Source organism: Tachypleus tridentatus, chromosome 9 (assembly GCF_004210375.1).
Source record: "Tachypleus tridentatus isolate NWPU-2018 chromosome 9, ASM421037v1, whole genome shotgun sequence".
Classification (NCBI taxonomy): domain Eukaryota; kingdom Metazoa; phylum Arthropoda; class Merostomata; order Xiphosura; family Limulidae; genus Tachypleus; species Tachypleus tridentatus.
Window position 1 is genome coordinate 71,719,171 of NC_134833.1, and position 63,670 is coordinate 71,782,840.

The 63,670-nt window shown below is 33.5% G+C and overlaps 2 protein-coding genes across 3 annotated transcripts; both read right to left on the reverse strand.

The window, feature by feature from the left end:
* Positions 1 to 1,236: 1,236 nt before the first annotated feature.
* Positions 1,237 to 14,500, reverse strand: LOC143225466 (uncharacterized). Its single transcript, XM_076454934.1, has 2 exons — positions 8,935 to 14,500; positions 1,237 to 2,812 (listed from the first exon to the last, which is right to left on the reverse strand). The coding sequence occupies exon 1, from the start codon at positions 11,510 to 11,512 to the stop codon at positions 10,898 to 10,900; it is 615 nt and encodes a 204-aa protein (XP_076311049.1). The 5' UTR covers positions 11,513 to 14,500; the 3' UTR covers positions 1,237 to 2,812; positions 8,935 to 10,897.
* A 143-nt stretch (positions 14,501 to 14,643) lies between these two features.
* Positions 14,644 to 46,355, reverse strand: Cbp20 (cap binding protein 20). Of its 2 annotated transcripts, none has more exons than XM_076454937.1 (4): positions 46,326 to 46,355; positions 24,282 to 24,463; positions 20,687 to 20,825; positions 14,644 to 15,391 (listed from the first exon to the last, which is right to left on the reverse strand). In XM_076454937.1, exons 1-4 carry the CDS (start codon positions 46,338 to 46,340, stop codon positions 15,284 to 15,286), a joined length of 444 nt encoding a protein of 147 aa, XP_076311052.1. In that variant the 5' UTR covers positions 46,341 to 46,355; the 3' UTR covers positions 14,644 to 15,283. The 2 variants fall into 2 exon arrangements, with proteins under 2 accessions (XP_076311052.1, XP_076311051.1); XM_076454936.1 differs by lacking the exon at positions 46,326 to 46,355 and adding an exon at positions 45,320 to 45,921.
* Positions 46,356 to 63,670: the final 17,315 nt, after the last annotated feature.

The window sequence follows — 63,670 nt, forward strand, 5'->3', positions numbered from 1 at the left end:
TAAGAATATCAATTAGGTCACAATATAATTACTTTTTTCTTCATCAGGATCTGCCATTGTTGGAGTATAAGCACAAAATGAAGTGGCATTTTGATCTTTCTGAAAACTTAATTTCAAAACCACAATACTGTCATTTATTTCTTTCAGTAACATTTACAGCTTCTTCAGAAAAGTCGATTTGATACCAAAACCTACACCCTATGCATGTTACTCATTTACAATTTTGCATTTCCAATATAATGTGTCACCTGCTCCAACTTTTTATTTCACTTAGTGCACCTACGTTGATGTTACACCTGGCTGATTCCTGGACCATTCTTTTCTCAGGTTTATTTGAGGAATTTGGTCTTTAAGTAATGCTGCTCTGTAATATGGTGAAAATATAAATACCATTTCCACCTCAATCTATGTGAAGATGACCATCACTCCCAGACTATCCGTCTGCAGGTCTGTAGCTAGAAGTTATACTAACTTCCTTTGATTGCTCCTATCACCACTTGTCAATCAGTGCATGATTTTAATTAATTTGTGCTAGAACTTGATTTTGTTGCTGTTGTTGGTATCTACACTTATAAATTGGTTTGAAGTTCACATCTAAACCCACTTTCTTCTCTAAATTGCCAGTTTCCTTCTTGATGCATAAAACTACCACATCATAGACTACAGTATAAATGCATGTTTCAATCAGTTTTCTTCTCTTAGGCAAATTGGTAACCAAAGCCTTTAAAGAGCCTTGTCTACCTTTCTTTTGCCCCATTAGCCAGTAATATTTTAGATCAAATCAGGATGGTCTTAATGGCTACTGTAGTGGCCCAACGAGCTAAAACTCTCCACCATAGTAGACTTACCTATAATTACTAACGTATTCACATGATTGTTCACTCCCAGTGAAAAATGAGACCATTAACTCAAGAGGTCACTTGACTGCCAATAGACAAACTACAGGTGGCAATTAAATTATATTTATGGTAAGATAAACAGTGCTTCTTAAAGTAAATGACTTAGATAAATAGATAACCAGATCAGCAGTAACTTAATGGCCTCTTTGACCAACTGTTTACGTGAACATTAAAATATCGGCACAAATAACCAATTTTGAAAATTTTCGTCATTATTACAAGGAGGTAGAAAAGACATGCTTTACTTAATTACTTATTTGTTGCACTTCTCCCTCTTTACTTTAGGTTTGTCCACAATCCGAAATTACTCTTGACTTAAAAAAAATGAAATTTATGCTTTAAACAAAATCAAAGAGATCTTTAATATAATAACAAATAAATACATATAAAAGAAAAACCTATTAAACAATGATAGTTAATTATTCTACTGGAAAACATAATTAAAATCAGAATTTAACCAAATTCTTTTAATTAAGATACATGTTAATTGAAACTAGTTTTTAGACATACTTTAGTTAACTGCAAAATAAAACCCATTAAACACTTGAATGCAATGCTAATATAAAAACAATTTACAAAACAACCTGTTAAAAAAGAATGTTCATACCAACTAATAAATTTGGAGGTCCTCAGCAAATAAAAATCGACCACTTAAAACATAACACTTGCGACACTTACAGCATCCACATGTATACAAACTCTGTATAAAACATCATTATATACCAACAATATATGAATTTCCCAAAAACGTATTATTGTGTGTTTTCTTGTATCGAAGCCACATCGGGCTATCTGCTGAGCCCACCAAGGTGAATCGAACCCCCAATTTAAGTGTTTTAAATCTGTAGACATACCACTGTACTAGCGGAGAGCAAAAATTAATTAAACAGCTTTGGAAAATAACTTACAAGAAAAAAGGAAAGGAAGAAAAGAAAGGGAGATTTAGAGGTATGTGTGTGTGTGTTTTCTTATAGCAAAGACACATCGGGCTATCTGCTGAGCCCACCGAGAGGATTCGAACCCCTAATTTTGGCGTTATAAATCCGTAGACATACCACTGTACTAGCGGGGGGCAGAGATATGCGTATCCATGATAAAAACCCTTTAACAAGGTTTATTTAGTACATTTCACAGGATACGATTATATACATTATTTCACATTCCACAAGTCGAGCAATCTGAGGTGTGTGCTCTCCTCCTGTCTTACATCAATCCCACAGCATTTATTAATTTTATATTAGCAGCAATGATTTTCTGAATGATATTCTTGGCTCTTGGCAGGGTCTCCTTGTTATGGGCCATAGTTACTCATACTCACTGGACCTTTCTTTTAATAGTGATAAAGGTTCTGGATAACTGCATTTCTGAGCCACTTTAAGGGTGCATAAGGCCCATTCTATTTATGGTACATTTTGTTGCTTGTTTCTAATAATTCCTCTCTTGTACTAGGTTTAATTTTAATGATGTCTCATTGTTTGTTCATTGTCAATGGAAGCGTATGAAGCTCTATCCTTGGTTGTTTTGTGGATCATGGGTATTTATGGTTATGGTATCTTGTAGCAATGAAAAACAAGACACTTTTTGTCTAACCCTAAAATCCTTGCCACATTTGTTGTTATTTTGGTTTTCTAGTTTCAATTTGGAGAGATTTCCTATGCATTTAGCTGAACTTTGGAAAGAGCATAGCTCCAGAAAGGTCTTTTTAGGTTTAGGTATGTAGTAACCTTGATAGAGGTGTGTACACATTTAGTGCCTGTGTCGTTTTACCTTGGCACATTCTCCAATGAAGCAACTTACACTAGTTATTCTGCTGCCATCTCCTCTTTTATGAGAGTTGCCTGTTGGTTGATGATCTGAAAGTGATCCACTTATAGGCTAGCTCAACTGGAATAGAGGCATCAATCTTATTGGATCTGCAATGAAAGAGTTCACAATTAGTGACATGAGGTAGTTAGATTTAGGAACAGTCATTGGGAGCTGCTCAGCCTGTGGAGACTAGAAATCGAGACCACTGATGGGTATGATTGTATCCATAGCATCTGATGAATCACCTAACATAGTTTATCCACCAGCTTTGTTTGACTAAAGGAGGACTTGATCTCACATTATACTGTCATCACTTTCATGGTAGGATTTGAACCTGCAATCGACAGATTACAAGTCAAGCTCCCTAATTACTAGGTCATGCCCAGTCATCTCTGTTCTAGTAGTTAAAAAATAAGAGGTCAAGAAACTAGTTTCAACATGCATGAACTGACATAGGTTAGCAGCAAATAACCTCTAATTTTTGGCAAAGAAAATCAATTAATATTTTGTTCTAAACATAAGTTTATTAATATCTAAGTGCAATTATAAAGTTTACTTGTTCAGACGATATTTTTCATCCCCAGTAGCAAAATCATAGACTGCATTTTCATACATTTTTTACTGTATCTTATACTGAAACAATGTTAAAATATACCGAGCTGTGTGAACTGTGAGCTGCATTCAATCTGCATAACTGGAAATATTTTATCACAGGCAAATAAAACATAAGGTAAATCAGTTCACATCTGATATGATATCCAAACTACATTCCGTGAATTCCGTCCACTATTTATAATTTCATTCATTCATAAATAATTTAATTTTATCTAATCAAAAAATTCTGCACCGTTCTTAAAGAAAGGCACAAAGTAAAACTGTGTTTCTCTAAGACTTGATGCGAGTTTTCAAATTACTCTTATAGTTCAATGAAATTTCGTTGACAGTTGCATATTGCAATGTCAAAAGTTAAACATTTTCCCACTGGCATCAAGGAAAATAATTTCACTGTAAATTTCAGTAATGCCTATTAGGTCAGTACTGACAGTTAACATCCTATCACAAAGTCTCAGTTATGAAATAAAAATCCTTTATTTTCATTCACACAGTACTTACCATTTGTTTCGTTGTACAATTGATCCATTTGTTATACAACTCACTTAAAAGATTTTATACAACGTTCATACATTTGTATAAAATTAAGCATATATTAACTTATGGAAGTATATTGTTGTGCACACATCTAATCATATGCATTCTTACGTACATCATTAGTTTGTAAACTAGTTCATAAACAATTTACTTCAAAAGATATCTCAGATTATCTTCCACATGCTATGTTTCAATAATTCTAGTTTACAATTTTTTAGCCATCAAATTCAGATGTTTTTGTTTTCAAGCTCTTTAACTGAATAACTGCCAGCAGAATTCTACTGAACCAAGACATTTCAGCTAGAAATCTCATTTGCTAAAATTATCATTTGTGTTTTTACTTTAGTATATATATACATCAATATTTATTAACAAGAAACACAACTTCTTAATGCAAGTGGAAATTTATGTACACAATTAAATGTACCAAAGAGACTTTAGCTAGTAAACTCCATGAACCATCCATCACTCACTCAGATTGCTCAGTAGCTTGGGAACCAAAGTGGTAACACCTTTCAATTACTGATTTTTTTCATACATGTACCCAGCATGGCTTGTTATGATTAGTCAGCTATCATCTAATAGCTGATCATCCTACGGATATGTATTATTCTTAAACTCTATTCAATAGATTACAAAGCATGTGCTGCTGAACCATTTTGGTCCCACCTATCTTATGCTACACACACTATCCTAGCTTGTGATGACCAAGCATCTATGAGTTGAAATTCAAGGGATATTTCTCAATAAACGTCTACTCAGTGTCTCAGAAAGCAAGACCTACAATGTCAGTTTAGTTAAGTTCAAACATATTTAATTATTTTGATTTCTGAAAACAATGTTTGATGCACAAGGTATTACATCTACACCTTCTAGTTGTTCTAATGTGTGATAATCACGTGGTAGTCATAAAATGCAATCTGTATATTTTATCAGATGATAACACCTAAGAGCACAGAAACCAAGGAGCACTATTTCTCTTCAGCAAGTGATTCTACAATCAGCAATGTTCCTACTTTTATATGATCAAATTTAATCTCAGTCATATTGATCATGATTAAAACCACAACAGTTCGACCTAAAAACAAGGGTATCATTATCTCGACTTTTCACCTGACTCCCCATAAACATCTACGTACATAAGTTGGGTATTTTCCACCCTATCTTTAGTTCCAGGAGAGATAAAATAGTGTTTTTGTCCTTCCTGATTCTTTGGTCTCTTCCCCCAACTCTCTGCAGGAGAAGTTCTTACATAAACTAAAAATGCAGATGATCAATGTTTATTACACACTTTTATGCATCTCTTGACTGCTATAATTTATTAGACCACAAAAAATTCTTGAGACCTTTTCTGACAAAATCAAACTGCTTCCATGCCACTGGCACAGATCAAAATCATCTCAGTCCTCATGATAACATATTTGTTTTATCTATGCTTATCATAGTGTCTTCTCAGCTTTATAGTGGCCTTTCCTAACTATTGTAATTTCAACTTATGCACATCAACTAATGGAGGCATTAATTACTCCACATACTTTTGTGAACAAAGTGAGACATCTACTCCAGGGAAAAGATCATACATCACATCTACAATGACACGTTTTATCATAGGATATTTTCAGCTGCATGGCAGCCCTTCCTGCCAATTGACATGGAAACTCAGGTGCATCAACTAATAAAAACATTAAATACACCACACATTCTTGTAAACATTGTCATTTTAAGGAGAGGATGATATGTCACACCTACAGGGATCCAAATTTTTCACCTAAACATAAACATGTTCAGCAAACAACCTGTTAAACTCTGCTCTGCAAGTTTGTATGCCAAGTGATCATCCGTTATAGTTAGATTAGAACGAATAAACAGGACAAGTGTATTCTTGACAGCCTGTATTACTCACTCTGTTGAACCATTAGACAGTGGATGATAAAGTGAACATCTTAAACACAACCAAACCTTTTTATATTTAAAGAACTGTTGATTATTAAAGGTAGTTCAATAATCCATATATATCCATTCCTTTCCTAGTGCATCAGTTATAGACTTTGTTCAGGGGTTGATTAATAAGTACGTTCAGGTCCACTGTTTGAAATATTTGATAGTCATTGTTCCATCCACAGAATGGAGCCAATTATATCTGGGACTATCTTTGTAAAAAGAGAGCCTACAGTTCTCTGATGGAGTTTACCTTGTTTTAAGTCGACTTTTTAAAACCTTGGTGCAATCCACTCTTTGTGTTACATGGATCCCAGAGTATAATTTACTTTAGAGTTTTAGTGACAACTAGTTTCAGTGCATCAGTGGCTGATAGCAGTAGTACAGAATGATATTCTGCACTTGTAATTTATCCAAAGCTCCTATAGTGTTAATTTTTACCTTAATTCTCTTCTACAGTCACTTACTCTAAGGTTTGATGTCATCACAGCAAAAATGGCTTCAACTTTTATATAGCATCATATATAGCATATTCAATGACCTGGCAGGGTTTTACCAAACGAGACAATTTATTAGCTTCTGTGAACCTAGACGATGCTGTGTGGATAAATGATACTCTAGTAATATTGTCATTCACCGTGCATTTATATCTATTGAATTTTTCAACTTCATCACCATTTTAGTGATGCATGGCCCACTTTCTACTATAAAAGTAGTGTTGTTAATTTTTCATGAATACTGCATCTTCCAGCAGATATTTTCATTGCACATTATCAGAATTCAGGAACTGTAACCATATGACTAGCATAATGAGTACTCATTCTACTTCATCCTTGAATTGTGATAATATTACTCCATTTCTATTATCAATGAAGTAGGCATCTAACAATAATTCAAACTTATCATGGTTGTGTCAGTACTGAGGTTTCCAATAAAGCATGCTTGAGAGACTGGACTGCTTGCTCACAACTGCTCTCTATATATAAAGCTTCTAATTTATTTAAACCAGACAATAATGTGGCCATTTTGAAGAAGGTAGACATAAATGATCAGTTTGGTGATGCAGAACCCAGGAAACTCCAGACTTCTCACTTAGTCATCAGTTTAAGCCAGATTCACTGATCAAAATTTGTGGAGATTCTGTTCCTACCAACGAATTGACGAAAAAATACCATTTCTCTGCGCATCAGCACACATTATTCTGATTTCAGTTTCAAACTTGTTTTTTACCTGTTGAAATATCATTTTAAGGTTCTCAGCCATAAAATCAACTATGTAAAAATACTAAAACGTCATAAACAGAGAAAATTTATTTTTTCCCATTGTACCTCTTTCAGTGTAAATTTCTGTTAGCCTCTCAAAGGTAATGGGCATATTACACAAGCTATTGCTTGTACAAAAAATAATATTAGAGTTGCCTCTGGTCATTCAGTCCAATTTGTAAATATCTGGATGCTAGATCTCAAGTTCTAAATCAACAGAAACCTTCTAACATATTCAGGCATTTATCTATTCACAGCAAAGAAAAGGCATTGACATTAATTACCACATCCACGTATCTAAAATAAATACGGAGACTGGGGCTACCTTCTTTCTTTCTGACAATCACCAGTGAAGATGGCCATGACACAGCTTATGACCTCAATTTTTAACATACATTGTTTCTCAGAACTGGCTACATTCCTAGTGTTCTAGAGAAGACTACATGATGGTTGTTTAATCAGTCATGTACTATCTATACCTGTCTGATCCCACAAATATATTGGCTTATTCAAGCAACAAATCACTGAGTTGTTGTTGTTACTGTAATGGATGTAGATTGCTTGTACAATCTTTACTCATCAATCTCTGATATTTGGGCTATATAGTTATCCTTAGATGTGGTGCAGTGATAACAACCACAGTATTACCACTAGTCTTAGTTATTTCACTCCAATTATTATTCTGGTAACAACTCCACTGTGGTTTGCTTTTGAATTTCGTGCAAAGATACACGAGAGCTATCTGCACTAGCCGTCCCTAATTTAACAGTGTAAGACTAAAGGGAGGGCAGTTAGTTATTATCACTTACCTCTTGAACTAATCTTTTACTAACAAATAGTAGGATTGACTGTCACATTATAATACCCCGATGGCTAAAGAGCGAGCATGTTTAGTGTGAAGGAGAATCGAACCCGCGACCCTTGGATTACGAATCGGGACCTTAACCACCTGGTCATGCCATACCATTCCATTGTGAGGCTTAATAATCAATTTTCTATAATTATTCACTAGCTCCTAGGACTTCATTACTCTTTAGACAAATAACTAAGTTATTGCTGCTTTTTCATGTATGGGTTCTATAATTGAATTTGATAGTACCAACACTATATACTTATTTTACAATAAACTATGAAGAAGGGGTACTGTCAATTTATCCTCCACATGCATTCATGCAATCTACTGTTTTCTTGGTACAATCTGATTAGCATTGGATAACTCTCTTATTGATAATAAGTTCACTAGCTGGACTAGCAAAACTGACTGATAAGCTTCTAGAATGATCATTCCAAAAATACCCATGATAGAACTGAGATCTATTATAATTACCTTGATTTTGTGAGTAATATTACCTCGACATGGTAGATCATTTTACCTCTTCATTCACTTCTAGTTTATCATAATTTACAAGAAAAAAGTCAGTATTCAGTGCACATGTTTAATTGAAAGGCTTGATATGCTGCAACATTCATTAGTGTTCTGGCTGATATGTTTCAATCAAGAACTCGATATACTGCTCTTATACACTTGTATGTACATACTAAACTCCATCCAGACCTGAGGGAGTTGGACCAACTACCAATTGTTTTGCACATTCTGACTGCTCTACTCTTCCAAGTCGATGGCCAAACACATGTTGGACTCCACTAGTTGCATTAAATGTAGTATTAGCATTTACCACTTTCTATCAATACTCCTGGATTTACTGAATACATTAAAATGTAATGTTGGTATGTATGAAAATTTGAAAAAGACATTCCTGCAACCAATTACCAAGGGTAACATGTTTGAAAAAGGACCTCCTTCACTCATGTATATATTTAAATATGACTCCAAATGCACTGATTATACATTCACAGCACCAGAACTAGGAAAAACTTACTGATCTGTTGTAAATCATAACTGCTGTACCATGCTGTCTTACAATATATTTTACACTAGAGGTAACAGAAGATCAAGTCAGTACATCTTTAGTGCTATGATGGCTTTCACAAACTTTGGTTAGTTGGTTGACGTTTATTGGCGCAAAGCAATTAAGCTATGTGCACCATACATCTGGTAAAAAAAAGAAAAGTGAAATTATTAAAATACGTAAAAAGAAATCATGTTAAAACAAAACAAAGTCAAATTTTTGAATTAAAACTTAAATAGATTTAAAAAGTTCAATGGTTCTTAAAAATTTAAAAACACAACTGAGGTGGACAGTGTCACCATCGCCAATGACACTGTCCAACATCAAGAGTGAACCCATGGCACAAATATGTTTAAAATGGTGCCGTTGCTAACGGTTGTAATGACAGTAAAATATGGGCTATTGTGAATTGAGTGTGAACATAGAACACACATTGATGCATCAGTCCCAGATAAAAGAAAATGATGAATTAAAAACTGTGCCCAATGCATAGCCTACCCAAAACAACTTTCCCCTTCTGATCCTTACAGAAACAAGATGGCCATGGAACAATAGAAGTTTTTAACTGTAAAGCTTGTTATCACGTTGCTCACTCCAAGTTAACTGCCACCTGGCATGAAACCAAGTCTTGAATACAGGACCATTGTCCATGTAAGGGTTAGGCACAGTCATAAAAGCAACAAAGCAGACAGACTTAGGTGCAATGTCAGCGAGCTCATTCCCACAAAAACCAACATAGCTTGATATCCAGAAAAACTAGCTAAAAGTAAGTGATAGAGTTAAATGGGCCATTCGGTTTTGAATATTGACAAAAACAGGGTAAGAACTAATTTGAAGCATTTCCATGTCCAGTAGAGAGCTAAACAAGTTGGTATAAATAGAACAATTCATGTATTGCATAGCTTCTATGTGATCTAGGACAAGAGAAATGGCATATCATTTGGCAGTAATCAGAGAAACTGTGAAAGGGATTCTGTGTGCAACCCCAAACTACAATATACCATGGCAGATCCCAGAGAGCCACTTGATTTCAAACCATCTGCATAAATGGGAATGGAAGGATGGATCATAAGATATTCAGCAAATAGAAGATGGTACTTTCAATCGAGAAAAAACGTCTTCTTCAGATGACTCAAAGAAAGGTCACATTTGGTGATGGTAGTAAGCTGTGGTGGGATGGACTGACTGGTGGATATAACAATGTTATCTAAAGACAGATTAAATTCCTCCAACTATGCCTGGATATGAATGCCAAAAGAAACAATGGCAGGCTATTAATTCTGTAAAAGCATGGCTTACTGAGGAAGGAAAACACAACCCCAGGTGGGATGCTGTGGTATGGATCAAAGTTTTGCTGCATACAGTAAAGACAGTTGCAAATGGTGGAGATGTAGAGGAGGTTAATGAGACTCAGTATACAAACTCTGGACTGGAGAAATGCAGAAGGCCAAAGGGTGAACACAGCTATAGACCAGAGACACATAGTCCAGTTTCCATTAAGTGAAGGCACAACAGATTTTTAGCAGAGAACATTGAACCACTCATCAAGAGGTGAAAGAGAGGGCACAGGGGATGTTCAGTGCCCTTGTACACTTGACATGTAACTGCTTGATGTGTAGAATAAGGTCAGCTTACAGTCAAAGATAAGCCTAAGAACTTTGCTTCAGGGATCACTGGAAGCACAACTTCTTTGAGATGGACTTCAGAATCATGGTGAATACCACATTGGCAAGAGAAGTGTATGCAAAAGTTTTAGAGTAAAAAAGGAAAAAAACCGTGTGCTGTCGTCTATTTTAGTAAATGATTGAGAACAGTCCGTAGCTGCCATTCAATAAACCTCATGCTCAACAATTGACATGAGATGTGAAAGTTGTCAATCCAGAGACCATTAGTAACTACAGGGGGAGATGTCCATCGATGGCATTAATCCTTATTAATCATTTATAATTGGCTTACAGGTGACATCAGGATCAAGTTCCCAGAGTACAGTGAAACAGGGCCAGTTGGCCTGGTCCAACTTCCATTGAGAAACAGAGGTCAGGTGGCGTCGACCATGGCCAATCTCTCTCAAAATGATAGCAAAATGATCACTTCCCTGTGGGTTACTGTCAACCCTCCAAGAAAAATAAGAGAAAATTGAAGGGGAGCAGACAGAGAGACCAACAGCAGTAAAAGACTGGTTAATTGCACTAAAATAAGTATAAGAACCAGTATTGAAAAAAGAAAGATTGTGATCCAAGAGCATATACTCTATGGAACGACCCCTCCCATCAATATCTGCACAACTCCAGAGGGAATAATGTTCATTAAAAATCATCCAGGTTAAAAAGGGAAAAGGTAACTGCTCAATGAGGGCATCAAGGCCCGACTGAACATAGGCCTCTTCAAGAGCCAGGTAGAGAGAACAAACAGTGATAGCAAAACCCAAGGAAGCATGAATGGCTACAGCATCCAAGAGTGTATCAAGTGGCAAAGATTGAGTGGGTACCTGTTGATCAACCAACAGTGCTACCCCCTCCATGCACTCATCCATCACACAGCCTGTCATTTCTGTACAAACAAAACTGCCAAAAGGTTACTGTATCAGCTGGTTTCAGAAACGTTTCCTGTAAGAAGAGACACAGGATGGTAAGAATTAATCAAATCCTTAATGACATCTATATTAAAAGAAAAACCCTGACAGTTCCACAGTATCAAAATAACCATTTTTATTTATGTGGAGGATAATGAGGCAGGGATCCCTTCCATTTTCAACCACGTTTATTCTTTACTGGATGGAGATCTATCAACCTCTACGGATCTTGCCCTGGGTCAAACAGGCAGATCTATGTCTGTAGACAAAGATTCCAGTAATTGAGGGCATGAAGGGATAATCATTTTGCATTTCAGGGCTGCAGAAGAAGATAGACTCCAGGAAACTCCCAAACCCAAAGCTAAAGTGGACCTGGGCAGTCACCAAAAGTTGTGGCAGGGACAAAGATGGAAGTAGAAATAGATTCATCAACTCTTTTAACCATGCAGGACAAATGACTTTTCAGATGTTTTGAATAATAATGACACAGATGGATCTGTTTGCACTCCCACTGTGGTAGAGAATGGAGTGCAGCAGCAAATGTCTGAGATGGAGTGGGGGACAATAACTTCCAAGCCTCTGGATAAGAAATATTGTTTATAGTTTTCAAGCATTGCACCTCTTTCTTCTCCACCCTCTTGGGGCAGGAAATAGGGTAAGAGGGGTGTGAACCACTACGGTTAACAAATTGTAGTTCTAGTATACACTCATAGGCATCACAATCTTTGCCATCACAACAAGCACATGTCAAAACACCACGACATAATGTATTTGAATGTTTGATTAGGTAACACTGGAAACATCTGAGAGGATTGGGAATGTATGGCCATACCTTATAGTTCAGATAACCTGCTTCTCTGTGGTAGGAGAATGTGGTGATGCAAATGTCAATATTAATGGAGGGTTGCCACACCTTGGCTGGAGAAATCAGCGAGGAACTCACACTCAGGGAATGTTCTTCAAATTCCTCTCAACTATAACTCCTCTTCAAGAATTCAAAGTGCATGGGGAGTAACCTCAATAGGTATTTTCCCAATGTCCTTTGATTTCATGAGGAGTTTGGTACGTTTTGGTGAAGATGTTTCCATTGAAATGTCTCCAGAGCATAACTTCCTTACTGACTTCGAGGAGCTAGCAAGCCCCTCTAATCCCTTTTGAATAAAGAAGGGAGACATCAATCCCATGGAACTTTCAGATAAGGAATGCATAATTAGAAAATGAGTAATAGAATAAGATTGTCATAGTGACTGTACAACAGCCATCCATGTGTGGTCATTATCTTTATCTTATCATTGAGTAGTACCTACAGGTTACAAGTACCAGCTCCTCTAAGAAGGTTCTTTTGAGAGTTCCTAATCACCTCTTTGTGCTTGTTAATTTATAGCCTTGTGCAGTAGTGACCTTATTTTGTGTGTTAGGCATATAAGCATTTCTCACAGATTATGATGATAGAAAATTATTTTTGACTCTTCTTTACCACTGTTGTGTTTAAGGTTAGAAGACTGTTTGTTCTGGTTTAATGGTGCAAAGCATCAAAGCTATCTGCATCAGTCAGGGAGAAATGCTGCTACTCTGATAAGGGTGCAATACATGCAAGACCAGCTAACCAGTTGCCCTGCCTGTGATCCTCCTTTGTATGGTTCCTTACCTTCACTGCCTCACCTCATAGCTTGTCTTCATTCAGACTGTAAATTCGTCTGCAAGTAAAGAATACTATATCTCTATATCTTCCCAGACTAGTATAACCTCTGGGTTATAACAAGCCTCTAGTGCCCTATCAAAGATATTCAACACATTTTTATTTCTTTTTTTACTCAATGACCATTAGTAATATGAGATTCTTGTTTCTTGACTTAGAAACTTGAGGTTGAAGTTAACATGTCATAAAAAAAAAAAAAGACAAGACAAGACAAAGATCCACAAATAAGAAATATCTTACAATGCACTCGCAAGACAATACAAGACAATGAGAAATATGGTAAACAATATCACTATGAACAATACAAGTGGCCATACAAATTTTAGAAGAGAAGGTGTAAAACTACATAGTTTTCCAAAAACTAAGGTAAACACAATGCTACACCTTGTCACAAAGAAAAGGATATGTAGTAGCAATAAGATTATCCTTTCAAGAACATCAAAAGGATCCCCAGAGTACAGGCTATAATGTAGGATATAAAATGTATCCTAGGTTTTGGAGATGAATGGGAGGTAGGACCCACATTGTAGTGGGGATACAACCTTTATTAGTCTTAATCTCTGTGTGCCAATCTCACAATAATAATAATTAATCACAGGAGCAGAAACAGAAATTAGTAGAGCAAGATGTGGGTGCTCATAGCCCACAGTGTATCACATCCATATCACCCTTTACTGCCTGCAGACAGTTGTTGGAAGACAGCTGCACTCCAAAGTAAAGAAGAAGAAAAAATAAAGTATTACAACTTGGGGGTAAAGCAAGTTAAATAAACTTAACTCCTGAAGTTGGCATTCTAGCCCCATTATGATAATAAGGCACTAATTAGTTCAGTAGACAAATTATACTAGTGTAAAGGGTTACCACCAGTTATATAAACTAACTAGTATAACTCTGAACCACCACCCGTTATGTCCACAGCAACTATCAATTTTCATAATAAAAATTTTCATATGAACTTATTAACAACTAAAAGTACTGGACTACTAATTAGTGTCTTAGTACCATAATGGAGGCTGGAATGCCAACTTCAGGAGATAAGTTTATTTAACCTCTTAGTGATAATACCTTTTTTTTTCATTCTTTATTTTTTATTTTAGAGCAGTCACCTTCCCACAACTGTTTGCAGGCAGTGGAAAGTGATATAGATGTGGAGCATTGTAGGCTTGAACACCCACATCTTGCTCTCCTAATTTCTATTTCTTTGATTATTTAATTATTCTTCATGTGAGACTGGCAAATGGAGGTTAAGAATGATAGATGGTGTATCCCCACCACAATGTATGTATTCAATCTCTCTCTCTCTCTGTGTATGTATGTATACTCCTAACTGAATTAAAAGAAAGAATATAATTGCAATTTGGATTTTATTGTAACAGGTTTTTTGGATATGAAATGAACACTACCAAAATCCTTCCATTAACCTTTATTTTATTTTAAGAAATGAGGACATTCACTGTAGAAAAATTTCATAGAATTAGGATTAACTTGCATTGCAATAAAACAAGTAAATAAACATACATTAGTGAAGAATACACATATGTACACCACTGAACCTGCAAAATTTTACTAAAGACCCACAGCTGAAAGCTTGTACTGATTTTACTATAAACAGTTTTCTCACATTAATTATTGAGTCTATAAATAGTTGCAATTTAAAAACATTATTCTTATATGTTTTGAGAGAAAAATATTTTATATCTTTCTTCATTTTAAGCCATTTTACTAGCTTAATCTGGTGAAAATCATTAACTTAAAAAAAAAAAAAACAGTTGCTCTGTAAACCTGTAAAAATACTACTAGAAATTACAATTCTTAATTCAAGGTACAATTTTAATTTGTTAAATGCATGTAATCATCATTTATACTCCTCCAAATAGTATTGTTTACAATATTAGCCCTATAACAACAAGCTTTTATAGTCACAGTTTAAAGTGCAATAGTATAACTAAGATTTCTTCATTTTATGTTTCACTAACAGAACAGTAATTCCAAGTAACAATTAAATGTATAAACACACACTTCCTTTTTGTTCATTAAATATGAACTTATCAGCGAATCATGGGAACAGGCCCTGGTGCACCACTGACATTTTGTTGAATGAGCTTCCCATAACCTCCTCTTCCAGTGTCAAAATCTGTTCGGTATTCATCTCGAACCTGTTACAATATAAAATAGTTGGTGCAAGAAAAAATGCCAGAATTTAAACTAATTGTAGTAATGCCACAAGTGAAGATTCACAAATTCTTACTAGTGTGTATCAATACACAGTGATACATTTATATTTTAAAGTTATAAGTACAGAAGGTTAGTATAATTGTAGCAGTTTTACTATAAAAACTAAACAATCACTAAAACAAATTTCTAGTACACATTTCAGATGAAAATTAAAAAATTCCTAATGATGAGTCTCAAACCACTTGTGACACATGCATTTCAGTGATGTATATTGCAAGATTATGTTTAACTTGCACACCATGACAGTTTTACAATCCCCATTTGGGCTGTATAGCACTTTCAGGTTAAGTATCAGAAAATGAGAACAGTATAACCATAGTTTCAATTTAATTAACTGATTGCCAAGACAATCACCATGTGGGTCAGCCAGCTAGACCAGTGACATCCATTCTCTACAGTGCAGTTTTGCTGGCCAAATCACAAATACCACCCACAAGTTTCTTCACTGCAAATAACAGTAAAATAGATACCACATAAAATAACATTTTATTTCACATTCCTCTTAATTAGCCCATGATTAAATCAAAAGTTAGGTCTAATGCTTTATCAGATTTTGGCATTTAAACCATAACTAATAACTGCTATCAGCAGGGGAGTATTGTAAACTTTGTCAGTCCAGCTGCTATATCTAATTTACACCAGTTTTTGCTCTTATCACAAATTTTTCAACTTTTGCAAAAATTGTTAAATGAAAAGAAAGTTGCATGTAAATAAAATGATTTTTTATTATTCCAATATATTTGAAAATAAAGTATTACAGAGAAGCTTCATACACATTAATAGGTAAAATAATTCATTAGCACACAGTCCTATGAATTAAAGAGGCAAAGTGTTATTTCTGGTATCAAATCCCTAATTTACCTGTATGAAAAATAACTAGCAACCATTTGCTAACAGCCTTCAAAAATTATGTAAAATATTGATTTTTTTCATCTTTTAAACAATAAGGTAATAAATGTGAAATAATTAAAATGTAAAAAATAAGTTGTACTTAGTTGAAACACATTAAAAGTTTTTTTTGAATATATACAAAGTTAGGCATCAGGAAAATAACTTTACTCTGATACACTGTTTCAACTTAACATGCCAAAGCCTTATAATAATTTCAAAATATTAACCCTGCAACATTTTATTTCATGTTGTGTTTTAACTGCACAGTTGTACCAGTATGTAAACCTAAAAAAAATATAATGTTGAGTGATAAAATATTTTATTTTGAAGGAAGAATTAAACTTCAGGTGACAAATTTTGAATATGTACCTTCACAATGTTCTTTTTAGGTTTACATACCATTAGTCTAGGGATTACAGAAAACAAAAAAATAAAACAGTATTGACATGAATAACAAGAAACCCTTTTTGAGGTAAATCAAATTTGTTTTGAGCAATTTAAACAAAGTTGCCCTTCAGGAACATTTGCAAACTTCACATTTAACTTTTACAACTATTGTTCCTTTTAGACCATTCATCAAATTATTCTATGCCTATTAATGCCAGATGTTTACATTTTTCTTACACTGAAAATGTATTTCTGACAGGTACTTACCTCCTCTTATGCAAAGCCATCTTGATCTGCTTTCTGCCATCTAAGCATTGGTAAAACATTTTTGGGTTTAGTACATAGGTTTATGTACCTATCAATTTTGTGCTATTTTTTAACATGTACATATCATGAGACCAATCTCCACCAATAGTACTGCATCACCCTTATTGGCACTTTTGAGAATTGGTAGGCTTAAAAACAAGTAAAATACCTATTGGAAATACATTTTCAATGTAAAAATTGTAAATTTATGATAATCTTACCTCTTCTCACATAAAGCTAGAATCTCATATTGCAAAGGTTAATGAGCCAGCATAGGCATACAGCATTAAAACCATGTGTAAAACAAATGAATGGAAGTGCTCCAAGATAAAAAATGAAGCACAAATGATAATGCACTATTGTTGGAAAAATATGGTCTTTGCCCTGAAAGTTGGAAATGAATCTGATATAGGCATAAAAAAGGAATGTGCACGAATGCAATTTGTCCTGATGGGTGTAACTTATAGTAAAATATAAACTAAATGAACAAAACAGTTACCCAACCTCAGCATTACGAAGTTGAGGATCAAAACAGATTAAAGACAAATAAAGTCGAACATAAACACAGCATCTAGGGAGTATATGAGCCATGTTACATATAATTGTCAAGGGTAAGTTAGCATTTGGTCAAAATTCCCAACACCAGCATTATGGGGTCATGACATTGCCTCAACCCAACTGTACAAACAGTGCAGTGTCTGTAACTGATATTACAAGCAGAAATCACAACTCACCCAACTGAAAGTTTAGAGAAGAGAATTCTTACATACAGAATTATAAGGAGGACATGGAACAGTCTCTCAACAGTAGGAACAGTGTATGTACATTCCTTTGCCTGTAATACAAAGTACACAAAATCCCTTAAATTCAACCATAGGAGAAGGGAAATAACCTTCTCCTTCTTCTGGGATACTATAAGAATTATCAATAACAGGGGCCTTTATTGCATACAACGATACAAACAGGGTGGAGTCATTCAAAATCTTATATTATGTGAAGGATTCCATGTAGACTGTTCCTGCTCTGACTGATAGTTATCCACATACAGAAAAGCATCCAGAGGAAGTAAAAGTGGAAACTAGTTTTGACTTCTTCTTACCAAGTGAATTAGCATGAGTGTGTATGAAGAATTATAATTCTACAATGCACTCAGAAAGAATCCTCCATGGTCTACCTTCCCAGCAACTGGGAACTGGTAAAGACTCTCTTGCTCCACTCTCTAAATATAACAGGGAATTCAGAGGAACCCAACACCACAGAAAGTGCAATAGGAGTCTGTAATTCCCTATTTTGAAAAGTGGATCAAGCCTGATTTATTCAATCCAAGGGTTGACAGGAATGGGCAGAAATCCCTTCTGATTTACTCCTAAAGTCCATGAGTAAAAGTCTACCACTGAGTGAAATTTACCAATAGCTAAAAACATATGCATATACCACTGAGTATGCCACTAGTGGTCTTCAGAACACCCAACCTCTACAATAAGCATTATTTATGCTATTAGGAAATAGTTCAGATTTGAGCCAAAGCATATCTGATCAGAAAACACCCACCACAGAGTGGGATTCCATTATCAATGATAAGAAAAAAAAAGTATCTGAAAAGAAAACATAAATGAAACAAAGTGATAACACTTACTCCAGTGAAAGAAACACAGATGTGTAGAACCACCATGATATGCCAAATTGCATATCAAATGTTTTTGTTTTTTTTTGGTAAAAGCATACTTGATCCCTTATTTTCTTTACTTTAACACTAACTATTATTAATATACAGATGAGTAAAATTGAAAAATATGAAATAAACTCAATACCACTTTTCAATAATGATTGCAGATTGTAACATTCAATTATAGCTATTTAACCTAACAATTTTAGCTTCCTAATATTTTCAAATATCTGCTTGCTTTTAATTTTATTTTAAAATGACCTTTAGACCCTATCTGACTGAGCCTACATAGAAAACGTTAATGGCATAAACGTGATCAACAAGTAAGGAGAAAGAGGAATCAAATTTTGAGAAAGAGAATGGTATATGGAGCATATGGAGAAGGATTTGAAGGGAGGATTGGAAAAAAAAAATAAAGGACCATAATGAGATCTCAATCAGGGAAGGTAAGAGAACATGGAGGATGCATGACTCAAAAGAAGTGGAAAAGGAAAGAAATGACAGGGGAAGACAAAACTTTACCAAACATGAAGAAACAGAAGATGTTTGACAAGCCTGCCCGACAACTAGACTGTCAAAATGGACAAACCATTGTTAAACAACTAAGTAAAGAAATGGGAGAGATGAGGAACAAAAATGTGGGAAGAACAGAAACCACACTATCACTTTTTGTAAATGAAAATTGAAGGAGGTCTGATGGAACAGAAAAGAAAAGATGCAACACATGGAGTCAGTACCTGAGCTGAGGCAATGAACCTGACAAAAGCTGTGTATGAAGACAGAGTATGGTGACAACTGGATGAACACTGTTTGACCAAGGTTAACAGAGAAAAGACCAACACAGAGGTAAAGATAGGTGAGTTTATATAAATTAAGGTCAGAGCAGTGGGAACTATGGTTGCACTGGCCAATATGAAATCACTAGTAAGATTAGACACATAAGTGTGAATTGGGTATAGCACTCTGGAGAGGAACTGAATAGAAGGGTAAACACATAAATGTGAAGACCCCTTCAATCTTGACTGAATGCATTCACCTCCACAGTGGGTGTGGAGCATGGAAACAAAAGGAAGGAAGTTTGGTGAGCCAGCAGCTGTGGTTAGTAAAGGCATGTATGAGGTGTCCTCAGCTGGGAATACACCCACTACAAACATGTAGATCAAGGGATCATTCCATAAAAAGAATATTGTTGGGTTGAGATAATCAATCCACTACGAAATTCAAGGTACCAGGAATATGGCAAGCTAAAACCACAATGTAGTTGATATGGGCCAACAAAAGGAGACTCAAACTCCAAAAGTACAGAGCCCTGGAATAGATCTGCTTTGTGACAGAAGTTATAACTGTGTAGTTTTCAGAATGTATTATAACCAAGAGAGAAAGGAAATAGAATAATTTATATGTAAAAACGGCTCATTTGAGTTGAGAAAATTTTTTACGTAGAGGAGCGAACAACATTTCGACCTTCTTCGGTCATCCTCAGGTTCACCGAAGAAGGTCGAAACGTTGTTCACTCCTCTACGTAAAAATTTCTCAAGCCAAATGAGCCGATTTTACATATATATTTTTTCTACAAGTGGGTTTTCTCGATATTACTGAGGAAGTAGAATAATTTTCATAAGCCACCATAAGCTTGAGAATGGTGATGTGGAAAGAAAACTCCTTCACTGACCAGAAACTGGAAATGTCCAGAAGAGTCATGGTAAGTACCACAATCTTTTAAAGGTGAGTCCATAACAGATATAAATCTGGAGGAGGTGGAGGAAGAAGAGCCCTCACTGAAAACCACACATTTAAAAACCTTATTTAAATGACATGTACTTGCTTTAGAAGTATTGTTTTTAGCTTAAAGTTACAAAAAACAAAAGCAAAACAGTAAAAAAATTAACTCAAATTCATAGGAAAGGGAAGAATGATAAGATATACCACATTTCTCTCCTAAGAAAGCTAAACAAAGAACACAAACCTGTCCTCCAGTTTTCCCTCGGCCATACTGTCTGCCATCAATAAAACCTGCATCCCAGTCTGTTCTTATTATTCTGTCATCCAGTCTGGTGCCATTTACATATTTCATAGCATTTTCTGCATCATTTCTTAAATAGTATCTAATAGCTTTGTTAAGGTACAAATACAAATAGAATTATATTTGTTACAACAGTAACTACAATCTTTTCACCTTGTACATGACCTAATTCAGAGAATTACTTTTCTCAAATGTTTTAATTAGTAATACTTGATAGCTTATTCATTTTCTATTAATATTATAACATTATTTGAATTATAAAATAAAAATGTTGAAAACAACTGAAAATCAAGCTAACTTAGTTGGGACCATGCACTTTTAGAAAATTAAACTCATAATTCATGCATATTATCTGCTATTACCTACTACAACGTTTGAGACACAAAACTCTGAGAACTGTATGAAGTTAATAACTAAAATATAAGCCTAAAGCACTCTCAAAATAGCATAACATTTAATTTACACTTTTTTGATTTAACTTTATAGAATGTATTGCAGAAGTTGTGAATGACCTGTGTTGATATAAATTAGCTTTTTCTTCTCAGAAAAATATTGATATGATTGGAAAGTATGAGTAACAACTTTACTATTATTTGAAACAACTTGTATGTACATAACTTATGTAGGTATTTGGTTAGTTATCATAATTTTTTTTCTTTCTCCAAAATACCACTATTGCATTTTTGCATTAGTTCTACTTTTCTCGTGTTACAGATTGCAACAACTTTTAGTGAGTTAAAATATTACATTTCCATGCACTACATATTCCAATGTCTGTTAAAATATGCCTTGCAAAGATATTTAACAAAATTTAGCATTTTATTGGGCAGTCAACATGGTTTCACAAAGGGAAATTCTTGTTTTACAAATCTTTTGACATTCTTTAAAAATGTTACTGTTTCAGTAGATGAGGGTAAGGGGGTAGATTTGGTGTATCTGGATATTCAGAAAGGATTTGACAAGGTGTTACATAAAATGTTTGTGAAAAGAAATCTCTATCGGTGTGTGGGATAAATTGGTAAACTGGATATTAGAGTTGTTGGATAGAAGAAAGCATTCAGTCAAACTTGTGACTTCAGCTAAGTTTCATTTTTATAACAGGGTGGATGGCCTTTGGAATGGGTTGTCTTCAGATGTTGTATAGGCAATAAATTTAAGTAAGTTTAAGAAAAAGCTTGATAAGTATATTAATGATAAGGGTTGGCTTCAAGGTTTTTAATTTTGAAAAATTATTGTAATTTAGTTTTAAAGGATGGAATAGTTGAGACGGACCAACAGGTCCCATGTTATCCCAACTCGTTATGTTAATAAACACATTTAAAACATTCAACATTTTTCTCTCACTGTTTATACAAGGAAAAACAATTATTATAATATAGTGTTAAAATATTTCAACAAAAACTTAATACAAACTGTAATTTAACTTCATAAGTTGTTTTTATTTAACACTTACATCATAAATCAGAGTAACCATTTGTGGTACCAATCTGTTGGCACAACAAAATAACTTATATACCAGAAACCTATTTTTATACATTATTTTGACCTATCATGCTAAGAAAAAGATTCTATATAAATCTTGTTGGAAAAATGTCCTTTACTGAAGAATTGTAAGACATTGAATACTCAGCAGTACTAGTATCAACTAGTGATTAAAACTACATTAGGGAATCCTTGAACTCCTATTTACCCATAAGATAAAACAATTTGATATTCTCCTGGAAACTCTTCTTGTAACATTGCATCAGGGTATGCTTCATGAAAGCATTTAACAAGTTCTTGCTTTTGTCAAAGGTTGATTCAATGATTCAACCAATGAGTTTTTCCATTTGCCAAAGGGTTATTTCCCTCCTGTTTATCATTTTAACTTCAGATGTTAAACCATCATAAAAACATTGGCAATGAAGACATCTGGTATAAACTAAGTATTTTTTAAGTCTAAAAATTTTTTCACATTGCATAATAAATGAGCACAAGACTTTTCATTGCCTACTAGGTACTCAGGTAGCTTACAATTTCAACAGTGGTCCCAGTCCCATTTCCTTGACAGACTGAAAAAATGGTGACCTATTTTAATTGGCTAAAAATAAAATACCAGAATGTGTCGCAAAAGCACAAACAAGGAATGTATCCTTGGATGATGATGATGTCAGTGTTACAAAAATCCTTGTTATTCATCATGTATTATGTTTTATAATTTCCAAGAATATTCATTCTTACTTAATTTGTGTCTTCATGGTATTACTTTTTTTATGTGAATTAGCTTTTCACAATGTAAGCCATCATAGGTATAGAATGTTTATAATCTTTCTATCAAGTCTTCAATTATTTGCACTGAGCCATGCTTGGAAAGCATGATTGTAACATCAAATACATGAACATCATGTAAACAACTAAAATATTACAAAAAATTTGGAAAGACATAAAAAAATTATTAATTTCTTTCTAAATGTTTTAATAATTCACTTATCTAAACAAGTTATCGATTGTTAAAATTTAAAAAGCTTTATACATATACTTCTGTTAACTATTACCTATACTATAATTTTTTTTAAACATAACATTTAATATGCAAATAATTATACCTGTATACACATGTATGACACACATACACCCACACATTTCAATTAAAACTGACTAACAATGTCAAAATAAATTTGATAGAAAAAAATTAAATAATAGGATGTAACTAGCAAATGTCCACTGAAATAATCCCTTAGATCAAATCATACAAGCAATATGACTGTCTACAAGGCCATTTACAACCATCTTTTGTCATTACGTATGTTATTTCAATAAGAAAAATTGCACTGCATTTGTTTTCAAGCAAAGTTAGCAAAAATGTTTTGTTTTCAATGCAGTGGGTATATCCTGCACAATAAACTGCTCATATTCACTAAATAACTGAAGGGATTTTTCCACTGGATGCCACAGTTCCTTGCCATTTCGTTGAATGCAAGAAAGACCATTACTGAAATAAGTTTTTTTTTGACAGTTTTTGTTTCTATAAGAATCAAAAGAGGGATATTTAACACAAAACAAAGCAATTTATTTCACATCGTACAATAACAACTTGCATGTACATAATACTGACATGGGGAAAAACAAATTACACACACACACAGAAACCAAACAAATGTGTAATCTCAAATGCTTCTCTTATTTTATGCATTTATTTTCCAGTCATACATCGATCTGCAGAATATTTTGCACTCAGTTGACAGAAATACCATTTCTTTTGTGAAATTCCCTCACAAAAATACTTTGTTCTTAATTGTTTTCTCAAACTAACCGTTAAGTACATATGACAGACCACAGTTGCTATCCATATGAAATTTTAGGAATTGCAAAAAATGAATACTTTTCCTGTAATGTACTTTCTATATGTACACACATGTATATCCAGATGTATTCTGTGATTAACAATTCAGGAAATACTTGTTATAGGAGACAGATAATTAGCTACTATGTGTGTGTGTGTGTGTGTGTGTGTGTGTGTGTGTGTGTGTGTGTAAATGTGGTACAACTGAAAGGATACTCAACAAAACAAAACCCACATGGAGTCTTTTTGAATCTATCTAACCCCATGACAACTCTCTTGACATCACCACATCTAGAAAAAAGTTCATAGATCTGTTCCTCAGTAGTATAGAATGACAGGTTTCCAACATATAAAGTACTACTCGTTTTCAAAAGTTTCTCTTGTTCTGCTCGGCTTCCCTAAAATAAAAAATTTGTAGAACTTTAGTCTGCAGCATTACAATTTCTTTCTATCCAATAGAAAATAACAGGTGGGTAATTGTCAAAACTTGAACATTTTTTTCTTAAACAAAGTATTAAAACTTTTCACCATAACTTAATCACAACTTAAAAGCAAAAAGTAATTTGCCTAATTAAGTTGCTAGTTCCAAACTATATTTTGAAAGTCTTACTATCAAGTAAATATGTAAGAAATTTCCACTTGCACTAACCCTTTTGTGACAGTCACAGGTGAAAGGCCATATCAATGCTTTTGACTTGCATTCAAAATTTTATTGAACTACTATTTTATGTATTTATATAAATAAGTTTGGAATTAAATTGTAGATTATAATTCAAGCTTTAATATTAAGTATCAGTTAATTTCTTAATTTAAAAGTAAACATTAAAAGGCCACACCTATACATAGATTGCAGTGAGTCATAACATATTTTGAATGCAGCACTGTTTAAAATTAGTTATGTCAAAACATCAAGTTTATACTTTCAATTAAATCAGGAATTCAAATCATCAATATTAAAAAATAAGAATATGAAATGAGAACCTCGTATCTTTTTTACTTTGCCGAGATATTGCTTATGTGCTGAATCAAACACAGTTGCACTGTTCACCTCTTTCCATTTTTGGAAATGCTTCCTTATATACACTTACTTCAAAGTACAACATGTGAATAACCAGACGAAGGCTTAGAATGACTTCCCTAGTGGGTTTTTTTCAACCATTTTAATCTGTGAAAAAACTACAACATTCTTTTGAACCAAGATTTCAAAAAGGTAGGTTGTGTCTTTACACTGCTTAAGGTTTCAAATTTTTTAAAACCTAAATAAATTTTAGTTACTTCACTAAAATTATAGTGGAATTCTATGGTATTAAAATAGTTATTTATGATTTTTTGGTTACTTAGCTGTATATATATATATATATTTTAATTGGTTTAGCAACCTACAACAATCAGCAACCAAGTACAAAGGTCATAACTGGAAGAAATAATCGTTTGCTTTACTTGTGTATTTACTGTTATATATTTTAAGAGAAATACATTTAAAAACGTTTATATAAATAATAATTACGTATACATATATAGCATATTATAACTGAAATGTAACTGTATTTTATAAAATACAAATCCACTAAAACACAGCACAACAGGTAACGTGGTAAAGACCAGTTTTATATCCTTGGATGTGGTAGAGTGAGTGCATGTGCACTGTACTGTTATAGCATCTGTAACATTAGCCAGCAATGACTAAAAAGTCAATGTAATAAAAACAATAAATATATAAATGTATGATGTTATGCCATTTAAGCTATGTAGATTAAACATTTGTGTTTGAGTTATAATTTGTAGTCATTATAAGGAGGACAAAATGTAATTTTTTATTAATTTTCTAATTTTTATGATAGTTACGAGATTAGTCAAAGCTATTAAACATATACAGAATCCCATTCAATAGTGAAAACAGATAAGATATAAAGTTTCTTCTCAAAAACATTTTATAATAATCTGGAAGTTATAAAGATTTCACATGTGAAATTTGAAAACGTACTGATGCATAAGTATTTTCAATCCCAAAATGAAAATTACTCTGCATGTGAAATAATCAACATTCTAAAAAGACAAAAATTTAAAATGTCATTTATATTTCCTAATTTTTTTTCATGATGGTTACAAGGTTGGTCAACTAACAAATCCCACATAATTGGGATATAGAAAATTACATAAAATATAGTCTTACTGAAAACAAATGTTTGAAATATATTTAGGAAGTTTTAGATAATACACAAATAATATTTGAGATTTTAGGGATGAATAACAGTTTTTTTCTAATCATAACAAAATCATTTTCCACTCAGACTAGTAAAAAAAAACTTAATATTTTTACAAACAAATCGTTGGTAAAAAATATTTCATTAAAAAATCCAATTTTTTGAGTAACAAAAACTTGTAACCTTTACTAAATGTCCACCAAATTCTATGAAAATATACATGCTGCATCAAAAGTTATAGTGCAAATATTTAAGGTGTGTAAATGTGTAGACAAACTTGTGATGAAGAGAAAACCCACTTGCAGAGAATATTATATATGTAAAAACAGCTGGTATGGATAGAGAAAGCACTATGTAGAGGAGCAAACAATGTTTCGACCTTCTTCGGTCATTGACAGGTTCACAAATAAAGAAATGATTACTGACTGATAGCTGACCACATGTTTAAAGGCAGTTGTGTAATTGTACAAAGAACACAAAAATCACCTTCACACGTTTTCAACTCTGCAAATCAAATAAACACAACATAATCATAGAAAACACCAAAGTACTACATAAAGAAACAAACAAATGCAAAATTAAAGAAGACCTACTTGTACAACAACTCAAGCCCAAAATAAACCAATACAAAGCAACACCTTTATACCTATATTAATAAATATATCCAACATCTAAGCACACCCTCTACATTCCTACACTCAATTACATAACTGCCTTCAAACGTGTGGTCAGCTATCGGTCAGCAACCTTTTCTTTCTTCCTGAACCTGATAACAGAAGAAGGTCAAAACATTGTTATCTCCTCTAGATAGTGCTTTCTCTACCCATACCAGCCATTTTTACATATACAAGCATAGACAAACTCGTATATTATACCAAGGCTATTGTGAAAGGGTTAAGTAGGGGTTTATGCAAGTTTAATTCTGTCACTTGTATGTCTATATGCTCTTTAGTACAGACCTAAAACAAGTTGTAATGATTCTTTTATGTCTATTAAGTCATTTTCACTTGCAAAGAATGGCCAGTTTACTATCATTCCATACCTATAAACAAACATCAACGCTAGCATAAGCTATTTTTACCAATATGTATTGTTTAACATGTGTCATAGTAATTTGTCTGGGATGCTATACTCTCTAATGTTACAATAATGGATTAAAAATGGGTTTTTATTGGTCTCATAATGGGGTTAGGGAAAAATTTAGGCAGTTATAATGTTTTTTTAAAAGTAAATTAATTCTATGGCAGCAGTTCAAGCCAATAAGTAATGCAAGAGTGTTTCCTAAATAAGGTATGTCCTTTTTGCAAGCTGTTTAATACATCTAGTTTTATTATTCAAGTTCTTTTTATTATTAGTATCGTTATCTATTGTAGAAACTGTTTTGGAATGGATGGTTTACACTAGCTTGCTTGCAAAGGCTGTTACAATTTAGCTGCAAACGTAGTTTCAAACTAATGCACATGAACTCTGCCTTAAAACGGCTGCTTAGCAAAAATCCAGAGTTACAGAAAATGTTTTTGTACCAGTCCCTGAAGTTATGAATTTTTCCCAGAGTAACAAATGTTTTTAGGGTATTTTTGCCAATCTCTTTCTCACAATATTATTGTTACTCATATATATTACCTAATTTAGCCTAAAAGTTTCTCATTTTTACATGATAATAATAAATAGAAAATAGATAAAAAAAAAGATAAATATAAACTCACCTGTCTTTTTTCTTTTCTTTTGCCATTGACTGCCCTACATTAGCTCTACTAATAATTTAAATCATTGCTACTGGTCCAAAATTAATTTTTAAAGTAAATAATGCAGGAAATAAAATAATTTCATAAGAAAAATTAAGAAGCTGGTCTTTATGTGAGAAATGTTCTCACTTTCTGATCATGTGATTTGTGCAGTTAGAAAATCAAGGCACTATGTTTTTGTGAGAAAAATAATTTCCTCATCAGCTAAACTGTCAATTAACTGTAAGATCATGTATGATGGGTCACACTTTAGTCAATTAATGGTATTCTAGGCATTCTGGTGGTTATGATTTTAATATGACTTGGCATCAGAAAAATGTTTTAAGAAATATTAAATTAAAGCAAGTAAAGGGTGAAGATGGCCAGAGGTTCTTAAATTTTGATTGACTGCTCTTTAGTTCCATAAAATTGAAATGACAATATATTTTACAGAACATTTTTTAGTTTAAAGGGAATAAACAAAAAAATAATGCAGAAGAGAAAAGAATTCATTAATAAATATTCCAATTCTCACACTAGGGTAATAGGAGATTGCTGTTAAATATTTTCTTATATAACTATGAACTTAAAACTTGCATAATATTAAAAGTTGAGTTATTATCTATGGTTTGATGTCATGCTGGTTTGTATATTCTGGTAATTAATAGTTTAAGTAAATCTTGAATATAACTCACTAAAATGTTGAGACATGCACAGTTTGACCAGCCCATGTAGAGAGTTCTTACTATCTTGGCTTTATTTACATTCCTCACATATTGTTTGAATGTGGAAAGTAACAACCAATTGACTTCTTAAATTATATTTACATTGTAGTCTGTCCTAAAATCCAAAGTAACTGGAAAGCATATTGAAACTGATTTTAGTGGCAGTAGTAAAGCAAAAACAAAAGGCAAGAAAAGCCATCTCATTAACACCAAAACTGTAAATCATCAAAAAGTTTGAAGACCAGAGACTCAAAGAGATCACCAAGATTTTCAAGTTTTCAACTGTCAAGAAACAAAAGGTTATCCAAAGTGCTAAGTCCTTGACACCTGCATCTACTAAATCACTAACTAGACATTGCTCTGACATAATGGGAGAAATGGAATATCAGTTAGCTCTATGGGTCAATAGCATGAAACAGCAGATGGATTCACTGATGATTAATATAGTTTTGCTGAAAAAGGCACTTTCTTTATTTGAAGATATGCAAAAAAAAAAAAAAAAAGAGAGAGAGAGAGAGAGAGAGATGGAACCAGGACCTAGTAAAAGTACTAAAGAAACTACACTTTTAACTATAAGCAAAGTTTGGCTCACCAAGTTTAAAAAAACAACAACAATCTATACAGCCTAAAGATGACTGTAAAGGAGCAGCTTTATAGGTAAAATGTGAGTACATGTTAAACTTGAAGGTGTCAAAGACAACAGCAAGTTGAATATATTTTGGTTTCTGTTAGTAGATGTAGGAGGAAAAAGCTTTTTATGGAAATATTTTACAAACTATTATAAAAACAGATGTGCTTATGGAATGCATAACTGGAGATGAATTTCATTTCAAATACATATTTGGAAATATTAGTCAAACCTTGGGATAGGTTTTAAAGAACAGTGAAGATGATTCTCATTAATAAGTCAGGGAACCTACTAAGAAAAATGTTTTTTAAGATTTATTGTTAACTTCTAATACAGAAATGATTAAAAGGATGAAAAATGGGAAACATCATGGTGCAAGTAATCATTGTTCCATTAAGGTTGTTTTACTGTATATAGAGAATAAGACAAATATGGTTACAAATTTTTAAAATATTTGAAAAGATTGTATATGATGTATACAATTGTATATGATGTATCATATATAAAAAAAATAATTTTTTTTGCTAATTTTCAAGGTAGGTATGTTCCATAGGTAAAAAAGGTGACCACAAGTGAAGTACCAAATTCACTTACAAATGAGACAAACATAAAATTAAGGAAAACATAAATTAATTTAAATTGACTTAAAGTATTATAAATCGAGAGTAGGTCAAATGGAAAATTAAGGAAACAGTAAGAGTATATTATAAAAAATTTTGGCTGAGAATGTAAAAATTGCAGGAACTTCTTTAAGTATGTTAATGGTAAACAAAATGTCAGTATGGAATTAGAGCCTTTGGCATTGGTAAATACTTGTAGATGGCCTGTGCTATTCAATTCTACTTTTTAAATTTTTATTGATGAAGCTTTAAGCAATATTCCTCATCCCAAACAGTTCTTAAATATAAATAAGATCAAACAAAATGATCACATTAATTCTAAGTTTATTACAAAAGAAATTGGTAGGTTTAACTTGTTGACTGCCAAGTATTTCAGCTGCTACAATACAACTCTAATGCTTCTTCATTTTGCAACTTTTTTCGTGACACCATTTTGGATCAAAAGTGAAACAATATGTAAGTAGGTCAAATGCATGTATAGTGCTGATATTTAGCATTAAAGTTAGATATTATTGAGAATGAATTAACCCATCCATGGCACTGTGTTACCAATCAGGTTGGATAAGTTATCTCGTCTATGTCACCGAACAGGTTAAAGTATGAAAACTTCTCTGAGCCGGACAATATTTCTCCAAGGGTTTCCAAGTAGATTAATAACTGAATATGTGAGCCACTTCATACTATTTCTTATAAGTGCTTTAGAAAGTTGCCTAATGTTACTCTTAATTTCAATAAAGGTGATAAAATTGCCCCAGTAATTACAAGCGTATTAGTTTTATGCAAATTGCGAGAAATGTCTGGTGAAAGATGTATTACCGAGTTATTAGCTCAATGTATATGGGATTAGTCATTTTAACCAACCTTATAAAAACTACATAATCGCGAAATTATATACAACTCTGAATGTACCACATATATCTTAATAAAGTTTTGCAAAACTTTCTGTAAACATTACATCTCATAATATATCCAAAATCAGACTTTTGATAAAGTATGTTTTACTACAGACTTGTTTGTGTATTTACTAAATCCTTACTAAGTCAGGTAAAGTTAAAGATGATTTTCAGACTAAGAGTAAAAATATTGCTCAGTTAACACTTTTCATATTTAATTTGAATAGCCTTTAAAACAGGGGTCAGCAACCTATGGCCTTCCAGCCAAAATCATCCGGCCCTCAGTCCCCAAACGAAATATCACATCCACCCGACCCTTGGTGGTCCTAAAAAACAATTCAAGTTTGTAATTCTAACTCAGGCCTGATTTCGAGTGAGAAACAGCACCAAGTCTCACACTAATCATTGTGTCCTTTACGACATGAGTATTACTTACATAAAATAAACATTATTCAGAGTTCATTGTGTTTTATTATTATTACTTTCGTTTATTAGCTATAAAGATGAATGCGGAAAGAGATTGCTGACTCCTGCTCTAAAACATACTGATTTTTTTTTTAATATTAAATTTTACCTTTTCCTGCCCCCTCAACACTAATACTAACTATATCAAAATCAAATAAAAATTCAAGAAATATCAAATGAAATAAACAATAACTTTCTTTTTATTTTTACAGAATGTGTGTACATCAGAGTTTGCAATAGTACTGGCAGTACCAGGTTGCTGAAACTCAAGCATATCTAATCATGTGGCTTGAGCAGTTACAAATTCAACTATTCTTCCCAGCATGTGTGCTTGTAGGAAAATGTTTTTCATATCAAACTAAATTGTAAATTATTTGTAAGCCTACATTATATGATGGCTATTACAAAAAAAATAATTAATATCTAGCTTTCTATGGATTTATAAATTTAATGAGAATTTGCCTCAGAAAAATCTATCGAGTATTTGCTGATTGCTCTTTAGACCCATAAGATTGAAGAATATAAAAATATAGCTTCAGAATGTTGTGGCAAAACTGTAGAGAATGTTTTTATGTTACATTTTGTAGTTTTTTTAGGAAGTTCTGGCATGGGCAAAAAATACAGAAGAGGAGATAGCTGAAGAACAAATATCTAAATACTCACACTAGATGAAATTGAAGTTGTTTATAAATATCTCCTTATACAATGAACCATTCTGCTGCATTTTGCAACTAAAGTTGCCTAAAATTTGTTTTTCCTGTGAGTGTGCAAGTTGAAAAAAGTCTACAAAGAGGAAGAAATTTGTCCCTTCACTGCAGCAATCTACAACAGTTGCTTAACGTAAAGTATCTCATGTTATACCATTTTCTGTCAACTGTTGTGAGTTAGACACTATCATTAGCATTCATTTTACAACTAGTTGCTGTGTGGATACTAAGTAGTAACATGTCATGTTACCTGGTGAGTTTATTTTCATCATTTTTCTTCCTTTTCTTCAGTGTCCTTTTGTTCTTTTATGAATTGTTATTGTTTCATTCATTACAATTATTTTTCATAATTATAATAAATGCTTATGTTTCTGATCAATGTTTTTTTTTTCAATTTTGCTCTAAATTGTATTTTACAAAATCTAACCTGCTTTCTTTTATTTTTCAGCTTATTTTCAATAGCATGAGTACAAAGAAAAAACTTACTGAAGCTTTGCTCTTCCAAGATGAAGACTGAATAAAACAATGTTTTTGAAGATGATGCTGATATTTCTTCAGTTATCTAAAATATCCCAGACTCAGATTTATCTGATTCAGCTGAAACTGATATGACAATTCCTAAAACCACTACAGATAATTTAGTATAATGCTTAGGAAAAAATTACAAATGAGGAGAATTTGAGTGCAAAGTCTATTGCAGAAATAACTGATTTTATTGGAACACGTGAATTTTTTTATTTTGAAAAGCTCACTCCTCGTGAATGCCTTCAAAATATTTTTACTAACTATATTTATGAAATTACTACCCAGGAAACAAACAGATATGCACAAAATTTCTAAGTAGGAATGACCTACTGAGAGATCAAGATATCAACTTTGGACTGATGTTACAGAAAATGATATAACAGCTTTCACAGCTTCAGACATACCTATGAGATTAATACACAAGTCCACTCTTCAATCTTACTTTCAGGAACCTTTTTTTTTCTCACTTCTACACTTGGTTTTGGGACTGTAATGTCAATGGACTAGCATTTGTTAAATCGTGCATTTTTGCAATAATGAAAAATCTAACAAAGATGAAAGACTGCATAAAATAAGACCCATACTTGACACTGTTTGTGAGTTGTACACTTAGTCTTACAATAGCAACAGAGTCATGTGTTGATGATACAATGATAAAATTCAAGGGAAGACTTTTTCAAGCAATATTTGCCATCCAAACCATCATCAAAATGAGGAACAAAGGTTTGGTTTTTATGTGACTCTTACATTGCATTTCTGCTGAAATTAGATGTTTACACTGAAATATATCTGCAACCTATGCATAATAAAGGACTTAGGTACAAAGTAGTTCAAAAACTACTAAATGGATTTGAAAATAAAGAACATATTGTCTATTTAGATGATTTTTATTTAAGTGTCATACTTTATAAGTACCTCGAAAACAAGCAAATAAGAGCATTTGGTACAGTTCGTGCAAATCAAAATGGGCTGCCTCTGGGAATGAAAAGTATCAAAATGAAAAAATGGGACAAGTCAGTTATGTGATGTGTGTAAACAAGAAGAAAACTCATAACTTGTTAATGGCAAGATACTGGAAAGGTAAATATTTTCTCAGTAGGTGATACAGGGACTTCAGTTGTTGAAGTTAACAGCAAGAAAGGTGAAAGATCCATAAATAAGCTATATAGTCAAGCTGCATGTAACCAATACATAGATGGAGTAGATAAATTTGATCAGCTTTATTCTACCTATCCTTTCAACAGAAAATCAAAAAAAATTTCATCAGACATTATGGCATTTTATAATTAAAATAGCATCAGTGAATACTCCTGTATGTTACAATATTCAGAACTCTGACAAAAAACTGATGCCAATAAAAAGTCAAAGGCATGTTGTAGGAATACCCAAAAACAGTGTTCAAGACAGCAAAAGCTGTCACAAAAGACCTCAAAATTATCAACCAGATTAGCCGACATTTTCCATCCTCCTTCAAGCATAAAAAGCACAAACCCAACTGTGTAGTATGCAGTATCCTACCAGAAAAATGTCACAAAATGGGAAAAGATTCATGCAAACATATGTAAAAAAAACATGTTTCTGCAACATGTGCCCAGAAAAACCTGCTCTTTGTATTATCTCATATGTGGAAATTTATCACACCAAGAAAGCGAACAAAAAACATGCAGATGTGAAGATCAAGGCACAAATTGAGTTATTAGCATCCCTGCATTTATATCAAATCAACAGAGATCAACAATTATCAATTACTGCAGGGTAGGGAAGAAAAATGCATTTTACAGTTAACTCCTGTCAATTTCAACAATATGAAAAATTTTTACTTTTTCAAAAAGTAAACATTAATTTTCTTAAATCATGTAAGCAAACATTATTTTTGAATGAAATTTTCAAATTTCTTTCATTTTTCATGAGAAAACTGACAACTTTGATGATAAACATTGTCTATAGAGTAACACATCAAAAGAGTTAAGATTTAAAACTTGTATTAAAATCTGATTTATTATCCACAGTTTGATGTCAAGATTGTATGTATCCTATGATAATTAAGTAGCTTAATTAAATTTTGAAAGTAACTCACTAAAACATCATGATAAACACAATTTAACCTGTCTCCATGCCAAAGATTAATCACGTAAACATCTACCTAACATGTAATCAGTCACACAGGCTTATTCTCATTCTCTTCCAAAGAGCGAGAGTCACCAATTTCCTATATTTCATGCTATTGTCATTATTCATGGTAAGCTTCATTTATCAAATAAAGTATGAACCCAAAACTACCTCAAACATTTATAATTCTATGTAAACAAAGCTGAAATACCAAACATGTTTGGGCAAAACTCCAAAGATGGGACATGTGATTTAATATAAACCAATACCGAATGCAAACCCTGCTGGAGATTATAAGACAATTATTTTTCAAAACAGTCTCAGATATCAAACTTTTTTATACTTGCTTGATTTTAATTTTATTGCTTAACAATGCCCTTTACACCTGAGGTAAGTATGTGATATACAAATAATAGTGAGTTAACCTCATGTAAACAATCAGGTTAGAATCACATGAAGCAGTTTTCTTATGTTGGTTTTGTAAAATTTTTATTATTTACTTGTTATCTACACTAGTAATTTTCTAAGCTTTAAATTTTAGTTTTTTTAACAATGAATAAAAAATATACATGAAAAAGAAGAAAATTTAGTCTTACATTACAGTTTAAGCTTATTTCAGCAATTGTTTTTCAGTTTTTAGCACAGGTATTCCATACTGTTGGTTCTCCACAAAATAATTAATGTTCCTTTTATATATGCACTTCAGAACACAAAAAATGTATTAAACATTAGAATAGAATGTCTCAAAACTACTATAATTAATTGCTTTCCTACTTAAGCTATAACTTTCTTTTTTTTTTAATTCTTAGTTGCACAGAGCAGAATACAATTTGTAACACCTGGAATGCAAAACTCACTAAAGTCAGTTGGTTTGATACAGTAGTAGAAGCAATTTTTAATATATTGTAGTTAAAGTGAATTTGCACTTTAGCATTTCACATGCTTAGCACCAAATTGCAAGTGATTTGTACTTAACATTATATCTTAATTGCATTTCTTTGGTTTATGTCAATTATAGGACTTATAATTTATAACGTATTGAATTAATATTCCATAGTGACTAAAGGGGTGAAAAATATTACATACTGCCTAGTACTAATGCCCAAAATTAAATTGTACCAGACCACCTTTTATTTTAACTAAGTGACTAACTTGCAAACTGAAAATGCAAAACTACAGTAGATGCCAAAGTCATTGTATCGTGAACACAAAAATTAGAATCAGACAATAGTTGGACGATTTGTGGCACTTAGTAACTGATCAAAAGATGAGTTAATTTACTGTATTACATTACTTTAATATGTAACCCCTCTCATACAAGATATTTATTTAATAGGCATGTTGACTTTATAACATTTTCAACCAGTGAATTATTTTAACCTTTTCCATATTAATCACAGATCAAAGGCCATGTCATCACATTTACAGAGATACAAACTTTTAAAAATGACTAAGTGTAATGATTGTAGACTGAGCCATTTATCATTTACGGCTACTAGGCCTGACCAATGTCTCTAAGCTGTTTATTATTATATTATTTTTATAACTATTATTATTTATTACTGCTATAGATTGCTCATTTATGACTGTTTTCTGTATTTAAAAAATAAATTTAAAAACATTTTTTTGAAATGTCTTTTATTTAGTTCAGAATAACAAACACATTGGTAAAACAACACTGAACATGCACAAACAGTAACCAGAAAAGGCCTTTGTGTAAGGATTAGTTTATATCATGTTTATGACACTAACTGTAATAGTTTTGCAGCTGTTGCAGCCTTTGCTTTCATGAGAATGTCTCTGGATGGTTGGGAGTTATAACAACATTGTCCATTTGACTGCATACACATCTTGTGTGTTATAATACTCCTCAAAACTGAGGTGCTCAAGTTTGGTCTGAGCTTGCTTTTGTTTTTAATCACTAAACTAAATATTCTTTCACTGTCAGCATTAGAATGGAAAATTGTAAGAATTCCAAGCATAATCCTACACGGAATGTCATACTTCTGGTTGCCATTTCTATCCTTAACTGCAGACAGCTGAACCCATAACTTGTCAACAGTTTCTGAGAAAGTATCAATTTGATAGTTCAAATCTTGCCCTTCCAACTTGTCAATAGTGTCGTGCTCATGTGTATTGAAAAGGACAGGATACATGTCTGTGAAGAAGCGTAGAAAAGAGAAATCTTTGCTGACTTTCAGTTTTGGATCAGAAGTTCATCATTTAGAGGGAAATGTTTCATCATGTAATTTGTAGCTGCAATCTAGTATTTCTTGACACTGGTGTAGAAGCTGAACAGGTCCAGGTCCTTTTCATATTTAACAATGTATTCCTTGGCAACATTTCCAATAGAAACTACCTCATCAGATTTGTGTAAAGATTCACTGTTGTAGTCAAGTTCAGTGATGTTGCCTTCAAGATATTCTGGCTTGATGGATCTGACAAGTATATTTTTAACTTGTGTAATCAGAGTTCTATGCATAATGTGTATGCAAGGTTATTCTCTTTGCAATATCAATATGGCTTGCTCAAATAGAACTGCAGACTGAAGAAAAAGACAAAATAACAAGTTCATTTTGTTGTCAAAGAAAACTGTTAACTAATCTAACATGCTCTGCACATAACTTTTCATTAGATACTTCCTTGCTAGCTTTTGTTTTCTTCTCTTTTTTCATTGATTGTCTCTTCTCCAGTTCAAGGTCAGACTGCCTAAACATATATTGAGTTATATCAAATGTTTCTTTGTCTGCTTTTGGAGACTGTTGTCTTGTGTCCCTGTGTGGCTGGGAGGGTGTCTTGGCTGTGTCCCTGTGTGGCTCAGAGAATATCCTGACTGTTAAAGTCTTGCTGCCTGACTGAGCTTCCAGTTTAGATCCTTTTGAATCTAATTTTTCCTTTTCACAGTGAAAATACTTCTTCAATGGCTTCCACATGTCCAATATTCTGTTGAGGCACACCCCAAATGATAGTCATCTTGTGTTAACAAGTTGTAGAATTTTTTTGTTTATTTGTCACACAATCCTTGAAACTCTTTGAAATGTTGTTTTCTGCTAGCACTTTTGTCCAAAAAATAGTAGATATCTATCAATATATCAGAAACTGGGCAGGGCAGTTCTCTGGAAGCTTCCTGGGCAGCAATATTCGTGAGGTGACATGCACAGCCCATGAAGTAAATGTTAGGCTGTCGTCTTGAGGTGTGTCCCATCACACCTTTACCCATACCAGACATAACTGAGGCATTGTCCGAAGAAAAACTAAGACAGCTCTCCCATGGAATTTTCCTCTTTGTCAGTTCGTGGTCCAAAATCTTGAAAATATTCTCTCCTGTTGAAGCTTCTTTCCATTCCACCATTGTCAAGGGTCAAGATATCGTACAACCACTGGATACAGTTTTGAGTCATCCATGTCTGTGGATCCATCTGTGGCTGCTCTATAAATGTGTTAATAAGTATGCTTAATATCATTTTGTTATCTTCACAACCCAACATTTGTACAATGGCTGTAGTTTTGGTTCTAGCACAGCCATAATTTTTCGCTATATCAGAGTCTGGGAACATTTTTCTGAATAGATGTCCTGCATGATTCGCTACAGCTAGGGGTAAATTATGAGCAATGATGAATTGCATGAACATCACTTCTGCATTTATGGTTTCATATTCTGAATTCTTACTCATAAATGTCATTATCTGCATTGTTTTTGTCTTCACCTCAGCCTTCTGTTGGTGAGATGCTGATTTTGTATGTCTGGAACAATCGTTTATCCTGCCATGCGCCACAGAAAAATCGATGTAACAAACTGTACAAAACGCATGACTGTCACTCACTTTTGATGTAATGAACGGATATTTTGCACTATACTCTTTCTTAAATTTTTTATTTATAGTTTTACGCCTTTTAGATTTGCCAGAAACAATACAATCTGGTGAACGAGGCCTTTTCTTTTCCATATTGTAAGCGATCGCATTGGTGTTTCTATGCTGCTTAGAAAATGAGAAATACCCATCTATGCGAGCTCCGATTGGCTGACAAGCAATGATGACGTAACTATGGATTCTCCCACGTACCCAGTATGGAGAAGCACCGCACTCAAACTATTGGTAGATGTCGGAGATACAAATATTTCATATTATTTCAAGCACAAACATGATTATTGCAAGTAGCCATTTGGACTATATCTTTTATTTAGTATAAATATTTATTTGTATCCCATCTATGCGAGCTCCGATTGGCTGACAAGCAATGATGACGTAACTATGGATTCTCCCACGTACCCAGTATGAAGAAGCACCGCACTCAAACTATTGGTAGATGTCGGGGATACAAATATTTCTTATTATTTCAAGCACAAACATGATTATTGCAAGTAGCCATTTGGACTATGTCTTTTATTTAGTATAAATATTTATTTGTATCTCTCTAGAAATTTTCCTTTCACCCCTTTCAAGCCCTGGAAGAACAATTTATCACTTTATTGTACAGGTCTATATAATATATAATAATTTGGGTCATTCCATGTCAAATCATCCAGAGGGCTGCAGGTGACCCCCACAGAATGCCTTGAAAAAATTCACATGTGCTCATCTACCCATATAATAAAAAATTGTCAAAAATTAGATCAATATCTAATAGTTTCCGATTTGCAGCCATGTAAACTTTAAGTACTTTTTGATATTTTTGGGAAACTCATATTTGGGCAACTTCGGCTGCTTAAAGCTGCAAGAGTAATGGTGATAGAAGACTGAAATTTGCTACACTGACTGAATTAATCTCACAGAATTCAAAAATGGTCTCAAACCAAGTTTATCTCTCTTAAAAATTTCATAGTGAGACTGTAAAATCATCTGAAAACCCAAAATCGTAAAAAACATTGGTTTATTTAATAAGCCATAGCTCTAAGACTTAATATGATACAAAGCTAAATTTTGTTTTCAAATTTCCTGTAACATCAGTTGATAAATCAGCAATTGTTGTGATTAAAAGTCTATTAGATCTCCTGTAAAAAAATGTACTTTCATGCAACTTTATATGATTTAGCTAAAAATATCCCTACTTCAGGCCACAGTTTGACCATGTCACCAGTTATTCAGCCTTTTCAGATTTTTACCATATATTCTTACATCTCTGAATATGATCTACAAAAAAAATCAGGATGATTTTCAACTTACTTTTTAAATTATAATTTTTTAAATTATCTTCTGACCATACGTTGTTTACTTGACAAAAAAAATCCTCAATTCAGGTGTGTAACTGTGTGCAAATATATCCATATAATTTTGAAAAATACCTGTAAGAATTTTATGAATCCCACTGAAATATTCTATTCAGCCTTTACCATATATTCTTACATCTCTGAACATGATCTTAAAAAAAAAAATCAAGGTTGTGAAAAATAAATTATCAAATTTTAAGTGTCTCTGATATGTACCATTGGGCAAAGAACCAAATTCATGGCATTCAGTTCTTTCTTGTCAATCAGGAATCAGCCCTGCAGAATTGTGTAAAGTTTGATCCACTTGAATGCAATAAAAAATGAAAAACTGTGGCAGGTATTAGGTCACATCATAGCTTTATTCCCCAATCTACCAACAAATTGTATATGAGAAGGCTATCAGATGATGATATGTACACAGTTGTAATTGTTGGTAGTAGCAGTGAAAGTGATGCTGCAGCAGCTCAAACAGGGTCTAATGATAGCAATGACAATTACCAGCCAGGGAAACATGTGGCATGCATATACTATCATGAAAAGTATGTGGGAAACATAAAAGATAGATCAGATGAGCATTCTGTTGTGTTGGTGTAATTTATGAAGAAATCAAAAAAGGAACTGTTCTCATGGCCTGCAAGGTCACGTAAAGATGAAGGCTGGATTCATTTTTAACATATTCTTTGTCTGATAAGTGCACCTACCGTGCAAGGCAGTAGTGCTCACCATTATGTTCTAAGTCAAAGTGATCTCAACATAATCAAACTCGAATTTCAGAAATTTATTCAAGCTGTCTGAACAAAGCAATGTTTATTTGATGTTGTTAAGGCTAATTTATTGCCAAAGCAGTTTTTGAAACATTTCATTGTCACGATTATTGGAGTTTGGTGTGACTATAATCTTTCTCAGTTATCCCCTGTTGTAACACTGTGCTTTTTGTGTCTGATTTACCTTTGTATTTATTATATTATGAATCTTAAACTCAGCCATGACTGTAATGCATACACAATATATTTGCATTGCCATGTGATCTAACTAGTTATGCCAATAAACTTGTTCAGAAATGAATTAATTCTTTCTTGTTTCTTATAACTTCATTAATTAACATTGTGAAAGGCTGGTTAGAATATTTCAGTGGGATTTATAAATTTCTGACAGGTATTTTTCAAAATTGTATAGATACATTTGCACACAGTAACACACCTGAATTGAGGGTTTTTTTGCCAAGTAAACAACATATGGTCAGAGGATAATTTAAAAAATTATAACTCAAAAAAACATCATATTCAGAGATGTGAGAATATATAGTAAAAATCTAAAAAGGCTGAATAACTGGTGATATGGTCAAACTGTGGTCTGAAATAGGGCTATTTTAGCTATATCAAAAAGTTGCATGCAACTAAATTTTTTTTACAAGAGATCTAATAGACTTTTAATTACAACAATTGCTGATTTATCAACTGGTATGCTGTAGGAAATTTGAAAACAAAATTCAGCTTTGTATCACATTAAGTCTTAGAGCTATGGCTTATTAAATAAACCAATGTTTTTTACGATTTTGGGTTTTCAGGTGATTTTACAGCCTTACCATGAAAATCCTAAGAGAGATAAACTTGGTTTGAGACCATTTTTTAATTTTGTGAAATTAATTCAGTCAGTGTAGCAAATGTCAGCCTTCTACCAACATTACTCTTGCAGCTTTAAGCAGCCAAAGTTGGCCAAAAATGAATTTGCAAAAAATACAAAAAAATTACTTAAAGTGTACAGGGCTTAATTCAGAAACTATTAGAGATATTGATCTAACCTTTGGCAATTTTTCATTATATGGGTAGATGAGCACGTGAATTTTTTCAAGGCATTCTGAGAGGGTCACCTGGAAAATTTTCCAAAATCTGGATGATTTGACATGGAACGAGCCATTTCGGGGTTGCAACAAGTTGTAATATTTGTCTGTATGAGTGTATAGTCGTAATGTATATACCAAAATCGTAATGGTTGGAATATCTGCATTTATTGACACAAGTTTAAAATTTTATTGAACAACTATTTTATGAATTTATGCCATTAAGTTTGGTATCCAACTGTATATTATAAATTATATTTTCATATATATTACTTAATTTTGTAATTTAAAAGTAAACATTAAAGAAACTTAAACATACTTTCTTTATGTCACATGGTATGATGAATGCAACAGTGGTTCAAATTAGATGTTTGTGATATCCAAATACAAAGCCTATAGTTTTGTATAAATTAGAAACTCAAATTATTGATATTAACAAGCTAGAATATAAAATAAGGACCTTCTGTTTTTTCTATTTGCTGAGATATCACTCATGTACTGAATCAAACACAGTGACCCTGCTCACCTTTTTCCACTTTTGGAAATCGTTCTTTACATACACTTACTTCTATGTGATATATAAAAACCAGTAGAGACAAACTTTTGTGCTGATAAGTTGACTCTTTAGCCTATTCAAAATTTCATATCTTTTAAAACTTAGTGTAATTACTAAAGTTGAAAAATTATAATGGAATTCTATGGTGATGATATACTAATTAATGACATTTTTGGTTATTCAAATGTACATATATGAAACCTAAAATTTAACAAGTGAAATTTCTTACGTTTCAGCAACATACCACAATCAGCAGCCAAGTACAAAGCTCATAACTAGAAGAGAATTGTTTGCTTTACTTGTTTATTTACTATTCTATATTTAAGAAAAATAAGTTTAAAAACCTTTTGTAAATAGTAATAATGTATATACATATATAGTGTTATAAATGAAATGTGACTATTTTATAAAATACTAATTCACTAAAACACAGACAAGACAGGTAATTCAGTAAAGGCCAGTTTTATATTCTTGAATATGGTAAAATAAATGCAAGCATGTGTACTGTGTTGTAGTTTCCGTGACACTAGTCAGCAATGCCCGAGATACATTAAGGTATAGTATCTTCACCCCATTAGCCCAATGCAAGTACCTTCTACTCAACTAGCAATATACTTAAAGATCAAGTAAACACTTATTACAGTAAAAACTATTTAGTTCAGGAACTTTATCTTATCTAAATAAACATTTGTTTAAACGGTTGGTAAAAAACAACTTTTTGATGACAAAAAACCTTATCAATAAGTGTTAATACCCAAACCCAGCTGTTCTCAGATACAAATGTAATTTTTGTTTGACAAATTTTAGCAACATATTATAGCTATCAAATTTAGCTACTACAGACAATTTAAAGTCAACCATCAAAAATAAATTATTTTTTCTAAGCCAGCTAAAATGCAAGTTGTTCACAATATCAGGCTTAGCATTAAATTCAATATACAACTTCATTAAAGAAGAGGCAAACATACAACTTCCTCATACTCAGCTTTTGTGCTTGAAAAGCACCAAAAATAAAACTAAAGTCAATTTATGCATCCAATTTCCAATAGTCAGATACTCAACTATTTTTGTGCACTATCACCATTTCTGAAAGTTTAAGCATTTTAATGCCATTTGAGATGAAACATCTACATTCTGCTACATTATACAGGCTAGGAATCAGGTTGAAAAAAAATAATTTTAAAACTTTATAAACAAAAGCAAATCCAAAATTTGAGTTTTGGCCTACATAACAAACTAGAAAAAAATTCATGACCACTACCTCTTACTTTTTCATGTACATCAGTTATCTAAGTTAATGTTGGACAGGACGACTGAGAAGCCTTTTGAGTATAAACACGCAATCCACACTTATGGTTATGGCAAAAGAAAATACATCATTTTTCTCATTTCCCAAAGTGCTATAAGACTTACAAGATCTTTTAATTAAGAAAGTTACCTAATGAAAATAGTTTTTAATTTTTATAGTTTTCTTCTAAAACTTTAATTTCAGAACTAAGTCTTACTGTTCATCACAGCATATCAGATTGCACTATTTCAAAGGAATTATTATAATAAAAATAACACTCATAATTTGGATAGGATCCCTCTGAATTATATATATAATGACAAGAATCTAGAGGTATTGTTTCATTAAACTCTCAAGCCCTTGAGTCATTGTTCTACAGCAAGTGATAAAGCTAACATACTGTTAGGTTGACATTAACAAAGTCTAAAAAGATAACAGTTCAGAAGAAATCTTACAAGTCACTACATAGGCTTCATTCTAAATTACTGTGCAGTTTTGATCCTTTATCTTAGGAAAAACATGAAGTTTTTAAAATTCTGCAAGCTAAACAGAAATTTCCATTTAAGTTTCTCAAGTAAAGTACTAGTAACTAAAAAAGAATGTCATCATCCCATTAAGATGTATGTGAACTTATTTTCAAATATGCTGAATTAATGAATATTATAATAATTTTATTATCTTTCATTCAACTCCAGAATTATATTAATTTTTATCTATAAAAATAATTCATTTCAGAGGAAAATCTGTCTACTGGCTAAACTTTTCATCACACACTGCACATCTGTGTGATGTTTCTGCTGACAAGTTAGACATCTCCAGGTAAAGCAGTTTTATTTCTCCATTAGGGAAATAATTCTGTGTAACAAATTGTCATCTAGGGCTGTACAGGCTGCAACCTCATAAGAGTTTAACAAAATAGTTCATTAACATTTGTGAGATCAGGTACAAATTTAGTAATTAGTTTTCCATTTGTTGAAGATGGTTAGGAGTTTGGGCCTTTTGAGTCATGAAGAATGTCCTATCATGTACTTTATACTCTCAAGGTTTTCATGCTTCAGTCCTTATATCCAGTGTCAATTACTGCAGGGAAATGTAAAAAAAACAGAATATAAATTTTCATTTTTATGCTATATCAGTACATGTTAAACTGGCCCAAGATTCAAATTTTAGATTTGCTTTTAATTATTATTTTTTCACATCCTGATCTAGAACCTGAAGCACGATACTGGTAATAATGTACAAAGATTTTCAAAACCTTTAACACCAAAACACTTCTATAATTGCTTTCAGTTGTGTATAACTGACATATTAATAAAAAAAATAAAAAAAAATTAACTTGTTTTCATGCAAGATTCCAAATGAATACACAGGTGCTTTTACCAATTACAGCCTTTTCAGCTATATAGTTGCATATTCATCTTAAATATTTCTAATTTGTACATCGCTTGTAGTTATACAAGGTCAAGAACAATTTCAGGAGTATATCGGCGTCAGAAAAATTGAAAAACCTTGCACATATAACACTAGTTTCAACCCCAGTAAATTAAAACGTAAAAGGTCAGTAAAGACAGTCTAGTACACTAGTACTGGTAGCTTGACAGTTTAAAGCTCTGTAGAACGTAATTGTAAAAATAAATACCAGAAATTAATCGAGTCTAACGTAAATCTTAATTTTTGGTTAGATAATAGCCTTTTCACGCATGAATTAAGTTAGCATTTTCAAAACTCCGTAACTTATTTTAACTTTAGGCTTAGGCTTACCTTAAAATGTTGATCTCTGTAAGAACTAAGTTCAGTAGACATGTCCATAGATCACCACCGTAAAAAATAAAATGAGTCACAAAGTTAGTCTTACGCAAGAAAAAAATTAACCACACTACAGCTTATTTTACAATGACAAGCTCCAAAGAAACAGCACGAGTAAACCAATTTAAACAAACTCGTTTGCCACACTTAAATCTTGTCAAAATATGTGAAGATAGGATGCTATCGATAAACGTGGCGCTAACACTTTAATAACTTTATATTATTAGTAGGTGCCAAATATTATCACACCGTTTTGAACTTTTCTGCAAGGAAATGTTACAGTTGTGTTTCAGTTACAAAGCTTGATGTTTTGCTGAATTTAGCATCATATTTTCATAAAATTTTAAAAGGACAAAAAGTTTTGTTTTTTTTTAATTTCGCACAAAGCTACACGAGGGCTCTCTGTGCTAACCGTCCCAAATTAAGAAATGTAATATTAGAAAGAAGGCAACTAGTCATCACCCATCGCCAACTCTTGTACTACTCTTTTACTAACGAATAGTGGGATTAAATGAACATTATAATGCTCCCGTGACTGAGAGGGCGAGCATGTTTGATGTGACAGAGATTCGAATCTGCGACCCTGGGATAGCGAGTCGAGCGCCCTAACTAAACATCTGAACGTTATCTGCAAACTTCAAAAATCTTTTAGTCATAATGGAATCAATAATATAAATTACAAACAGCAAAGGACCCAATACAGGCGCACAAATTGTAACTGTGATCTTATCAGATCTAACTCCATTTGCTACTCTTATTTCTACTCTCCACTTAATTTTCTATCGAATTTAATTAATAACATTTCCCATGCGCCTACAGATTTAATGTTTGTGAAAAGTATTTTGTGAGGCACTTTATGAAACTTTTTAATCAAGGTAAACCTAATCCACAGTATTCCTTTCAGCAACTCTTACAGTAAAAATTTCAAAGAATGTTAAAAATATTGTTAAACAAGACTTACCCTTAGTGATGCCATGCTGACTTTTTTTTACACTATATCCAACTGCTTTAAGTGACTCTGCAATGCGTAACATGGTAGTGGACTGACTTGCAGGCAGGCCGAGTGGGTTGTTTCGGCTTAGCTGTTGAAGTTTCGACTAATACTATTTGCTGTTGCATGAAATATTTATTTGTAGTGAGGATGCAGTGGGCGAGTGGAGCACATAGGTACTAACTCGAAGCTTTACAGTTAAAACAAATAGTTTGTTTATTTTGTTTTTGAATTTCGCGCAAAGCTACACGAGCGCTATCTACGCTAGCCGTTCCTAATTTGGCAGTGCAAGACTAGAGGGAAGGCAGCTAATCATCACCACCCACTGCCAACTCTTGGGCTACTCTTTTACCAACGAATAGTGGGATTGACTGTAACATTATAACGCCTCTACAGCTGAAAGGGCAAGCATTTTTGACGTGACAGGGATTCGAACCTGTGACCCCCATATTATGAGTCGAGTACCTTAACCACCTTGTCATGTCGGGCCTATAAAACAAAGGGACTCAAGACTAAGACTTCCAGTAATACTTTTATTTAAGTCATCAAACACTTAATATTTACACATACACATATATATATAATTTATCTTTATTCATATTTAGGCCTGGCATGGCCAAGCGTGTTAAGGCGTGCGACTCGTAATCCGAGGGTCGCGGGTTTGCATCCCAGTCGCGCCAAACATGCTCGCCCTCTCAGCCGTGGGGGCGTTATAATGTTGCGGTCAATCCCACTATTCTTTGGTAAAAGAGTAGCCCAAGAGTTTGCGGTGAGAGGTGATGACTAGCTGCCTTCCCTCTAGTCTTACACTACTAAATTAGGGACGGCTAGCCCTCGAGTAGCTTTGTGCAAAATTCCAAAACAAACAAATATTCATGTTTATCACAAGCAATCATTTTAACTCTATTAACTGATGTTTAAGAAAGAAAGGCATTATAATACTTACAAAGAGCTTGGGCTAGAAATGATGTTTCTACAAAAGATAAGAGAACTCTTTTCTCCTTTCTCTTGAGTGCTTGCTGGAGTTTGAAGATTTTGTATATCGTCTATTGTAGTGTCTGTTCTAGAACCTTTTATACTAGCTGAATGGGGAATTATTGGGCTAAGTATGGTACCATGGTGTCAGCTGACTTCTTGTTTGTGATTTTTCACGCTCACTAATTACCAATAGTTCCTAGTGACGCATCATCGAATGATCTTGTTTACAAACTTCTAAGTTTGTTTGTAAATTATATATTTAAAAACGGCTGGAATGGGTGGAGAAGACACTAATGGAGGAGGGAACAACGTTTCGACCTTGTTCGTTCCTCTGTTTGTGCCTTCTCTACCTATTCCAGTCGTTTTTAAATATATAATTTTCTCTACAAGTGGGTTTTCTCGTCATCACGGTTTGTTTGTGAATAATCCTCTTGGAAACAATAGTCCATACTGTAGCGTTAGTCCAAGGTTTTCTTGGTTTCAACGTCCACAGTTGCTAGGTCCAGTATGGTCAGGTGGTTAAGGTACACGACTCATAATCCCAGCATCGCGGGTTCGAATCCTCATCACAACAAACATGCTCGCACTTTCAACCGTGGAGACATTATAATGTAACGGTCAATCCCCATATTCTTTGGTAAAAAGAGTAGCGCAAGAGTTGGCTATGGGTGGTGAGGACCAGCTGCCTTCCCTCTAGTCTTACACTTCCAAATTAGGGACGGATAGCGCAGACAGCCCGCGTGTAGCTTTACGCGAAATTCAAACCGAATGTGTTTAACCTCGATAGCGTCAATTCACTTCAACTCAAACACACAACGGACAGTTTTTCATCTGTAGTTTATAGCTTGCTTAACCCCTTTTTTAACGTTGACAGTGTTTATCTATTCCAATCTAAACAATTAGCGGATGTTCTTTAGCTGCTTTTTCTGAATCTCCGTTTTAAATAACTCCTCTGTTGTTCAAGATAGCGTCAGTTTATCTTAAACTAAATATTAGTTGATCATACGGCGACACTTTCTTAGTATGTTCTTGGAGTTGTCATTGTCCAATAAACGTCATTGCTTCATAAACATAATTTCTTATGTTTCATTACTTCCTGTTTAGTAAAGTAATTATTCGAGGCATCTAGACATTTAGTGATGCCTCAAATGCATTCTTAATCACACTCGCCTTGACTTAAAACTAAATAGCCTATAATTGCCTGAACAATGTTTATCACCTCCTTTAAGTATTGGACTAACATTGGCGAACTTCCAGTCTACTAATACTTGTTCACTGCTTAATGATTTATAAACATATTTGCTAGAAGTTCACAAATAAAGTCTCTAAGTTCCCTTAAAACTCTGGAATAAAAGTTGTCTGATACAGGAGATCTATTAATGTTTAGGTTTCTCAACTTTTCTAGTACAAGTTCAGAGTTTAAAACGATATATTTTAAATCAATATCTTTCTTACACATTAAGTGCTCTGAATGAGGCATAGTAATTGTATCTTCTTTTGAAAAAATTGAAGAAAACATACAATTTAAGAAGTTTATCATCTCATATCCTTCTGATATCAGCTCCCCACTATCATTTTTAGAGACCTATTCACCATCCTAACATTTTGCTTACCTATCATATATCTAAAGAATTCCTCATATACAGTATTTACCATTTCAACTTATTTTTTAACCAGCTCCATTGATTTCCTATAGATTTGTAAAAAAAAAAAAAGTTCTCTGTAGTTGTGGAGAATAAATTATCTGATTGGATAAAAGAAAGCAAAACTGGTTTAATGTCACAAATGTGGTACCATAGGAATCAATCTTAAGATATTCTCTCTTTTTGATTTACATGAACCACACAGTAAAAAGAATAGTCAATAAATTACTTAAATTTGCCGATAATATTAAGTTGGGTATTGCTAGCTGTGAAGAAGATGCTGCTAATTTACTAAAGGATTTAACTAATTTGTGAGTTGTGCAAATAAACAGCAGATGGGTTTGAATTATAATAAATGCAAGATAATGCATTTGGGTTATCACAATTTGAATTATAAGTATAAATTCGATGGGAATAACGTTAACAATTTACGGAAGAAAGGAATCATGATGTAATGGTTAATTAGTCTCTTAAGTTATACAAGCAGTATGCTGTCTCAAGTTGTGGGTCAAATAGGATTATGAGTTGTATTTACAGAAATGTTGAATACAAGTTCAAAGAGGTTATAATTTCATTGTATAGGACACTGGTTAGGCCACATTTAGAATATTATGTTCAGTCTTGGACTCCTTGCCAAGGAGATTTAATTGTTGGAAATAATTATAAAGAAGACTACTAGAACTGTGCCTGGGATGAAGATGTTAAGATCTTTGAAATTGTTTTCTCTTGAAAAAAGAAGAGTTAGAGGTGATATCACTGATGTATTTAAGACAGTTAAGGGAATTGATAGTTTAATGAATTACTTTTTTTCATACTTAATGGCTGGCTTTGAGGTTGTTGGTTTTTATTGTTACTTAATAGTTTTAATTTAGTTTAGAGGACGAGACAAGTTATATTGACCAATAGGTCCACTGATGTCCTTGAAAATTATGTTATGACAGGCACCAGGAATTTTAATCTATTTTTTATGTCTGATAATAAACAGTAAGATGTGAAGATTAATGAAACTTTTGGAATCAGACATATTCCATCTCAGAGGCGTCGCTTGGTACTTAAAGGACTCGGGAATCCGACCGTAGGCGCACGAAGTTTCAGCGTTTTAGTATGATACTGATCTTGATTTTCTATTTTGATTTTTCAAGATATCAACTGAAGATTTGAACGTCAGGGTGAAGGTAAAATGTCTTTAATTCTAAAAGAAATTACCGACACGAAAAGACGGTTTGAAGACAAATATGTTATTTAATCTTAGTTAGTTATCACCATTAGATTCCATCTAGGAACATAGGGCCGCAATCGCTTGCGGATTCTTCAACAAGTATTTAAGTGAGTAGGTTGTTAGCCCACTGCACCGAGCCGTCCCTAATTTAGCAGTGTAAGACTAGAGGGAAGGCAGCTAGTCATCACCACCCACCGCCAACTCTTGGGCTACTCTTGTACCAACGAATAGTGGGATTGACCGTACCATTATAACGACCCCACGGCTGGGAGGGCGAGCATGTTTGGCATGACGCGGGCTCGAATCCGCGACCCTCAGATTACGAGTCGCACGCCTTACGCGCTTGGCCATGCCAGGCTATTTAATCCTAGCGTAGCTTAATGGATTAGGTTTTAAAAATAAAACTTTGTTTTCCAACGTCAGAAGTAACAAGTGCTAAAGGGAATTTAGAGCATAATATTACTTAGTGGAATGCTATTCTTAGTAAGTTTATTATGTTATAGTATTAAGTTTCGAAGAAAAGAATGATACCCATATTTTTGTAAGGTGTTCTGAAAGAAAATTATTCTGTTATGAATGGAGGTGTAATCCGAACAGATCGAGTAAGTTATGTAAAGAAGAGACGTGTGTTTTCTCTTAGCAAAGCCATATTGAGCTACCTGCTGAGCCCACCGAGGGGAATCGAACCCCTGATTTTAGCGTTCTAAATCCGTAGACTTACCGCTGTACTAGCAGGGGCAAAGAAGAGATTAAGTTTAGTTTGGACAACCTGAGCGAAAAACTTTCCTAGCGTGTTTTTAGACAAGTAAGTCTGTTATTGCAGGAATTTAATTTCACGGTAAAGACCAGCAAGTGTCTAATGAAAGTTTACGCCCTTTTGCACTCGAGTTATTACGATCAGTCAGTGATTTCACTTTTATCAATACCAATGTACGTATATTTCATATAGACATAGGACTTTATGACCCATCCAACCAGAATCGAAATTATGTTGTATATGAAAGTTTGGTTATGCAAGTGAATGGAAGAGTAGAAACTTGAAAATTTACTGCTTTGGACCGTGAACAGTAGAGGTAAAAGGGAAGAGATAGAAAGTATTTTCTGATTAATTGAGTATCGATATTTATATATAAAACTATTAATATTTTTAATGTTATAATCAATCCCATCGAGAGAACGAGGATACAGGGGAAATATCCTCAGGATCAGGAGCTTTGGGAGGCCTGGAAGAGAGGGGGGATAAAATAAATAATAGTACTAAAGCAATTGATTCAATATCAAAGAGACATTATAAGTAATAATTATAAATGTTACTGACAGTTAAAATATGCACTGCTCCAATCTAAATGTAGTGTGTGAGGAAATACTGCACTGAGCTGTTACAATATCATGTCGTTTAATTACCCCAATATATTACTTCTTTCAAACTCGTAGAAACGCACGTTAGTTACATGTGTAATTATTAAAAGTTTAGCTTAAGGAATTTTGATGTATCCCTGAATTATGTTGTAGGTTTCTCGAATTTCGTGTTGCATGATTTTTCATAATATGTTTCCTTGAAGATTTGACCGACCTTTTCACTAACCAGATATGGCCAGGAGATTAGGGAGCTCGATTCGCACTTTCGAATCCCAGTCCCTTTTAACTGTGGGAAAGTGTAAAGTGACGGCAAATCCCACTATGTTTTGATAAATAGTAGATCAAGAGTCGGTAGCGGGTGGATAATGGGTGGAACTGTCCTCTCTCTAGCTTTTCTCTGCTAAATTAGGGACGACTAGCACAGATAGATCTTGTTGAGCTTCTAACTTCTAACCAAATCTCGTTTCTCCTGAATGGCTCGAGTCTTGTAAGATTTTTTTTCTACTTAATTTATTGTATTATCGCCCTTTTGAACGGTGTATAACTTAAAACACTCGAGGGATGTTCAGCCTAATCTATCGTATTTAAGTCACACAATTCGCGGGTTTGCGTGCGTTCTTTGTCAGTCGTCGGTAAAATTTAAATCTTAAACTTTTACAGTCATCTCTTTAGTATCTTAACTATCTTTTATTTATTTCAGGATGCATGTATGAACACAGAATAATGCCAATAAGCAAGTCAACAATATCCTATGTTTATTATAATTCAACTGTTTTTGTTTTTTCACTATTACATATGCTACTTGAAAGTCCATTAGGCACTACAACCCAACAGTTTTACAGAAATTTTCGAACTGAGTGGGCTATGTCTTTTACGCTATAGTGACAAGACATGAATTTATACATCACTCATAAATTAAAACGTTGTCTTGACATTGGGATTGGCAAGTGCATCTCACTTTCTAATTGACAGTTCCATAGAAGAAAGAAGATTGGCCTGGCATGGCCAAGCGCGTAAGGCGTGCGACTCGTAATCCGAGGGTCGCGGGTTCTAGCCCGCGTCGCGCCAAACATGCTCGCCCTCCCAGCCGTGGGAGCGTATAATGTGACGGTCAATCCCACTATTCGTTGGTAAAAGAGTAGCCCAAGAGTTGGCGGTGGGTGGTGATGACTAGCTGCCTTCCCTCTAGTCTTACACTGCTAAATTAGGGACGGCTAGCACAGATAGCCCTCGAGTAACTTTGTGCGAAATTCCAAAAACAAACAAACAAACAAACAAACAGAAAGAAGATTCAAGTATGGAAAATTATATTTCACGTGAGAATATCCATAATATAGTATAATACATTTACGTTAGTATATGCACACCAACAACGGATGGTAGATAAGTTATCAAAGATAGAAGACTTAGAGGACTTTCTTCACGAGTATTGTGTATGATGGAATTAAGATGTTATTAAAACGTTTCTTAGCAACTTATTATCTTGGTACTGAGCTTATTCATATAAGCCAATAATAAACAGATTCATTTTATATTTGAATATAAGTCTACAAAAGGTGATGACATATGCTCTGCACACTGACCGAAGTGAGAGATATAAGCATGTTCCTACACATCATGCTGCCAATAGCAGGATACAGGTCAACTGTCGTTTGAACACTAGAAATTGGTTGAGACACATGCAAAATGGATTTACTCTGCATTGTGTAAATGAAAGAAGTTTCCAATATTGTTTTTAAAATGGCTAGGAGAGTATGGTTTATTATAATATGAAAATATATACATACAAGAAATATATATACGTAATTATACCTATATTGTACTTTTTAAAGCAATTTCATCATATTTTGACAAAAGAAGAGTGAAAATGCTTGACTTTTAGTTATATTTAATACTAACATACCGTTGTAAAATTGTTATGAATAGTTTCTCTAGAAACATAAATGTGGAAATAAGTTTGTTGTTTGAATATATGTTGACAACTGAAAGATATAAAATGTATTTTATTTTATTTTCATCTTAAAATCCATTTTTATTTGAAAAATACTCAATAATATGAGCATACATTTGGCGCACATAAGAGGATATTGAAAAATCAGAAAGAATATGTTAAAAGTAGAAGAAGGAAGATTATTTTTATTGTTGGTTTTGAAAATAAAGTGAAGATCAGTCTAGTACTTTCCATTCAGGGTCTGATGTCAGTAATTAACACGAAGCAATTGCTATTACTTTGAATAAATCGACTGAACATGATGAAATGTGAAATGATATTAATAACAGTGAGAATGAAAATCTCACACCAAATCCTGTTACAGAAAAGCAAAGTGACTATGTACAGTCCAATGTGATCACTACTATAAAAACACTTTCAAGAAAAATTCCTGAAATGCCCCAACAACTCAATGGCTTTGAAGTTGGTACCTTAACTGATATGAGTGTATCAGCTCTGAATATTTTAAGCTAAATGTTAGAGTTTAGTCTGTACAACAGACTAAATATTTTATTTTTCCAAGTTATCTTCTATTGTATTTGTTACAAAATAGTTAATACACTAAGTATGACTGGGTTTGTTGTAAAATTAGACAAGCTTTGTACTGTTTTCTATGTCGACTTCTCACCAGTACTCCAGCTTCATCATGCTTTACAGTTATAACTGAAAAAGGCTGGCCGTTAACAACAAGCCGGAAGAATCGTTATAATAGGCTCCCATGGCACAATAGAAGTGTTTATCTTAGGAAATGCTATACCGAATGGTGTGCGCTTGAAAGACGTTTTGTAGTGAATTCCTATGTTGTTTTGCAGCTTGAGAAGAATATTCTTTCAAGAGCAGACAAATGGAAGGATATCCTAAAGAGGATCATAGATGTTGTCATTTATCTTGAGTGAGAAAAGTTTAGCCTTTTGTGGATCATCACAAAGGATTGGTGCACCTGATAATGGTAATTGACTTAGAATAATTGAGCTGATCAATCATTACGATCTAGTTCTAAGTGAGCATGTAAGGAGACCTGTAGAACACCAGCGAGAAGTTTTCTGTCAGATTAGTTTCAGAATGAATTCATTGTAATCTCTGCTTAGCATGTATCATTGTATGTTACGTTATTTTAGAGGAGAGATTTACAGTAAATTACTTAGTAGATCCAACGCCTGATTCATCTCATTAAAAACATATAGCTTTTATCCTTGCCATTCGAATGTTTTTCCTTTGTCAGTCAGGGAAGGTTTCTAAGATTTATTCATTGCAATAAGAAGACCTGGGCTGATATTTCTAATCTAATACTTGATTGCTCAGTTGATCATGAAACATCAATAATGGATTGTAGAGCCCCAGGATATAACAATAGATTCAATATGTCTGGTGAGTATAATGGTGCTCAAGCTATTACTAAAAGTTAATCCCCTGACTAACTTTTTATCACGTGCTTTTCATAATCTCAATTTTTGTGGAACACAACCACAGAAGCTCAGACGTTCTTTGAAACAGTTCAAAAGCTTTATAGCCTATTTAATTGTAGCTCACAGTGATAAAGCATTCTTCTCGAGCTTATAGACTATTCTTTTCATGGATTTTCGGGAACATGGGTAACACAGTAAATAATGTCAAGCCTTTTACAGTTTGGATTTTGGGTGTACTATCAGAAATTCATCAACTTAATTTTACATCTCAAACAAGAACTGAAGTCATATGTATAACTGACAATATGCGGACATTTTCTGGTACATTGATGGTTGAAATCTGGTTAAAGGTACTTGTGATCCTCGATCAGCGTATTCAAGTATTGCAGGCCTACAAAGCAACCATTGCTATCGAAGTTAGTAGCACTGAAGGTCTATTGACAGATTTAATAACACTATGTGAACATTGGCGCTCAGTTCTTAATAAAGATAAATTGGTTGTAAATAACATGAATCTTCTGCCACAACTGCCTTTAAAAGGAAAACAGTTCTCAAATATTTTTAGGATGAAAAACTTACCCCCTTGCCTAATTATAAAAAAAATAAATTGTAGAGGAGAACATATTCAAAAGAAACATATTTTACAAAATCATAGATTCAGTTATTGCTGGGATTACCACAAGATATAGAGCAGCCAAAGAAATTAATCACACTTTCTGTGGTAGTATCTAAATAGTCAGAGAATGATTTACAGAAACTAGAAAGTTTGTTGCCATCTATAGCTCTGATACGTCGGAAAACTTAATGGAAAAACAAAACAGTAAAGACCACCCACAAAGCTAGCTTTGGTGATACTACATTAAACCTGTTTAATTTTCTAAACCAACTGCACAAATTCAAGCCACAGCCACTTTTCCTAAATGTTTATGTAGCCTTTCGCATTTTCTGTAGAATTATAGCCACAGTTGCAAAGGGAGTAGAGATCTTTTAGCATGCTGAAAATGATGAAAAGTTATTTGCGCCCCACCATTGTCCAAGACAAACTGGCAGATCTGGAAACACTTGCAACTGAAAACTAGCTAGCTCGTATTTTGGATTTCAGCAGAATCGTTGATAACATTACTAGACAAAAGTCAAGGAAAGTGCACTTCTAACAATGAAAATCATACAATAAACATTAGTATGGCCTAATGGTGATAAACTCACTTATGTATTAAAATAGAAGAAAACTATAAACCCGATCTGTATTCAACCAGTTCTATCTTATATTGCTATTAGCTGGAGTACGTATCCCACGGACGGAGGTTATGTAAGTTCATGATTATTGAAAGGTTACCTTATGACAAGAGAATTTGCTTCCTTTAACGTCCATAAAACTGCAAAACACAAAATGTGAATCCGCAATTTTGCATATATTCCCACAGATGGTGAAGATCCATCTACGAAAAGCAAAGTAGTTGAAAAAAAAACACAACACGCAAAAACGCCTATAAAAACGCAAAACAGAAAATTTTATTTGTATCCCCGCATGGACCTAATGAGCCTGCATACCAGCTTTGGTGAAGATCTATCCACACCCTGCGAAGTAGTTACATGGACATACAACAGACAGTATTATTATTTTTATTTAACCAAAATCATATAACTCCGGATTAAGGCATGGGCTTACCGGGCTGAAGCCCAGGATCTTACAGTAGTTAGAAGGCCTTAATCTATGATTATACATAGAGATTCTGTTTCGAGTGCACCTATATAATCCTTCCTCGGAGCCTGTGGCAGCTCCCGGTGGTCCTGCTTGCATTCATATATAAAGACTAAAGTTCATAAAGTATTTAGACCAAGGTTGTGAACTGTAACATCATATATCTATCTTAAGGTAGAGAGATTATCAGTGAGGGGCAAAACAACTTAAAAAGAATCTGATGATATAGTAGAATTTTGAAACCTGAGATAACATCGAGTTAAGACAAAAATACTACCGAAACTGAATGTATAAGAAACGTTGGTTGGATTGAGACAAGGGCGAAACCAACTGGCTTTCGGTTAGTCTCTAAGGAAATGAAGACTACAGTACTCTAAAGCATTAGGAAATGGCTGTATAGAGCAGTTGCCTTTTTGTTTCAGGTAGTGTGGAGTTTGAAGATTCACTATGGTTATGAAACATCATAATGTAACATAATGAATACCAACGTGCAAACTCAGAAAGAAACTGACCTGTTCGGAGTAGATTTAAAAACATGTTTTCTTTCTTATAGTAACAAACAGTAATTTGTTATGTTTAAATTAGTATGAGTCAATTTCTAATAGATAAAGTACAAGCTAAATAATGTTAATAAACTTAAGAAAATAAGTAAAATGCAAGAATGATACGATCATAAAAAGATGGGGTCAAAGCAATCTATAACAGCTTGAAGGGGCTCATAACTTAAGGATTACAACCATTACTCACTAATAAAAATAAGTTTTAGACATTCCTACAGTATTTGCATGTACATTATGCAAAATAAACTAGTAGTACATGGATGCATCGATCCACAGGCTACCATTGGGTCCCCAGTTGACCAATACTCAGCTAACTCTGCTGCCCTTATTATTGTTTTAATAGCAAAGTTAGTACATTTTTGGAAATTTAGGTCACATGCACAAACAATTATTCAAATCAGGTAAAAATTAATATATTCCTTTGACTGTTGGAAATAACAACCACACCATTGTCACTACTTTAGTTACATATTTAGTAATAACAATGGTACAATACTTCAAAGTTTCACCCCTAGGAAAACTACTTTTTTAGTTGTTAAGTGCTTTCATTCATAATGGTCAGCCTTTATACTGAAACTATTAAATTAAATGTTCAAAAACTGAGTGTTTCTAAATACATGTCAATCTACATACTCAAAACTTTTCTATCACAAACAAGTAAATCACTAGGTGCTCTAAGTTTCTATTTTTTATGATATTAATTCCACCCTCTGTGAATTTCGTATATTTTCAAAAATTTCATCAACTGAAATATTTTGAATCTGTTGTTTTGAATTAAGCACAAAGCTACACAATGGGATATCTGTACTCTGCCCATCACAGGTATCGGAATGCGGTTTTTAGCGTTACAAGTCTGCAGATTTACCGCTGAGCCACTGGGGGGGGGCATTTTGAATATAAGCAATTAATATATCTAATACTATTCTTACTGGAAAACCGCGGGTAAAACTGTACTTTACTGTAAAACTGTACTGAATGTTCATTACAGACAGTGATACAAATGAAATAATTAAGGAAGTGGTCTATATATTTATATTTCAGTTTAAGAAATCTACTTATTCTTACTCACAGGGACCTGTGAGGGCATTTATAAGCTTTTCTCTCATGGACTTTCAGTGAACACACAGGGTGATATATTCTGAACACTGGAGTATAGTGTGGCGGGGCTCTCAATGACCACAGTAATCTGATGAGTGTCAGGCTCCTGATCAATAGGCAGAGCAACGAGGTGCATCTTGACAACTTGTTTGTTAACTTTGGCAAACCCCAAATTTCACCATGGATTGTTCACTTTAATAAATTATGACGCAGCTCGTGGAAATCAGTTGCTCCCTGATCTTTTGGAGCTGAAGTTTCGCCACTCTGAGTGGCATCATTCTAGGAGTCCTGCACAGACTACCCCAAGAGGTTTTATATTCTTCAAACTGCCACAGTGATCTTAAATCCATGTTTTATATGGTCAATAAACAGATCTGGGTGGTCCAGATGTTAGCATCTTTCCCATCTGAGTCGGCTCCTATGAAATGTGACAATGGTCTTACCACCAGTTGAGATTAAATCAATAATGAGAGTAAGAACTATCAAACTGACCACCTCAGAACTTGAACAGAATACTTGACCAAACTTAAAACACAATCAAAAAATTGTTGTCAAGAGTTACAGCTGAGAATTGATCAACTGATGATACCACCCACCCTCCTTACAGTAGTCCTGAAAAACATACAAATAAGCTTATACAGCAGCATTGGCAAGAGATGACTGCTAAATTGATGGAGGTTTGGATGTTATAAAACCAGGATTATGTCTGGGTATGACTGTGTTCAATGCCATCTTCCTGGTTGAGGGAACAGGTCTGCCAATTTGGAATTACTCTGGATCAGACAAGGTGTGTCTTGGCTTGGGCCCCTTTCAGTGATCAAATATATGGTGGCAGACAATAGAAGGTTAATGGCTGTTTGAGAGGACTTATTGTTAGGACTTAAGTAAGGGTAAGGGAGAGCTGGACCGCACAGTGGCTGCTGGGAGCTATCACGAACCCACAGTAAAGAACTGATATATGCCTCCAACTCTCAAATTTGTTGGGTGATTTCATGTACACGCATAAGTGATTGAAAATGTGGTTAGTGCTATTATATACGAATATATCAATGGTTTCTTTCTTTTTTGTAGAATTATTAATTATTCTAAGTTCATTCCTTGTTCTATATGTGTACAGATTTCAAAGAACCAGTGGCGTATTTTCCGTATTATCGTGTTTACCGTAGGTAAACTAGCCTTGGGAGAATTTTTAGAAAATAGTGTTTTAGTCAATATTAAAATGTTTGAATCTCATTAATAACTACCACAAATATATAATTATTGCAGTTTTTTTTTTATTTACACAAGATATAGCCGTCCTTAGCTGCAGTGAGTATGCATCCACAGTTCAGCCTATCAGCGTGCGTTAAACACCTTGGAAGTATATCGTTCATTATTATGGAGCAAAGTAGGGTAGTAAGTGCCATATAATGCTAATTTACTATTATCTGGTATGCAAAATGCTAATTTATTTTTCGTTACACGTTTTTCCTGGTGATTTTGAATATTTTTTATGTTTTTATTACCATTATACATCTATATAAGTCCGATGAATCAAAACTACCAGTCAGGATACGCTACTGCGCATAATACGTGGTCAAGAAAATTATTAAGCTGATCTTAATTCATGTTATCTTTGTTCCTTTACTATTTTCAATGTTAGGTTTATTCTGTTACCACCCACAGATAGCATTTCAAAATTCGGCCTTGTTTAAATACTCACCTAGTTGCTCATTTAATAACTGGATTCTAATATCCCATGTTTTTTTTTTAGTATGAATACAAGGTTTCTCAAACCAAAGTTAATGAGCGTGTGTGTTTTGAATAGCAAAGCCACATTGGGCTATTTGCTGTGTCTGCCGAAGGGAATCGAACTCCTGATTTTATGTTTGTAAATCTGAAGACAAACTGCTGGAAATAACTGTTACTATAGTAGTTTGTGAGTCTGATTTGGCAAGCTTGAAGATGTCTGTGTTAATATTGACAGAACAGGTGGAAATGATAATATATTTGGTGATCAATCCACAAGCAAATGAACCTAAGTGTTCCTCCACTCAACCACAAACGTTGAAATTGTATTCTACTTACAGATTTGTGGAAAATCCATTAATTTATGTCATCGCTGTCAACTCACCACCCTTACCTGTTAAGAAGTTTGATAGTATGTCAGATGTTAATGTCTTAGTTGTTTTTTTTTATTTCACAAAGACTTTTTATGTGTCATGTACCTGCGAATAAATGGATTGAAATTGAGGTTTCTTGTTTGATAGGAAGGCCACTATAATGGTGGAAGGCTTTTGGATTAGAAAAAATTTTAACACTGGGAAGTATTAAAAAAATGATTAATTTGTAATCAGCTGTGTTTTAACAATGCCGAATTAGCTAAGGAATTCTTTAATACTGAGAACCATAACAGTTTTACGAGAGTCACTTGAGACTTTCATTTGAAAAATCGTAAAAATTTATAAATTATATAAACCTGAAGGTACATAAAGAGAAATTGTGAAGTGTATAATATCACAATTGTACGGTTCTTTATGATAATGCTTGAAATGCCACTTTGTTAAATCTCTTGCTAATGTACTTACATTTACTAAACAATACTAGCATCAATGGAATAACAAATTTTAATAGTGAATAAAACTAAACATTGTAATGGACATGTGTGATGCTATACTTGTAATCAAATAGGGTATGTATGCATGCATTGTCCCAGGAAAATAAAATATATAAACAGGGAACACAGAAACAATGGACAGTGATCGGGAAACGAGAACAGGAATCATTGAAGGACGTTTTGATTCCTTTGAAAATAATATTCCCTCCAATAACTATTTAACGACAGTAAAACAAATCTACCATATCTAACCCTAAAAATTAATGGTGTCAAAGTATTAAGTCGTTTTGATACTGGTTTGGATTATTCAGTACCGAATGAAAATATATAGCAACAAATCAAGAGAAGTGATACAACACTTGAACTAAATTTGGAATAAGGGTAACATTTGCTTATTAAAGGTCGAATGATGACATGTCAGCTATTATAACATTTTGAAGCAAAATTATTAGTAACAAATAGCATTGTGAAGCAATGTTTTATTGTCATCAAATATTTGGACTTGTCTTGTTCGAATAGGCTGCATTCGGCGAAACATAGCATTCCTTAACCTTTTCACAAATGTTTTTAAATTAAATGAATCATCCTTTAGACGTGACGGGAAAGATACTGGTTTGGTTTGGTTTGAATTTCGCGCAAAGCTACTCGAGGGCTATATGCGCTAGCCGTTTCTAATTTAGCAGTGTAAGACTAAAGAGAAGGCAGCTAGTCATCACCACCCACCGCCAACGCTTGAGCTCCTCTTTTACCAACGAATAGTGGGATTGACCGTCATATTATAACGCCCCTATGGCTGAAAGGGCGAGCATGTTTGATGTGACGGGAATTCAAACCCGTCTGAAAAAATACTGATTGGAGATATACGATGTTCGGATTTAAAGAGTAAAGACTGTGAAGAATTAAAGCAACCTATGTTAACGTATGTCGATAGTTTTAACAATAAATCTGGTCTTGCAGATTTGCTTGAGCGTAGTATTTTAATCACGACAGAAAAGCCAGTGTTTAGTAAATCTTATCATTATTCTCCCACTAAATTACAAGTGCTACATAATCAAGTGCTTGAAATGCTTTGTTATCTGAATCTTCCACTTCTTGGTCTTCTCCAGTAGTGATTGTCAAGAAAAAGACTAATGATTTAGGTTCGACGTTGATTATAGAAAGAAACCTCAAATCTCAAAATTGAACTGCTATCTATTGCCCTGTATAAGTGATACTTTGGATAGTTGTGAAAGACAACCTGTATCAGTACATTAAACTTTATCAATTTGGTTTTAAAAATGCACCTGCTACCTTCCAAAGACTTATGGCTAAGGCTTTAGCAAAAGCAACTGTCAGTCAAAATTCACTTGAGACCTGAGATCTTCCTTCGTTAGGACTGACTGACAAAATACTGACACCACCTGAAACCACTGATGAACGAAAATCAGAATTACAAGCTGTCATACGGAGGGCAAGATTCAATGTTGAAAACGCTCTGAAGTGAAATGAATTACATCTTAACTTTAACTTGCGAGTTAAAGAATTATATAGGTTTCTAAATTATTAGTTCGATAATTTTTTGAATATTGATGTACGTCTTTCAACTTGCCATTATTAGAAAAATTAAACAAAAATAGCCAAACATGAAGATAAAGTAAGTCCTAGTAGGTTCGGGATTATTAATAAAATAAAGAGTTTGTGAAATGTTTAAAACAAGGATTATATTATAAAATAGCTGGACGTTATGTAAAATTATATTATTGAAAAGTTATCTTAGAACATAAAGTTGCCTCATTATCTGTAATTGTAAGAAACGTAAAACACGCCCGTAAAGACTGTGAAACACAAACTTGCATATATTTCTGCATAACCCCCCAAAAATACCTTCATACCATAATTGGTGAGGAACTATCAACATGGAATGAAGAAGTTGTAAAAAACGCCCATAAAAACGCAAAAATGTAAATTTTTATGTATTTCTCAATGGAAAAATAAATTATGTACCAAATTTGGTAAAGATCCATCTATAGGAGGTGAGATGGTGATAAAAATGCAAAAGAAGCCCATAGAAATCGCAAAAATTTAAAATGTAAAACCGCAAATTCTTACGTATCTCTGCCTGGACTCAATGAACCAGCATACTAAATTTGGTGAAGATTTATCAAGATGTAGTGAATTAGTGTTAATAAACGCCAACGAAACTACAAAACGCAAAATGCAAAACTGAAAGTTTGTGTGTATCTCTCCATAGGCCCATTGAACCCCCATCTTTGCTGAAGCTCCATTTACAAAGGGCATAGTAGTTGTAAAAACCCTTAAAATTCCGATAAAACCTGCGAAAAGAAAAATATTAAAAGTTTGTGTGTACCTCTGCATGGACCTATTGAACTTTCATACCACTTTCAAGGAAGATCCATTACATAAGTAAGCTTGCAGTGAAACAGTGAAGTATCACGAAGATAGAGTTGCTTTCTGGACGATAAAGCGAATCAGTCAATGTGCTATCGCGCAGATTGTCTTCGATTTTCATGTTACTATGATACAATTAGCGTCATTTGGCGAAAAAAAATATTTTGTTTAATAATTGTTTGAATGTATTTAATAATAATCAGTTCATGTTAGGAACTGTGTAAAGTTAATACATCTTCATCTCTTATAAAAAATAGTAATTTTTTTAAATAAATGACATGGTAGTTATGTATTCTATCATAAACATGCGCAAAGAAATAAGTTTACATATATAACATACATACATTTATTTAACTTCATATTGAACAGCTGGCTA

Excerpts from the sequence above, each read along its gene's own strand:
- Cbp20 (XM_076454936.1), bottom strand. The coding sequence starts at position 45,367 with ATGGACATGTCTACTGAACTTAGTTCTTACAGAGATCAACATTTTAAG. Across the intron at positions 24,464-45,319 it reads ACAGAGATCAACATTTTAAG|GGAAGCCGAGCAGAACAAGA; the intron begins GTAAGCCTAAGC and ends TTTTTATTTTAG. Across the intron at positions 15,392-20,686 it reads GAGGGAAAACTGGAGGACAG|GTTCGAGATGAATACCGAAC; the intron begins GTTTGTGTTCTT and ends ATATTGTAACAG.
- LOC143225466 (XM_076454934.1), bottom strand. The coding sequence starts at position 11,512 with ATGACAGGCTGTGTGATGGATGAGTGCATGGAGGGGGTAGCACTGTTG.